This window comes from Equus przewalskii, chromosome 9 (assembly GCF_037783145.1).
Source record: "Equus przewalskii isolate Varuska chromosome 9, EquPr2, whole genome shotgun sequence".
NCBI classification, from domain to species: domain Eukaryota; kingdom Metazoa; phylum Chordata; class Mammalia; order Perissodactyla; family Equidae; genus Equus; species Equus przewalskii.
This window is the reverse complement of record NC_091839.1, coordinates 68,613,839-68,685,927: the sequence shown is the minus strand read 5'-3', so window position 1 is coordinate 68,685,927 and position 72,089 is coordinate 68,613,839. Positions and strand designations below refer to the sequence as shown.

The 72,089-nt window shown below is 38.2% G+C and overlaps 1 protein-coding gene and 2 long non-coding RNA genes across 4 annotated transcripts; 1 reads left to right on the top strand and 2 right to left on the bottom strand.

The window, feature by feature from the left end:
• Positions 1-20,976: 20,976 nt before the first annotated feature.
• Positions 20,977-31,765, bottom strand: LOC103556505 (uncharacterized). The gene is made up of 4 exons (XR_011522054.1): positions 30,749-31,765; positions 29,986-30,127; positions 24,037-24,399; positions 20,977-22,314 (listed from the first exon to the last, which is right to left on the bottom strand). It is a non-coding gene; the product is annotated as an uncharacterized lncRNA (long non-coding RNA).
• Positions 31,766-37,394: 5,629 nt separating this feature from the next.
• Positions 37,395-59,211, top strand: LOC139073390 (uncharacterized). Of its 2 annotated transcripts, none has more exons than XR_011522052.1 (5): positions 37,395-37,683; positions 50,596-50,688; positions 54,992-55,078; positions 55,785-55,889; positions 56,858-59,211. It is a non-coding gene; the product is annotated as an uncharacterized lncRNA (long non-coding RNA). The 2 variants fall into 2 exon arrangements; XR_011522053.1 differs by having other exon boundaries at positions 55,782-55,889; positions 56,858-58,532.
• Positions 58,553-71,575, bottom strand: GJA1 (gap junction protein alpha 1). The gene is made up of 2 exons (XM_008528674.2): positions 71,166-71,575; positions 58,553-61,441 (listed from the first exon to the last, which is right to left on the bottom strand). Exon 2 carries the CDS (start codon positions 61,423-61,425, stop codon positions 60,277-60,279), a length of 1,149 nt encoding a protein of 382 aa, XP_008526896.2. The 5' UTR covers positions 61,426-61,441; positions 71,166-71,575; the 3' UTR covers positions 58,553-60,276.
• Positions 71,576-72,089: the final 514 nt, after the last annotated feature.

The window sequence follows — 72,089 nt, the reverse complement described above, 5'->3', positions numbered from 1 at the left end:
AAGAGACACTGACACTGAGTATGTAACTTGGGAGGGAAAATCATGTGATGGGTCTGTTCCTTATATTCATAAGCCCGTAGCAGTACCATACTGGCTTGGGCCTGCTTGCTCCTGACATCCTTGTGGTTGTTAATTTGGGAAAATATTACAGATTACAGAAGAACACTCCGCTTGTCTTCTACGGTAACCTCAGCCATCTTTCTTCTGGAGACCACTAATTTTTTAAAAATCATTGTTAGATATTGTAGCAGGGGAAATGTTAACAGTGTCCGTGATTTACTCCATGGATAATTTTACTCCCTGCAGCCTGGCTAAATGACATTTATGTGAGATCTGGTCTATGTTGCTTTGAAAATACCTTATTCAGAAGGAAGCCAAGCAAAATGTTCAACTTTTTCAGACTCCAGGGAAAATTTTCACTTTGTTTCTGGTGGAAATATGATTCATTTCACATTCATATACGAGCTGGGGGGGCTGCGTAAGAACTGAAGCCCAGAGGTGTGTTTGGCTCAGACCACATGGCCCTGTGCCTTTTGTGTGTCTATGGCAGGAGAAATTTTCACAGCCACAGAAATATCTCTGTGGCCAAACACCTACAAACTGTCTAGTCTATTTAAGACAAACTTATGACTTTATAAGACAAAGTTTGTTTGTTTTTTTCTTAAACTAGAATGTGTATGAAGCTCCCAAGGCCATTTTATTTCCGTGTTGCAAATTAGCAACAAAATGTCTAAAGGAAAAACTGACTGCTCCAATACATTGTCAGAAAGTTGCCTTGGAAAGTAGCTTCCTAAAACTGGGTGTATTTTTCAGAATTGATAGCTTTCCTCAGGGAGGAGATTTCGGCACAGACAGCCTGTAATTCCTGAGCAGTGCTCCAAACAGATCAACTTTCCTTTTATTACTTTGTTTTGAATTTTTTGGGGATGGCACTGCAAATGCCCTGAGCATCTCTTTGTTCCCGTCAGGGTTTTATTTGTCTTCTGTGTTACCCTGAGACTGTGCTGCTGAATTTCCTCTGTCCTGTGCCTTACCGAAACTGAACTAGCAACCCCCAGACTCTGAGAGAATCCAAGGCTTGCCTGTTTCCATGCGGCAGCCAGATTGCCAGCTCTCTTCATGATTCATCTGTACCGACCGATTTGCAGGATCCACGGAGAGAAGTGCCCTGGTGAAGACTGGGCAGGGAGCTCTTTCTTTAATCCCAGCTTTGTCAAAGCTCAACTGCACCCTTAAAAAGGCCATTAGAATTTCTCATCAGTTTCTTCATCAGCAAAATAGAAATTATCCCTAGTATTATGGTATTTAATTTTGTTTTCTTTTATGAAGTGCTTTGAAGATGAGAAGAGTTGCATTTATTTTGCTTAGCAATTTAAATTAATGGGGTCAGCAAGATGACACATCCTGTGTTTGGTGGCACGTCCTTCATTTTCTTTCTCTGCCTACTCTTTTGCTTATACATTCAGATTCATCCCACCTTCTCATTGATGACTATCTCCAGTGGAATTTACTTTCGGTATTCTAACTCAAAATTGTATTGTTGAAATAAACAATGCAGACTTTAAGAAGTTGGTTCTAGTCATCTGCTACTAGGTAGATTGTTATTTCAATCATTCAGGAAAGCCAATTGCATGCTTAATAATTCCATCCAACTATAAGAAATCAAATAGGAAAGCTTAATAAACAAGCAATTTTGAAAATCAGAAAATCAAAATCGCAAAGCAAACTTTTTTGGTGTTATTTAGAAGAGTCATTGGAATCCAGTTAACTCCTAGGATGTCTCATCTTTTATCAGGGATTGAGATAATAACATGACACTGAAGTAAAGCATGGAGGAGATACTCTTATTCCCCATGGTTGTTTAAATTTTGTTTTAGACACAATGACATATCATACATATTGAAAGATAGATGTACTATATTTAATTCAAAATGTTTATTTTGAATGTGATGAACATATGAAATACATGAAAAGAAAGCTGATGTGTTTTATCTTGACATATTTTTATTAGATTCATAACAGTTGGAACAAAGAATTTTAGCCATAAAACGCACTAGAAGAAAATATGAAAACATTATCACAAGGGGCTTCAAAACCAGGTCTAAGAGATTATCCAAAAATAGAATTCAAAGGAGAGGGGCATGGGTAGAAGAGTTTGACTTATGTTAATTTTTTGGCGTGAGTCCTACAATCTTCCCAGAACACTGGCCAATATCACAATTATTTCGGATTGACTTAAAAACATTCAATTATATTTTCTTCATCTTTTTAAAAATATATGTTACTTATTAAATTTTAGAGCCTAAATGTTCTTTCAATTTATCGTGAGTGAATATCCCACTGTGACGGTATCTTTTATGTGTCACTTTGGCTGGGCTATGGTGCCCAGATGTCTGATCAAACACCATTCTAGAGGTTGCTGTGAAGATTCTTATTAGATATGACTAACATTTAAATCAGTAGATTTTGAGTAAAGCAGATAATCTTCCATAATATAGTGGGCCTCATCCAATTTGTAGAAGAGCTTAAGAGAAAAACACTGAGGTTCGCCAAGGAAGAAGGAAATGATGTCTCCAGACTGCCTTTGGACACATGACTTCCACATCCACTCTTCTCTGGGTCCCACCCTGCAGGCTTGCCATGCAGATTTTAGACCTGCCAGCCCACACAATGGCATGAGACAATTTCTTAAAATAAATCTCTCTCTCTGTACATATCATAGGTTATTGATTCTGTTTTTCTGGAGAACCCTAATACGTCTGCTTTTTATTATTATTATTATTTTAGCTTGATTTTTTCCTTTGCCTTGACTTCATGAATTCCTCTACACACCTCCTTGCGTGACGCTGGCTGAGTCCATCAGTGGTCAAAGAATGCAGACAGAGGAGAATGAGGGCATGGCAAAACAAAGAGTTGAGGAAATGAAGTAGAACTGTGCTCATGCCCTGGCTGTGTTTATACAAGGGCATTCCATGCATCGCCATCCAAAAAGGAAAGGAAAAAGTGAATTTGACATACTCAGGCGGTGAGGTCTGTGCAATTAAGAACAAAGTTGAGCTGAATGCTGAGAAAAAACCTGGACACTCCTAGGATCGTGGTGTTTTTTTTTTGATTTTGTTAGTCATGGACTTTATGAAAGTTACAGTGTGATCCTGAATCACAAATGTCGTTTATTTCCTGATTAGCGAACGCCAAATGGGCCTCCTTGCAAGAAGGCTTATATACCAGCCGTCTCCCTCAGCTGGCAGTGTAGCTCTGTCAGTTTGACATGGGCCAATTCCTGTTGCACTGACAATGCTTCTATTTGGATAACTGATGCGAAAAGTGTCACTGTAAGAAGTCCGTAAGTATCAGGAAGCCAGAGACTCACTGCTGACCTTGGGAAAAACTGTCCAGGGAAACTGTTTCTACTGCATAAACATTCTTTTGTGGTTACTCTGGACAGCCACGCTGAGAGACTTAATTTTACAGACAGCCACACAGGACCAGGGATGAACTGGAGCCTGGAGATCAAAGATCTAAAAATTTATAGCTTTTATAACCACCAGAGTAGCCTAGAGAATATTGAATGAGCGTTGTGTTTTGACAATGCAGCAATTGCCTCCATTACCCATTTGATTTGAACCTCATATAGCAGGTCAACTAAGGGTCAGCCAAAGCCATCCAAGTTGAGCAGCACAGTTTGCCTTTACAGCCATGTACATATTTGAGTAAACTTTAACAATAAACCCAACTCTGTTTCGCTGCATCAGAGTCTGGTATTTAGCTTAGACTTGGAGTAGAGTGTTAGAGAAAGGGTCAAGGATCTTCTCTCAACCATCCTCAGTGTTCATTTTGAAAATATCTTTTGAATGCATAGGAAAGAGTCTTTAATTCATGCCATCAAATTTTCATTCAGACTTGCCACATGGGAGTCTCCAGGAATGTCAAAATGAAGGACTCGGCCCTTTGGAGAATCCAAAATGAAAACAAAATAAAGCCTACACCCTTCTAAGAGGAAAGGAAGAGATAGCATCTAATGTATGTGAGTCCATGTTACATACCAGACACTTTTATATTATCTGTTTATTCTCACAACTCTCTGTTGAGCTGGTGTTATCTGCATTTTATGGGTCATCAATTTGAAGCCCCAAGAGTCTTAGTAATCTGCCTACTCCACACAGTATGCAACTTGATAGTCAACATGCTGCTCTTTTCTACAAATCCAAAAAGAAAAAGAAGATGAAATGACTTTTTTGTATCCTAGACTTATTGATAAATTACTTATATATCATTTCTATATCCCATTATGGCTCACAATAGGCAAAACATGTTGACTTCAATTGAATATTTTTTCTTCCAGCAAAAATAGAATATATTCTTACATATTGTGAATAAAATTGAAATGAGCATGACAGTTTTGGGTTTGGATAAAATATAACGTATTTTAAAAGAGTGCACATTTGTTCCAAATGTTTTCTGAGAACCGCTGTACTGTTAACTGATGCACATGATGACAGCAGCACATTTGGAGGAAATGATTTATTAGCACACTGTAGTCATATGTATGTATGAACATTTCCTCCATCAGATTCTGACCCACTGTCAGCAGCATGAGAGCTCTGAGCTGTTTCTCCAGAAATGGAGAAGTGTTGCTTTGAATCAACTAAATTTTCATTCAGTTCTTTTGTGATCAGTAGAAAATATTTCAAATATGCTTGAATGGGATTAATTTTCTCTAATCAACACTAATGAGCCACTATAGGGATTGCCTATTGTCGCATATCATAAACAATATTCATAACAACAATAATTATGATGATGATGATAGTCATAGCTACTTAGCAAAGATCATGCAGCTGGCTAAACGGTAGAAAGTAGATTCTAACTCAGTTGAGAACCTAGGTTCTTGGCTGCCAGTATATTACTCTCAAATTCAGACTTTTTAAATTGAATAGGCAAATTGCAGACTTAAGAACCACGCTTCTTTCACAACAGTTAAGTCTGAAAATGGCACACACATAAGTTACACAGGGCGACAGTGTAATTTACCACATTCTATCAACTAAAATAAAATGAACTTTTTTTCAGATGTTAATATCTCTGAAAGCAGGATGCATCTTAGCTTTTGTGTCCTAATTTAATTGACGATGTATTTTTCCTTCATAGTGGTACATAAAATAATGGCATGACTTACAATTTATGACATCTCAGATTTCATTAAATACAGTAAATTAAAATCTAATTATGTTTATTTCACAGACTATAAGACTAATATGTTCAACATTTTACCACTCAAAAGTTTTTATGATCTATATGATAATGTACCTTCTCAGTACAGTAAATATTATCAGGTATATTATCATATATAGAGAGAGATCCTCCTAAAAATATGCTATAATTTAAACAATGCTGGTATTATTATTACCCTTCTTTCACAAATGAGGAAACTGAGACCCACAGAAGCTAAGCGATCAGTCCAAAGTTTCTAATTTGACAATTAGAAATTGTGGTGCTAGGTGGGAATGAAAACCGATCTTTGACTCCAAGCTCATGGGTATCTTTCACAAGTGACCTATTGTGTGTTAATCTAGTAGATTATTTTTAGTTTACATATCAATAAAAAGTTTTTAAAGGAATTGATAGAGTCTACATATTAAGCTCAAAGCTCAACTATGCCATTTTTATATTCTTAAAGAGAAGTATGATGACCTTGGCCCAGTTAGGAGCTATCCTGATAGTTGTTACAAGGATACACGGAGATTCATAATTTTTGAAACACAAACCAAAGGAAAAGGACCTTGAGTAAAGAAAGCGTTTAAAAAGTCTACTTTTCATCCCTCAGGATCAGTGAAATTGTCACTAATTGATAGTGTTGATTCTTTTCATAACTTTGATGATTGGACCTGCCTGCTGGGATTAGAAATTAAGAAAAGTTGTGGAAGCTGACTGAAAGAGGCCTGAATTTTTACCTTGAGTTTGTGGCCAACTCAGTTTGGAACTTCAGGATCAAAATCAGCTTCTCCATTTGTATCTACAAACACGGAAGAAATTATATTTACCTGCGTTCTCCCCCCAGACTGTTTTCAAAGGGAAATGAGATGACACATATCAAGTGCTTTTATCTACTCAGGATGTCACAAGAATAAATCCCTAATTCTCTCCATCTTTTCTCGAAAGAAGCTGGTAATATTTTCCAAAGGCCAGTCATTGTAAATGTAACATTATTCCTTATTTGCTCTGGGAATACACACCCCAGATCGCCTGTGGTATTATTGCACCATTTTTTTTTCCTGTGAGTTATCATTTCCATCCACTAGAGCTTGCCTCTTTATTTTCTCAAAACCAGGCCCTGCCAAACAGTTTTGAAAGACCTGACATTGTGTTTGAGGCTTGCTGTAGCTTGAAAACTAAATCCCAATGAGATTCTTTTAATTTAACAGCAACAAGAGAGTCAAGCTTACATCAGAATAAAGGAGGAAACACAGGCCAGGTCCCATTCTGACACATCTACATAAACTTACACAGGAAGTTGCATCAATAATACAAACAGTTGTGTTTGATTTCATACTAAATAAAGTCATTCTCATGCGCAAGAAAAGAAACATTATTTTCAGATGGGAAAGCGTCGTGGAAATGGATGAAGTGACCTAAAAATGGATGAAGTGGCCTATATGTTTGTAACCTGTATGTAAACCTATAGCATGGCCCAAAATATGGCAAATAAAATTTCAGATGGGGTAAATCCAAGTATCAGAGAGAAATTTTAATCTCTTGAGTGAAGTATGAAAGATAAATATACTCAATATAAATAAAATTCTTGGATTTAGAAATTTGATAATGTAGGGACCCTTTTCTGAGTGCCCACTCTAGGCAACAGCAGAGCACTTTGCACACATGACCTCATTTTGTCATCCCGATGGCACATGGTACAGATAAGGAAGCTGTGGCTCAGGATGGCTATACAGCCAACAAGCAGACAACGGATGAGTGGGTACTCAAATTCAGCACACCATCAACACACTCTCCCATCCCCAATCATGCCATTCTCTCTCTGCTTGAACTCTCATCCTTTCCAAAGAAGAGATTACTCCATTTGTTTCTTTCTTTCCAATACAACTTAGTTACAAAAACACAACACGCTTTCTATCAATCCAATATTTCCGCTTCGTATGGCACTCCACCTGAAGGACCAAACGGGGTCCTGCTGCCTGGTTTGCCTCACTGAGGAAAGGTAAGCTCCATCGAGGAATGGCTCATCATCCTTTGGGTTCTCTGATGAATTCCCCCAAGTCTAGAACAGTTTGGGGCACTTAGAAGGTGCTCAAGTGGGTGGCTTTCTGTCTATTTTTTGCCTTTGCCCTCATATCAAAAGCGAGATCTTCTGAGGACACAGGCTTTTCAGAGACTCCTATAGGTTGGTTTGATATATTTCTCCAAACAGGGCTATATGAAGTCACCAGTGGATCATTCTGAACAGTTTCCTGTCTGCACAGGAATAAAGGAAGGTTACTAAGTTACTTTAAATTAAATATTATTTTTCCCTTAAAATACACTACATAGGGGCCAACCCAGTGGTGCAGCGGTTAAGTTTGTACGTTCTGCTTCAGCGGCCTGGGGTTTGCTGGTTCGGATGCCAGGTGCAGACCTACACACCGCTTGTCAACCCATGCTGTGGCAGTCGTCCCACATACAAAGTAGAGGAAGATGGGCACGGATGTTAGCTCAGGGCCAGTCTTCCTCAGCAAAAAGAGGAGGATTGGGGGCAGATGTTAGCTCAGGGCTAATCTTCCTCAAAAAAAGTAAAATAAAATAAAATTAAAATTAAAAAATTAAGAAGCCCTACTACATATAACTTACATTTGGTAGCTCAACTCTGAGAAAATGCTTCTGAAGGAGAAACTACGTGATCATGATTTTCTGTTTAAAAATTAGGAAATATTGAATTGAATGGAAGTTGTACATGAGTTAATCACCAAATTAAAATTGTACCCCGGATTGTACTTATATTTAATCCTCTTTCCAATAATCTTTCTGTAACTCTTTTTTATATATTTATAAATAGTCCATATCTCATATATGATGAAGCCACATACTTACAATTTTATTAGACCAAAACATCTAGAAGAACATTTGGGGGTGTAATTGTTGTGATTGATCCAAAGTAATTCCGCATGTGACCCCATCCCACTGAGGGAAAAGCCTTCCTGTGGCAGCCTCATCTATCTCCCTGCTCAATGTTACTCCTTCACCAAATATTTATTAGGCACTTGTTACTAAGGGTGCCAGTTTTGAATCATTCTGGCATTCACTGGTCTTGACCCAGTCTGAAGATTTTTTTTTCAATTATTAGATATATCCTGAATGTTCTTAAAACGGTGCAATTATTATTTTAGGACAAGACTTATAAACAAGCAAAGCAACTTAATGTAAAATGTATACTGTAACGTATATTGTCAATAATATTTCCATGCCCCATCTCTTTAGCTGTCACTGTTCCCAAGTGAGCATTTTGTTTGTTTGTTTTGGATTGGTAGGAATAAGCAATCACATTTATAAACAGAGCCTTGGTATTCAGACAAGATGTTCTTCAGTTTCAGGTTTTGCTGGTTCCTTTAATTCAGTCTGTCTTGATTCAGCCATTTTACCACCTGACCATGGAGGACCGAGTCTCATTAGTAGGCCCTTATTTTATTTTACTTATTTCTGTATAATTAATTGCCTTTCTTTTTTTAGCACCATTTTAGATTTACCAAAAAATTGAGGAGATAGTACAGTTACATATACCCACCCTCCACCCCTACCCCAGGCACAGAGCTTCCTATTATCAACATCTTGCATTAGTGTGGTACATTTGCTACAATTAATGAACCAATATTAATGTATTATCAACTAAAAGCTATAGTTATTCTAACAAATTTTATTAGTTACATTCAGTATGTTGGACCCTTTTTTTTTTGCAGGCCTGCTTATTGTGTATCAGTCATTACAGTACATGTGGAGAATAAAATGATGATAAAGATCGCCCTGTATTCCTTAGAGGCTAGCAGGGCAGATAAACCTTATATTAACCAAAGTATAACCGGCATTTATTAAGAGCCAGGCCCTTCATGTTAACTCATTTAATCCTCCCACTAGCCTTACTTTATAGCTGTTCTTGTTATCCTCGTTTTTTGATTAGGCAACTTGGGCACAGAAAGGTTAAGCAACTTGCCCAAGGTTGCACAGCTAGAAAGAGGCTGAGTCATAATTTGAACCAGGCCTCTAGAACACATGTTCTCAATCATTTCCCAATGCTGCCTGATGGAATAATAAGTCCTACGGATACGAAATAACAGCATGTATGAGAGTATAAACAACAGTCATCGCGTTTTCTATTTGACTCATATTTTGTAATGATTTCATTTGAGGCAACACAATAAGGAATCACTATCATAGCGAAGCACTTGGGCCCTCAAAGGCCATCGAATGCATAGCATTGCTGTGGAAAACTGGGTATTTGCATTCGTCAATTTTTATTTCCGTCTTTGTTTTTGTTTGAACCTCTCAGAGGTTTCAGTCGCTGTTTAACTCTGTCACTCCCCCTAAAGGGGTCGATATCAGAAAGCATCCTGACTCGGGAGGCAGCAAGAGCTTCAGAGATTCAAATGTGAGCGGATCTGACCATTGCCAACAGTCACCCTGTATTTAAGCACATGTGGTGGAGGATGGCTAAAACCACACCTGCTGCCTGCCATCACCGTCCCAAGAGATCCCGCTCTAGTTCCTCAGCTCTGTGTGCAGCTGAAGCAGGCATTTCATTTGGTGTTACCTAAGCCACACAGAATCTTTCTCTGTCAAAGTCACTCTGCAAAGATAAGTACGATGGATGATTTCCTCGATGATATCTCCAAAGCAGATAAAAATGCCCCCATTTTGAAAGCTTTCATGCTCTCTCATTGAATTTTTTCCCCTAAGGGAAGTGATGCAAGCCCCTTCATTTAAAATTAGACCTTTTAATTTTAACTTTTTATTTAAAATTTTTAATTTAAAATTAAATTTATTTTTCTTTTTTTAATTAAAATCTTGGCTAGCCGAAACAATTTAAATCACAGTGTAAGAAATAAACAAGAGGGGGCAGCCCCAGGGCCAAGTGGTTAAGTTTCTGTGCTCTGCTTCGGTGGCCCAGGGTTTCGCTGGTTGGGATCCTGGGCGCGGACATGGCACCGCTCATCAGGCCATGCTGAGGCAGCATCCCACATGCCACAACTAGACGGACCCACACTGAAAATATACAATTATGAACCGGGGGGGCTTTGTGGAGAAGGAAAAAAAAAAAGAAGAAGAAGAAGATTGGCAACAGTTGTTAGCTCAGGTGCCAATCTTGAAAAAAAGGGAAAAAAAAGAAGAAATGAGCAAGATATTTTAGCTATTCATGTCTCTACTTTCTCCAAAGTCAAAGCTAAGAAAGTCATTTGGGGGAAAACCACAGGACAGTCTTTGGCCTGACCAATTCTAAAATAAGGATGTGGTATCTTCTTAGATGCGTCAGCCCACAAAAGTACTTTCCTACGTTGGTTAAGTTCATCTATGTATTTATTTCCTCACCAGGATGATAATTCACAGGAAAACTTGTAAGCATTTGAAACTAGGTGCGCATCACAGAGCTGCAAGGCTGTGTTATCAATAATGCAGTCCCTTACTAGACCTTTTTAAAGCAAGCCTTTAAAACAACTTTATCACTTTTCTTCCTCATTCTTCACGGATGCTCCTTTGGAAAAAACCTCAATGCTTGTGTTTCTTCCCTGTGTGTCTCCTTTACTGTCCACACAGAACAGGCCACTTTCTGACGCTTCTGGCCATGAAGTGTCGGGGGCATTTTCCCACACCAAGAAATTCTCTGCAACAACAGCTGGATGTCCTACAATTTAATCACTTCTGACACTATCTACCTGTAGACAGTGTCAGATCCCACAGGTTAACGGCTCAGTCTCACAAGACTGTCCTCCACCACACACACAAACATATACTTCAGGGGCCGGCCCCGTGGCCTAGTGGTTAAGTTCACACACTCCACTTCAGCGGCCCAGGGTTTCCCCAGTTCAAATCCTGGGCACCGACATGGCACCGCTCATCAGGCCATGCTGAGGCGGTGTCCCACATGCCACAACTAGAAGGACCCACAACTGAAATATACGACTATGTACTGGGGGGCTTTGGGGAGGAAAAGGAAAAATAAAATCTTAAAAACGAAAACAAAAACACATACTTCAGATACTAGTCGCAAACCCAGGTTATCACCTGTGCTTCTGCTCAACCAGGTATAGATCAGAGGTTCCAATGCACCCTTCCTTGGGTTCCATTAATTTGCTAGAGCACCTCACAGAACTCAGGAAACACATATATTTACCGGTTAACTAAAGGATATGATAAAGGATACTGATGCACAGCCAGATGAAGAGATATAAAGGGTGAGATCGGGGGACGGTCGCAAGTACAGGAGCTTCTGTCCCCATAGAGTTGGGGTGTGCTATGCTCCCAGTGTGGATGTGTTCACCAACCTGGGAGCTCTCTGAACCCTGTACTGCTGGCATTTTATGGAGGCTTTAGGCTCATGTAGGCATGATCAACACCCGTTTTCAACACCCTCTGCTCTCTGGAGGATGAGGGGTGGGGCTGAAAATTCCCAGCTTCCAATCATGGTTTGGTCTTTCCGGTGACCAATCCCCATCCAGAAACCACCCAGGAGCCCCAGTAGAACAAAAGATGCTCCTAGTGCTCTTATCACCTAGGAAATTACCAGGGTTTCAGGAGCCCTGTGTCAGGGACTGGGGACAGAACCCAATATATATATTTTCTATTCTCTCACAGATGCCTATTGTTATTGAGCAGCTTTCAGAAATTGTTAAGTCTGAGTAAATGGACATTTGATTGATTGCTTAGTTGGTGCCAGGTACCAAACAGATCCCTTTTCTTTAATCTCACAGAGAAAAAAAAATCTTACGTTATAGAAAAGGAAGCCAACACTTAGAAAAGCAAAATATCTTATCTGATAAATGATATGAATAAGATTTGAACTCAGATCTGTTAACATTCCATCCCCTCCTAAACTTTCTGCTCTCCCTCACCTGCCTCAATTAATTTAGTATTAATTGATCTAGAACAGGAAGAAGACCAAAATCATAGAAGACAAACAAAAAAGGATTTCTGTGGAAATCAAGGAATTCCGCACAGAAGCACCCCAGTCCCAGGATCGCTCCTTAGTTCCAGGCCAGCAGCCTCCAGCCTTCGCATCTTCCTTTCCTTTGCTCTCCTTGTCACCTGCATTGCCCGTCAGGGTTCCTCTCTCTCTGACCATGGCTGTGGGGGGCACCATACTGCTGAGGGCCATCTCAGGTAGGTCAGTTGATGGCTGACTTCCAAGACAAGCACAAAGACCCTTTTCATTTGAAAGTATCCTTATTAACCATTGTGGGAAAAGTGAGACAAGATTTGAGTGTTGGCGAGTTGTAAAGTTTATAAACTTCTAACAAGAGCGGCTCGGCTCCTGGCTTTTATAGATTTACTTGAGGTGGAAATTGGTTTTATTTAAGGTGGAGCTCCCTTATCACTTCCCTGCCATCAAGAACCCCCTGTGGATGTTTTCTCTATGGAATGGATCAACAAACAAGGATTGAATATATCATCAAGGCAAATTGGGAGGAACCTTCTAGTTCCAGATAGACAATTTATATCTTTAAGAAATTTCAACCAAATTATATTTGTAAGGCCTCCGCCCTGCCCAGCAATGAATCTCTATGAGTGTTTCCTCACAATTCAATACAGAATAAACAATTCCACAAAAAACTGTAGAAAGTAAATACAGTTCTGTTCAACAAACAGCAAACGTTCCTTGCATGCAGAGAAATGAATTTTCTTTTCACCCATTTAAAAAGATCCCCAATTCTCTCCTTGGGAAGCTGACTCTCATTGAGCTAACAGATTCACTTCTGAACTCAAATAAGGAAAAAAATACAAGGAAAACTCCAAAATAAAATATGTAAACCTTTTTGCCTAAAACAATAAAGTCAAGTTTAGTTGGTTCATGTTTACAAATTATGACTAGTTTAACTAGCAAAAAATTCGAGACCACATTGTTTTATCTATCATTATCTTCATAAAAGGTCAACCACAGATTATATCCTGACTTTACTGGTAGTGATTTTTGGCCACTTCTTGGTAAGATACCCAGTAAATCTATGAGAACAAACTCTAGGGAGCAATAAATAGCTAGAGTTCCTTTCTATGGCTTAGCCCCCAGGGGTCACCCACAGAGCTCAGTCAAGGCCCACTGGTATATAATAAAAGGAAATGCTAAGGAAAGTATAGAAGAGTGTAGTAGGTTATGTGGCAATGCAAAACTGTGCAATATATCCCTTAAAAGTTGAAGTAAATCATACTTGACACAATAGATTTAGAAGTCATTTTCAAGGTATAAACTAGTTCTCAATTTTGTCAACCATAAAAATAGAAGTTTAGACCAGGTGATCAACAATATCCTACGTGCTACAATTCTTTGATTTAAGGCTGCGTGTGGAAACAAACTGCAGCTTTATTAGAACAGATTTAACACCCGTTTACGCACAATGTTGAAGTCGTCATAATATTTTGGCTTTGAAAGGAAAATTATTCAGTAATTTGGGTTATGTGAGTTGGTTCTCCTATTTCTTTGCACTATTTCCCTTTTGGTCATGTAGTCATAGGCTCTAGAGCAGAGCTTTGCTATGTCATTAAATTATCTATTAGAGTATCAGTAAGTTATCTATCAACTTTTTTCAATATAGGTATAGTTTTCACAGTTTAAATCCTGCTTCTGATTAAGGTTACTAATAGATCACTAAGAGCTTTTATTTTGTTGATGATGTTATTAATACAACATGATTTGGGCAATGATGATCAAAATAAAATTAATGTCACTGCAGTTTATCAGACACACACAAAAATAAATCTAAAGATTAGCATGTGTTGTGTATAAATTGTTTTCTGTTGCAGAGATTTTTTTAAAAAAATCAATGGTCACCATTAAAACACAGTCAATTTGAATACAAGGCAAAATGATATCAAATAGGGAATAATAACTATTTTAGCCTTATCTTCTTTTCAGTTTTTTCCAACATATTTGATTTTACCTCTAGGGAAAGCAAATAACCACACATAGTCCATCAACCTGTGCTAGGCATTGGGCTTACTGCTTTCAGTGTTTTTATCTTATATGCAATTAATATTTCCCCCTTTTTTTTTTTTGAGGAAGATTAGCCCTGAGCTAACATCTGCTGCCAATTCTCCTCTTTTTGCTGAGGAAGACTGGCCCTGAGCTAGCATCCATGCCCATCTTCCTCTACTTTATATGTGGGACGCCTGCCACAGCATGGCTAGATAAACAGTGCATAAGTCTGTGCCTGGGATCCCAACCAGTGAACCCTGGGCCACTGAAGTGGACCATGCAAACGTAACTGCTATGCCGCCTGGCCAGCCCCACATCTCCCGATTTTGATGAAAACTATTAATCATTGTCGTTAGAGAGATCAATATTAACATTGTTGTTCTCTTTAAACCACTGTATTGCCATAAATGTGGTTGATTTTGATAGAAGTGAAAATAGACGGAAGGAGGAATAAAAGATAAGCCAGGAAGGGGATTCCCAGGTGCCAGAGCTCACAGGCACAAGATGAGGAAGTTGGGATAAAGTGCCTCCAAGTTCTAGGCTCAGCAGCCTATGGCCAGGAAGAAGAAAGCCACAGAAAGAAGCTCTGGGGCAGAGCATCAAGACAGTGGATAGTAGGAATTCATTAAGTCACTCTCCATACAGACCTGCAGAGCAGGTCACCAATGTGTCAGTCAATGCTTGCATCCTTGCGTTAACGCTGAGGCTCTGATTAACTAATGTGACGCAGAGCTTTCCAGATCTTTTCAGGAAAGTTTTACCCGCTGTCTAGAGTTAGCGGAGGTATGTTACCCTTCCTGGAAGGCACACCTCTTCAAGGCCTCTGCAATTAAATTAAAACCCACCATTGAGATATATTCAAAAAGAATCACTTTATAAATGAGGGCAACTGCTATCAGACTTGTTCGTAAGGTCAGTTCTCTCTTTAAGGAATTGATGTTTCAATTTCTCCCTGTTTTTATCGCTCATCTGTAAAGAGTCCACTTCACAAAGGAGAAGAAAAGAATCTTTAATATTGTCTGTGAACCACTTTATCTTAATTTTATGATGTTTAAAAATACTATTATACGTCTTATAATTACTTCCTCTTATGACTTCCGTTATTTTGTCACCAATACAATTTATCTTAAAGGACAGTCAGCTGGGCAGGTATTCCCAGCAAACCAATTTCCCATTCTTGTGTTATTCACTGACACACATTATGCTATGAGGAGTAAATTTGTGGTATCAAACAACGTAGGTGATTGTATCACTTTTCAATATACTTAACTCTCAACTTGCAAATTATTGAAGGGTTATGAACTTTGTACTTCTGGCCCAGTCCATGTCTTATCTGTGTTTCTGTAACCAAGTACCTCCTGTCTGGACTTGAGTAAATGGGAAATTGCTCTCCACTACCATCCTAGAGCTGGATCCAAAGTTAGTCCAGCCACTTTCCTGTCTCTCTTTATCATTCGTTCTTCTGAATTCTAAAAGTCTTGTGCCTCCAGAGATCAAAAGGTTGAATGCTTGGGAGTATCTCTTTATAAATCTCCTTCACCTTTTTATTTCTGTCAGCACGATAATGACTATGTGCCATTTCAGAAACACTCATTTTCTGGCTTAAATGGATGTTTTTTTTCTTAGTGTGGAAGTGTGCACAGTGGATAGGGCCAACTGTATTGTTCACTGGTTCCAAGCGGCTGCTTCGAAATCAAGCCACTGGAGAATAGGTGCTTTGGAATGGGAGAGGCTGGACCTGAGAGAACAAGGTCAAAGCTGCCCCTTCTTGCAAACTACCACAACACTTACAAGACCATTATTTAGGTGTTTCTAAGCCTTTTGTCATTGAAATGAAGGTGGTTTGACAGTTCAATAAAAAGAAAATGTATACAATAAGCTACTCAGCAACAGTTGAAGTGGCATTTATGAAAAATTTTTAATGACATGGGAACATCTTTATGACATACTGTTAAGCAAAAACTAAAAGGCATAATAAGTATGATCTTGGGTTTTTTTAATTTTTTTTAGTTTATTTTTTATTGCAGCAACATTGGATTATAACATTGTATAGCTTTCAGATGTACATCGTAATATATTTCGAATTCTGTGTAGATTACATCATGTTCACCACCAAAAAACTAATTATAGTCCGTCGCCTCAGTTGTGAGCCTCATCACCTATTTTGCCCGCCCCGCTCCCGCTTCCCCTACGGTAACCACCGATCCAACCTCCGTTGCCATAGTGAGTGTGATCTTAACTGGTTAAAAGTATTTATACAAAAAAAGACGACAGGATGTGAATCTGTCAAATTGTTGTCATTTTAGGATTGTGGATAATTTGTTTTTTCTGCTTCTTTAGACTCCTATGTATATTACCAGCCTTCTGTGATGAGCACATATTCCCTTGATTATGAGAAAAAAACTTTATAAAAGGGAAGTTAGCTATAAACAATGAGAATTAATGCTCATCATCATGTCTACCATATTTTAAATACTTATCACGTGCCATTCAATTTATCTGTCTCACCATGAATCTTTATAACAGATATCACAAGGAAAGCATCATCTCCCTTTTACAGACGGTAAGACTGAGATTCAGAGAGATCAAATAACTTTTCCAAGGCAACACAGGAGGAAAACCAGCAAAACCAAGATTTAGGTTTGTCTCTTTCCAAAGACCATTCTCTTTCAGTTACACTATTGAGGGCAAGAATAATCCACGCAGTTTCCACCTCCATGATACATTTTGAAGAAATACAGAGGAATAAAAATAGGAATCCGTCACTTTAAGAATGAAAAGGGGTAGCATGGATACAGTTTAGAATGGATCCAGTCTCATGGGACTAATAAGAAACTTAATTATGGCCAAAAAAAAAATCCTATAGGATTTACCTTAGGCACACTGCCATGATTTATTATTAGATTACTTTTTTTTAACTGTAAGGGAAGAAAACATTGTTAAACTTATGAAACTTATTTTTAAAAACTCATTATTCTGCACGAACTGATTTAGCATATCACAACAGAGATGTATTTATTTCAAAAGAAGTTTCCTCTGACAGTTCCGGAATCAAGTCATTTCTGGAAAAAGGCAAGTCTGTTCCTTCAATTGAAGAAAAATACTTTGTCAGAGACTGAGTGGAGAGACTTATTTGTCATTGATTTGTGATGCACTGAGTAAATTTCAGCTTCAAGTTATTATTCTTTCTAAAGTAGTCTGGTCTTTATCAGTGGTTTGAGACCTCCCAGATATAAAGCATACTAGTTTTGCAAGTAACTGCACTTTCTTCTACCCTATTATTTTAGTATCACTAAGGTAGTGTATACATAATAATATTTTTTAAAATATCAATTTTTTTTTTTTTTTTTGCGTATTATTTAGGGTCTTTCGGGGTTTAAACTTGAGATATCCAAAGCAACTGGAAGATAGCGGTTGAAAAGAGAGTTGATAAAATTATTGAGCTTGTACATGGACAAGAATGAAATGAAAGATAACGCAAAAGTTAATCTATTTTCTTCAGGCTGAGCAGGTTTCAGTATTCTGGACCATTGGGAAAAAAAGCAGAACTAAAAAGAGGAAAATACGAGATTGATTATTGGAGAAGCAACTGATACTGTAGACCTAATCTTGCCTATAATTATTTCATTTCTAGTCTACGGAATAAAAGATTTATTCCTTCAGAATACTTGTTCACTAGGTTGTTGAACAAGGGATCCTATATTTTAATTTTGCCCTGGGCCCCACAAATTTTGTGCTAGTTACTGAGGATAAAACAGGGAAACAAGGACACAATTCTCTTCCTCATATCATTGATAGAAATAATAAAAACATTATACAATTAATTAACAAAATGTTATTAGTTGTATGATAAAGAAAGTACAGGGTGAATATTGTGAAATTGACAACGTTCAGAAGATCTCTTATGCTGTTTATGAAAAAAGTGAAACAAAATCTCTCAAAATGATAATGGATGTGTACTTCTATTTTTTCCCATGGTTTCAATCTTGCCATGATGAGAGTTGCAATCCAGTAATTTTGTGGTTCATCTCTTCAATTCTGCTGACCTTTATCTTGCAATAGTTAATATACTTAAGGGAAATCTAGGACATCGCAAGCCAGAACCGTATCTGTGGCTTTGTCTGTTCTTGCCTCTGCAATTCTTATTCACAGGGCTTGATCTTGTGGTAAAATAAGGTTGTAATCTGGGGTTGCAGCTTTAGTAATGTCCAAAAGATGAGTCAAGAAAGAGCACTATCATTAGCCCTTGTCATGTGAAGTTAAAAAATACCTTGTCCTGCCATAGCTCAAGGGGCAGTCTGAGCACATCAGCCTTCAGCGTTTTAAGCAGCTAGGTTTTTAGTAGTGTTGGGTCTTTGGGGTAGTTAAGGGGAAAAAGAGTCCCTCAGCTTGACATGGGCCATGACTGCTGCAGAAGTAAACTACAAGGGAAGTACAGGAAAGCTTTTCAAAACCCTTGGCCTCCTGGTGCCCTGGAACAGCTGTGAAGACAGTTCCCCTTCTAGAAAATGCTGGTCTCGTTACTCAACTCTCTGTATCCCTTTCTAAAGCTCCTTAGCTGCATTTATGTTTCCAGGTTATCGCTAGCTCCTGATGACGTTCTTTGCATTTGAACACCACTCTGCTCTCTGTGAGGATTTTTGTGAATTGTATATTCAGACACACCAGGAGGGAAAAATCTCCTTTGATCACTTCCTCACTATTCAGTGTGAACACAGTTTCTAGGAGAAATCCCACATCAGACCATCTCCTAGGCCACTGGCCATCACACAGAGAGCTGCCCTTGACTCAAACGCCAATCTCTAGTTTAAGCTAGGGTTTCAGGTCAATTGGCCAAAATGTGACAATCTCTACACTTTGCTCACAGGAAGCCTGGGTGTGACAACCCTCAGAATGTTATTGATGCCTGAAAAAAAAAGAATCCCTTGATCATCCTATGTGAGTTTTGGGGAGGGCAAAAACACTTGCATAGTTTTAAAGTTCCATAGTAGAGGAGATGGCCGTCTCTCACTGCTGCTCAAGGCCTAGATACACATGCACATGTGGGGGGAGAAATGGGGCGCAGGGAGCTGGAGGAGGAGGCTGGAGACATGAATGCCATTGGAAGGAAAAGTCATAATATGATATCAAATCTGCAAACTGCCATAACATTTTAAATTTTTCCTACATATATTTAAATCTTCTGACTGCTGACTTAAGAATCAAACTGTTTACATTACATTATGCATTTCCACATCTGAAAAAAAATGGTTAGTAGCAGAGGAGAAATTGTGTAGACAAATTCTAAAGATCAATGATGAGCTGTTGTAATTAGGAAGAGCAGGGTTTCAGGGCACCTAATGGCATGTGACAGTCTAACTGAGACAGTGCTATCTGTGCCTGGGTACATGATAAAGACGTGTTGAGTAAAGGAAAGTTCTTTTTTTCACTGAGGAAGCTTCACCCTGACCTAAAATCTGTTGCCAATCTTCCTCTTTTTACTTGAGGAAGGTTTGCCCTGAGCTAACATCTGTGCCAATCTTCCTCTAGTTTTTTTGTATGTGGGTTGCCACCACAGCATGGCCACCAACAGTGGTGTAGGTCCACACCCAAGAACCAAACCCAGGCTGCTGAAGTGGAGAATGCCAAACTTAACTAGTGGGCCATGGGGCCGGCCCCAAAGGAAACTTTTTAAGTGGTTCTCATTATTGAAAGTTTAAGGCCAGGATATAATTGAGATCTTCAGTCAGCTACAGATTCTTGAGGTCAAAGGGAGTCATACATGAGATCTTTAATTCCCGTGAAGGAATCTTCATGGATGTTCCACAGCCTCTGACTTCTGTGCCCACTGAAGATCCAGCTACTTTTCAGAATGCATTGCTCTCTATTGAACTTATTCTGCCTTAGATGCTTAGCTTTCACTCCTCCTGGTGATTCAGAAACCAGATGTAACCTGATGAAGCTGGGAGGAAGAAATATCTGTCTGACATGGTGACACATTTGGCTCCATTTCCAAACCAGCTTTTGAAGCCTGTGTCCACAGCCCAGGTGCATCTGCAATGTCAGCTTGGGGAGCATGATAGGGAAGCAGAATTAGGAGGGGACAAAATCATCTATGGGGATTATCAGAAATTTTCTTTCCGTCTTGAAAGGTAAGTCTAAATTACACCATTGTGTGTAGCAAAACAAATTGCAAGCCATTGAATGTGTAGGTACGAAACAAAGGATATGAGCTAAACCTTTGAACTTCCATAATGATAAAATTACCTAGCTTCTCTGAGCATTGTTTTCTTCGTTTATAGAATGTTTTGAACTAGATTTCAAAAGTGCCTTTCAGCTCAATGACGCTATATCTCTCTATATACAAAACACAGCAATGTCTTAATTCTAGTACAGGATTTACTTCCAAACAGGATTCCCTGACGAAGTTTCCAGGAACCGACTACAACTTCCTAATTATCTCTGTGAACTTTTGTAGTTTCCGGTTGGAAATCCCAATTTCACTTTCAGAAACAATCAGTAAATGCCTCGTATTCTTTAGAAATACTAAGAAAGATGAGCAAAGCAAACACTGGAAATTGGTCATCTGAACTCCACGAGGCTATCTGCTAAGACATGACCTAAACCATTCTATTTGCATATTGTCTCAAGTGGCACTAACTCCACTTCCTCCTTCATCCTACCACAATGTGTGAATCGTTTGCAAGGGAATAAGCCAGCTCTGCACTTATCAATCAAATGTTCTCAATTTCTGGGGCCAGAATTTTCACCAGAGAAAAGACAGAAAGATAAAGTGGTTTGTCCCCACAGCCTTCATAAAATGTAAATAAAGAATGTAAAGAAAAGAAGGACATTTTTAACTCAATGTAAGGAAAATGAAATATCACTTACACACTTCTAAGCAAAAGTCAGAGATATATTATATAAGTGGATCCACACAAGGTAGAAAGCTGACGCAATGTCGAGTCATTCAGGTTACCAAGTATCACTTTTTTTCTCAAAGGACATTGCTTGTGAAAAGCAAATTTTGTTATTTTTGAACTGTCCCTATCCTTAGTTCTCTCCCCACCCTACTTGGTATTTGTAATCTTCACTCTTAGTTCTCTCAGAGCCTATCTTATTTCTTCCAACAAGATCGTCATCAAAGTTTAAAAGACAAACTTCCAAGCAGCCTGAAGTTTTAACCACACAGACAGCATTTCCACCCCAACCATAACTTTATCAGTTAAATGAAAATACGGCGACAATTTCATTTAAATAAAAGCTCCGCAGTTTTGTCTCAAAAGTCAACAAATCCAGCATCGAGTTTGAGTGAGAGCCTGTCGTCAGATTTTGTCTGTTAGATAAACTATGACTCCTCAGCTCGTTCACGGGACAGCGGAACTAAATAGCCAGCTGACGCAGAAGAAACGCAGCATAAGAGGAAGAACGTATTTTTCATTCACCCTGATCTTCTAGGTTTTGGAAAAACTATGTACCATCCATCTGTTTTCTCTACTGCCTATTTGATCCCACACTACCAGACTCACTCCCATGATAGTAAGTCCTTTGCTTCTCTCTAAAGTATGAACACAACCTAGTACTGCCGTCCCTCAGCATCTGACCGGGATTGGTTCCAGGAACTCCACAGATACCAACATCCCCGACACTCAAGTCCCTTAAATAAACTGGCCTAGGATTTGCGTATAACCAACTCACATCCTCCCTTATACTTTAAATCACCTCTACATTACTTATAATACCTAATACAATGTAAATGCTATGTGAACAGTTGTCATGCTGTGCTGTTTAGGGAATAAGGGCATGAAGAAAAGTCTGCACATGCTCAGTACAGATGCGACCATCGTAGGCCTTTGCATCCACGGTTAGCTGGTTGAATCCACAGATGCAGAACCCGCAGCTACGGAGGGCCAACTGTATGGGCTAATAGCATTGTGCAGGCATAGACAGTTGATCTTCTGAGTGTAGGGTCGTGATGAGGAGCAGGCAAAATACCTGCCTCCTACTGCACCCACCCAGACACAGCCGAGACTTGGATGTCCTTAGTTGACAGTTTCCTGGGTAGAGCAGCATACACTCGAGAGCCATTGTCAGCTCATGGCAAAGGGAGGCTGCTGATTGTAAATCAGAAAATTTCCACTTGAGCTGGGTATAATCTTGGCGCAGGCCAAATTCTGAAAATGATTTGGAACATGAAAGAATGTTTTCTATGTTTATGGTTATACAAATTTCATTGTTTGCATTATCCTTCTCTCTCTAAAGGAGAATCAGGTGAACAGCGGTAAAGTCAGGAACACAGGCTGAGAGGCACTTTTTGAGAGTTTGAGGAAATGTCAAAGTCAAAATTAATATGTTAGTGGTTCTATCACCTACTATAAAATTAAGATTTAAGCTGTGTGCTTTAAATAACAGGTTATGTGCTAAACTTTAAGTATATACCAATGATTTACCTTATGGCTAGTAAAATTCACTTTATTTTTAATGATCTATGTATTTATTTTTTTAAAGCTAATACATTCCCACGATTCAAAATCCAATAGGCAGTGAAGAGAAAAGTAAGGTCTTCCTCGTTCACTTGTACCCCATCCACCCAACTCTCTATCCACTCCCTTCTCCCATCAACAACCAGTACTGTCCCCTTCTTGCTTGTCTTTTCCTGAGTCTTTAACGCAAATCTACTCATCTATTTTCTTCTTTCTCTTTGAAAAAGTAGTGGCACCTCTTTTTAAACTATTCCAACCGTTGCTTTTTTCTCTGAATACAACTGACAAACTTTTTTTTATACGAGCTCATGCAGCTCCTCCTCATTATTTTTTATGACTGCATAGCTTTCCTTTGCAGGAAGGTACAATGTATTTAAGCAATTCTCTATTTTAAACATTTAGATTATTTCCAATCTTTTGCTACTACGTTGAATCATAAGTAATGGTACAATTGATAACCCTGTAGATGTTATCATTTCACAGATGTACATGTGTAGGATGAACTCCTAGACGTTGTACTGTTAGGACAAGGAATATGTGTATTTGAAATTTTGATAGAGCTTGGCAATTTATACATTGACCAGCCTGGCCAATTATGTCCTCCAATTTGTTGATCTCTATAAATATGATAGGTAAAAAAATACATCTCAGCATAATTATATGCATTTATCTTGTTGTGGCTGTGTTTGAGCATCTTTTCTCAGGCATAAGAGGCATTTTTATTTCTTCTTCTGTTTATTCATAGTACGACTGTTTTTAGAGTGTCCACATTTTAGAATTGCTTTATATTCTCTAAACAAATGAGACTTCTTACAAAAGACTTCATCAAGATATATAGTGTTTAGTTTAGTTATGCACCCAACTACCTCAAGAGAACTTGACATTAAGATTTTCCTTTAAGTAGCTGAAGAAGTCTCAAGAAATGCTCAACTTCTCTGTCTTGTTATGACTTTTATCTTACTTGATAAAAATTGTTGATAAATTCTTAGAATTCTTAGAGATTAATTTCAGTAATCATAAATTTTGATATTGAAAATATTTTCTTAAATTTTTTTTTTAATTTTTCCTTCTTCTCCTCAAAGCCCCCAGTACATAGTTGTAAATTTTAGTTGTAGGTGCTTCTCATTATGCTATATGGGACACCGCCTCAGCATAGCCGGATGAGTGGTGCCTTGTCCGTGCCCGGGATCCAAATTGACGAAACCCTGGGCCACCAAAGTGGAGCATGGAAGCTCAATCACTCAGCCACGGGCCAGCCCTTGAAAATGTTTTAAAAATTTACTCTCCATAATTTTTTTCCTACACTAAATATTAATTCTTCATTTCCATTTCCAGAGTATGTTTTCTTTATTTGCTAGAAATATTGCCTACAGCTGTCTCATTTCCCTCAAAACCATCAAGAACTGTACTCACCTTTGTTTCTGAGTGTTCTTTAGCCACAAATTATAATCAGTCTAGGGGATCCCCATGAAATTTTCAGACCTGAAGCAAGGTCATTATTCCATGAGGTCGATGAACAAGGGGAATTTCAAGGTTCTAAGGGGATTGTTCTGCACTGTTGAGCAGCCAAGGGCAATTTTGACTCTTCTGACTGGCAGTGAAGCTGCAGCCCTCCTGAAGGACAGTGTCAGAGGGTGTGGAGCTGGGGAATCTGAGCAAAGCACAGCTCCAAGAATGAGGCCAAAGAGGAGAAATGAGGACAAGAATTGGAGTGGTTTTATTCACTAATCCATGACATGTTCACGGTGGTTAATTTCTCTGGTAGAATCAATGCTCCTGTAAATTTAAACATAATGATGAAAGTTACGGTGGGTTTAATGTTGCCATTCTTACTTTTATTTTAGTTCCAAAAGAAATTGTCGAGACCAGCCCTGTGGCCAAGTGGTTAAGTTCACACCCTCCACTTCAGCGGCCCACGGTTTCAGTTTCGCTGGTTCGGATCGTGGGCATGCACATAGCACCACTCATCAGGCCATGCTGAGGCAGCATCCCACATGAGACAGCTAGAAAGACCCACAACTAAAATATACAACTATGTACTGGGGGGATTTGGGGAGAAAAAGCAGGAAAAAAAAAAAGAAATTGTCAGTGTGCCTTGTTAATAAACTGACTAGCAAAGTTAGTCCAAGTATAAGCAAGTATTTGTTGAGGTCTTACTAGGGCAGACCTGGCTCTAGACTCTGGAAAGAAAGCATTGAATAAGAAAGAAAAATTCCTGCCCTCAAGAAGTTTACATTCTTGTGGGACCAGACAGATAACAAGCATGATAACAAAAAATAAAGACTATAAAAGGAAAAGAGACCAAGATGATGGGCCTTAAAGTTAGCATTTGACAAAACAAGGTATTCTATGTTTACTCTTGTGTTCCTGAAGCTTACTGAACTTATTTTCAAAACAAGCTTGTTCTATGTCTCCCAAATAAGTTCGTTAGTTATGACATTAAAATAAATCACTTGACTGGAAACAACCTACAAAGTACAATCTACCAAATTTCTGATCCTTTACAGTATATTAACAATTTGCTAGACTTCTAGCCTAACATGTATCTCTAGAAATGTAAAGAAAATTGTGCCTGAAAAACATTTGACAAGAATCCTTCCTTGGTCAAGAAATCAGCTAAAGGAGATGGTGAAACATGATTTTACTCACTTGAACAATGGTCCAGATTAGATGAATAGGGGAAAAGAAATATAAAATAGAAACTTTAAGAAGGACAAAAATAAAATTTAAATAATTATGAGATGGGAGTGGAAAAGGGGGAAAGGCTTAGAAAAACTTTCAAGAGCATGAATTTGGCAAAGCTTTAATTGTAAAATATGATTAATGGATGTGACAGAATTTGGAGAACTTAAAAGTACAAATTGTTTACAGTCCTGGTCCAGGCATAACTGCTGGCTAAATCTGTAACTGTTGAAGATTTTGCCACTGTTTTCTTACTTAATCTTCAGCCAAGTATCCATTTCCTTTTGCCCTTAAAGTCAGATTAACGACATTTTAATTTTTTACATTATCTCTTTCTTCTCCTACCTACAGTTTTAGGAACAGTTGTATCTAGCCAACAAATTAAAATTGAAAGCAGTCCAGGGAAAAAGAGCAAAAAACCAAGGAAGAAGATTCTCAGTGTTACTTCAGATGCTTAGCATGTTAAGTATCTGAAATATTCTTGCTCATTGATATGTCTACCTAGGGGCCAGCACTGTGACCTAGTGGTTAAGTTTGGCGTGCTCCACTTCAGCAGCCTGGGTTCAGTTCCGGGGCGTGGACCTGCACTGCTCATAGGTGGCCACTTTGTGGTGGTGACCCATATACAAAATAGAGGAACACTGGCACAGATGTTAGCTCAGGATGAATCTTCCTCAGCAAAAAAAAAAAAAAAAAGAAAAGTCTACTTGTTTCTTCTTTTTCTCCCTGACTAGAATGTAAGCTCCATGAGAGCAGTGTCCTTGTCTATTTTGGTCAACATCTCATCCCCCAGTACCTTTCAGAGTGCTGAGCATACAGTAAGTATTCATGAGACATTTGTTCAATGAACAAATTGAAAAATGAAATATCATTTAAAAAGTACACTTAGGGGCCAGCCCCGTGGCTGAGTGGTTAAGTTCGTGTGCTCTGCTGCACTGGCCCAATGTTTCGTCGGTTGGAGTCCTGGGCTCGGACACAGGGCTGCTCGTCAGGCCATGCTGAGGTAGCGTCCCATATGCACAACTGGAAGGACCCACAACTAAGAATATACAACTATGTACCGGGGGGCTTTGGGGAGAAAAAGGAAAAAAAGAAAATCTTTAAAAAAAAAAAAGTACACAAATACTAACTTCAATTCCTTCTCTGCCACAGCTTTAAAATTCTTTTCTCTTGTTTAGCCTCCATTTGAGGAAGAAACATTAGTTTATTGTAATAAAAGAAATGATATCTTAATATTTTGATAAGGGACTTAAAACCCATTTTGAAGAAATGGGTCAGTGTGTGTTCGGGTGTAGTTTAATGTTATTAACTCAACCTAGAGATCCTTGATGATGGCATCTTTTGGGGGGCTATTATAGGTCACAGTGGAAAGGAGTCCTTATTTGTTTTACTGTATTTTTTATTTGTTTTCACTCCCCGTGTTTTGAAAAGATTTCAGGCCGCTTTATGGATCCACAGGCCTGTTCGTCCTTATTATTGTTATTAAATTCTCATATTACCTCACCCGTTGCTAGGCACATAAAAGATCCTCAATACATCGATGAAATTAGACTGTTTACTCAGAAATATTTCTAAACTGATTAACGACACCCATAAAACATAATGAAAACAACTTCTAGGGCTGAGCTTTTTTCTATGGTGTTTATGTTGCCTTTATTCTTTCCAAACTCTCTCTCATACACATGTCACTCATCAATCCTCTACTGTCTATGGAGTCCTGTCCTGCCTCGTTCTTAATCCCGGCTACGATGAGGCACTGAAGGAGGTAAATTCATCCTTTGAAAATGCTGCCTTGTTTCTAAAGTTCTAAAAGAGTTTACATTTTGTGAAGCACAAAATGTCCAAGTAAGGAGTGACTTGGTCACTTTGAGCTCACCAAGTCCCTCATATCTATGATTTGAGGTTACACTGTTTGCAAAAACAAACCTTTACTTGGAGTTTTCATGACTCTCCGATTGTCCATATTGCAATTTTTTGCCTGACCTCTGTTATGCTCAGCAATTTACAAACAAATATTATATTTATAATGATGATACGTGGAACTCAACATGACTTTCAACTACACAGCCCAGTCTTTAGGTGAAAATTTGCAAAAATGATAGTGATTTAGAACCTTATAGAGAGTAATAGTCCTACAACTGAACACTCATGTGGCAGTTGTAAAAAGGAGCTAGGGGCTTTTTCAGCCCAGAGCGTGTATTTTAAAGATGTCCACAGCCAAGGTATCAAAACAAACCATTTGTGTTATGTCTCCTGTGTCTATTCAAAATGAGAAGTTCAAGGAAACTTCTGCCAGGTATTTTAAATAAACACTGCTGGTTAATGTTCCTATACCAGAACAGGCAAAAGCTCAAGAGACTCTATTTCTGGTAGGTAGAAAACGCTTTTTATATCCAAAAAGCTAAACTCTCATATAAATTATAAATTTTCTCATTAAAATACTTGAGTTAAAAAAAAAACCCTCAAAAAGTACAATATATGAGTGGCCATTTAAAAGACAAAAAAAATTGTTTTTCTGTGCTGACACCATAAGTTATATAATGCTCCAAAAGTAAAACAACCTCTTAAAAGCATCAACCCACAGTGCACCCTGCCCTGCTTTAGAATGTGAACAGGAGGGCGTCTCTGATAAAGGCATCGTGTTCCGAATGAACAAACGCCAAGCACTGATATGCTAAGTATCATAGGAACACTATTTTATTTAAACATTATAACAGCTGCCTGAGGATCATTCCCGCTTTATAGATGAAGGAACTGAGGCATGAAGAGGTCAACTATACAGCCAGTAAGAGGTGATAATTAGGGTTTGAGTCCACTGCTATCTGACTCCAGAGGATGCTCTTACCCTCTCTACGTCCTGCCACTTCCCAAGGCAATGTGTGGTTAATTACTGGGCTGCCTGGACCCCTTGAACACATTTTTCTTATTGCACTTTTAGGCATTACATTGTCCATCATTATTTACCTCTTAATCCCTCTTTCTAGAACCTGAATTTCCTAAGGGCGAGTTCTGCAACTTATTTATCTCCATAGCCCCAGCATAACTCACAGCCTTGTGCCTTTTGAAGCAGGTACTCAGTGACAGCTGAAATGAACTGAAATAATCTATTGCTCTCAGGTCCTATAAAAGTTTGCAAAATCCAAAAGCAGACCCAGGTAGTACTTGGCTAAATAACTTTATGTAAATTCCACATTCTAGTCTTTAAAACTAGGCAAAAGAATTAGCTGTTCAAGAACAGCAAAATAGTGAAAAAAGGACAAGTGAAGAATGCATACACACACACACCCTGAGAGGAATCTTTTCCTTTTGATAACAATGGAATGTTTCTAGTTGGTTGCTAATCTCATAGCATTATTTTCCCCAGAAGGTACAATTTAAGGCTGCTTGGGGAGTAATACCGTATTTTGATAGCTATGTAGCTATGTAATCAAGTGTGCAAAGTTGTACTTCATTTGCACTAAGCTGTTGCTCTCAATGACAAACCATGAGAGAAACTGGCTATTAATCAGATATTAGCTTTGCCACTCCTACCGGGTAAGCCAGAAGGCTCTTCTGAAGCAGCAATGCTCCTTGAAGAGGAGAATATCTTCTAAAATTTAAATCAGTGCCTCCTAAGTGTGGCCCTTGTCATTACATGGCTTGCTTGTTAAATAGGACCATTCTTGGGCTCCTCCTCAGGCCTGGTGAATCAGAATTTTCTGGGGTCATGCTCAGAAATCTATCTATTTGACAAGCTCCCTCAGTGGTTTTGATGCACAGGAAAATTTGAGAACCACTCTGGTCTAACCTGACCAAATTCTCTCCTCCAACCAGTTCCTCTGTTCTCTGGGGTCTGCCCTCTCCACTCTCTGTGGAGGGCTCAGTTCTAATGACCTGAGTGTAGTCTCAAATTACAACTGACAGCAGGCTTTCAAATTACTGCAGGCTGCTGTTGTCTCCCCTGGAATGTTAGAATCCGTGGAGCAAGTTAATTCCATCTCCAGATCTTGAGTGAAATTCTTACAGAATAACTTTCCACTAATGTTGTCTCTGGAACCTGGAACAAACCATACCAGCTTTAACCTTATCAGGTCCCTAACACAACCGAAATTTTCAGCCTGTATTAGCCCCGAAGTGAAGCTGCTAGACCCCATCATTCTGCTTTTCCCTGTTATTGAGTCATCAAATTATCCCGACATCTTGGTACCATTTTTTGCCCACTAACCTCACTGCTAATGTCCATTCTACTGATGTTTTAGTAACGGATCCCTCTGACCACCTTCCTGCCTTCACTGAAACGTTTCTCCCCTGATGATCTCTCTTCTACCACCTGGAGCAGAGGCAGCTCATTCTGCACCACACTTCCGAATCTCAGGTCATGTGAATCTCCCCTTCACTTCTCTAGCCTTTAAGGTTCATGTTATCAGGCTCAGGAATATTTTCCTCTTCAAACGCCTCTTGACAAATAAGTACTTCATTCATATGAATCATTAATTTATTCATTCATTCAATAAAGTTTATTGAGTGTTTAATATGTGCCAGGTGCATGGGATAAAAGATAAATGATAAACTAGTAAGGGAGACAGAATGTAAGCAAATGATCACATTGTATTGTAATGTTATTATAATAGATTAGATAATATACTGGAGAAATGATTGCATCCGTGCATTCAACTAACACCTTAGAATTCCACATCTCACCTGCAGTTCAGATGGCTCTTCCGACTTCATGACAATGATTGTCAACTCTTATGAAACATCTAAAACCAATGTTGTCAATATTTTCCCTTAAGATCCTTCTCCTCAGCTCCGTATCCCTCATCATCACCAGCCATGCAGATCCCTGAATAAGATACCAGAGGACAGAGATAGAAAACTCAGATGGTTACAGAGGAGAAATAGAATCCATAAGTGAGTGAAGTGCAGCAGTGTAAGCAACTGGGAAAGGTGGGGACTGTGGTAGACTGAAAATCTTATTATTTACTAATTAATTATTAATAATTATTAATTATTACTTATTAATTACAAAAGGAAAAAGACATCTTTACAATAGAGAAGTCTAGTATAGACCACCTGGAGCAAGTGATCAATTATTATATATAGCATATTACATATATATACTAGCATCACCAATAAAATAATAGGACAAACTGACTTCTGTGCCCCGGCTACAACTCAGCGGGAAGTATACTGCAGTCTCCAAATGGTTTCACTTGAATCTAATCATGAGGAAACAATCAGACAAATCAAAATTAAGGGACATTCTACAAAATGACTGACCGGAACTCATCATGAAAGCCATGAAATGTCACAAAAGGTTTTACATCAAAGGAGACTAAAGGGACCTGACCACTAAGTGCAATGTGTGATTATTAAATGGATCTTGGATTTAAAACACACACAACATTGTTGGGGCAATTGGGAAATTCGAATATGGATAGTAGAGAAGCTAATATTATTGTACCATACTAAACTTCTTGAGTTTGATGATTTGGAGACTTTTCTAGAAGAATATCCTTTTTTGTAAGACATAAATGCTGGAGTATTTAGGAGTGAAGTGACCTCATCTTTGAAACTTGCTTTCAATTGACTCAGCAAAAAAAAAAAAAAGAGAGAAGGGAGAGAAAGTAAAAAATAAATGTAGCAAAATTTACAGTTGATGAATATAGTGTGCATACGGGTGTCCTTGAACACTTGTGTTCTTGTACAATTTTTTCAAAATAAAAAGTATCTAGAAGCAGAAGAAAAATAAAACATTTGTTGAACCATTCTCCTCCCTCTAAAAACAATCTCCAAATTTGTAAACCTGTGGCTGACGCAGATTTGGCCTACAGACCAGCACTAGTCTGCACTTGGCTTAGAGGCGTCCCTTCCACTTTCTTGCTTAATTTCCAGGCCATTCTCATCTGAAACTTCTCTGTCACCTGCTCCCTGCTCCCAACCTTCTAACCCCTGCTTTCCAGTCCCAGTCCACTACTTGATGATTTCTAACTTGCTCTGTAAGCACAGCCCCCTGCTTCCTCTCTCTCCTGCCAATCCATGCTCTGTGCATTCGTCTTTTTCTGAAACACAACCACCTAATGATCTCTTGCTCTCCAGCGCTCAGAAGAATGTCTAAACTAACTAGCATGCAAATAAAATATATAATCTTCACGGGCTGTCTCCAGACTGCGTGCCTCCTTCTCACTCTTCCCCGTAATATTCTCTACACAGGACTCCAGACTGCTTACTAGTCCTCAAACACATAATTGTAATTCTTTTGCTCAAGTTGTTTCCTCTGCTGCAATGACTTTCCTTCCCTTATTAGTCTAACGAATTCCTATTCAGCATTCAAAACCCCAGTTAAAAATCAACTTCCGTAAATATTACCCCTCTCCTCCGAAAGAATGAAGAGGTGCTTCCTGTGTCCCCATCCACAAGGTCTGTTTTCCTCTGGTCTCCATTGTGCCTCTGTCTTCCCTTCAAATTCCTTGAGAGCAGGAACCCAGACCTAGAATGATCCCTCGGATGTGAGAAACTTAAATAAACATTTGATGAGTCGACTTTTTAAAATTGCTTTATTCAGTCCCTTTCTATTTCAGTACTTTCTCTGAAAAAACTTAGCTAGTCATAAAAGGTCAAAGATGGTACCCTGTGAGAGACAGCTAAGCATTAGGAAGAAGGTAATGGAAAACAAATTGATAAAGTGTTGTGGAGAATCACCCACTTCAAAAGCAAAATTAAGTTCTGGGCCTGTTTTAGAATAGGAGAGAAATAAATCCTAGCGCCAAGGCCTTCAGGGCATCGCAGGAGAGTTTTGCTGGTGTGGAGTGTTAAAGGCTTAACCTATCGGCTTCCAAATGTCTACGCTCTCAAGATCGCCTTCTGTCTCTTGGAAGATTCTAAGCAAGTTACCGCGCGACCTTTTCAATGCAAGGGTCTGTTTCCTGTAACTCTGTGCCTCCTTTCAATTAAGATCAAATGGAATTTAACATTAAGTGGAGCCACGACTCTTTCTCAAGTTAATGTTAATTATAACTTTCGTGGATTCGTTGCAGCTTGTTCTCAGTCTATCTGATTTTATGAACAGACAGGGGCAAAGCTTCAAGGAGACTTAGCCTTCTGCCTCTATTATTATCATGTTTGCCTGTAATAATACACAGGCATTTTTTCTTCCCAGAAAACCTACATGTAAGTATCCTTATATTAAAAACATTAATCTTTCCCAGAAGCTAACAATAAAATTGGCTCTTTATTCACTTTTGCTATATTCTTTAGGCAATTAAAAGAAACTCAGATATTTTGTTCTCATATATGTATTGTGAAATTTGCTACCCTAAAAATACAATATTCAGAGCCAGCCTTGATGGCTTAGTGGTTAAAGTTTGGTGCACTCAGCTTTGAGCGCCCGGGTTCAGCTCCTGGGCATGGAACCATGCCGCTCATCTGTCAGTAGCCATACTGTGGTGGTAGCTCACACAGAAGAACTAGAAGGACCTACAACTAGAAATATACAATAATGTCCTAGGGTTCTGGGGAGGAAAAAAAAAAAAGGAGATCTGCAACAGATGTTAGCTCAGGGCAAATCTTTCCCAGCAAAAAATGTATACATACAACATTCAAATAATTTACTATTGTGTAAAAGGAGAACAACTGTTTCTGAACCAAAGCCTTCAAAATAATATGCGAAACCCTAAGTAAAGGTCATTGACAAGCCTCAGTAGTGGGTACACGCCACAGGGTCAACATACTTTTTGTTTCCTCAAACTAGAATTTGCAAAGAAGTGGATGACTTATAGTTAGGTTTGACAGATAAATATATATAAACAGATAAACAAATTCAAATTTAACTGGGAATCTTGTATTTTTATTTGCTATACCTGCAATTCTAAGTGTCGGCTGGTTTTATTCAGTAAATATACTATTTTTTAAAATCCAGGTGTCAATTTTTTTTTTTTTTTTTTTTGAAAAACAGAAAGATCTAGCAACATTGAGCTTACATTCCTGCCTTACATCAGCCGGAGCTGAGTATGCAGTGCCCATTTTACAGATGATCACTTGCTGTCTAGTTCAACGCAGTCTCCACTTGGCCCCTTTCTGATTCTTGGATCCTGCATCCATAAGTTTTCGACCCTGGTCTAACCCACTCTTTATGTTTACAAACTACGTAGTAGCCTATACCCACTAGCTGTGGCATCTGCACCTTGAGCATGCCCCAATTCCAGTTGAGAACCAGGTAATTTTATTAGAATAGTGCACATTTGTACTGACTATACATTGTTGTATCCCCTCATATATGCCTGAAAAATACAAGTAATTTTTCACATACTCTATTGTTCTTGCTTTCTTCTCCAGCCCACCAGTCAGTTCAGCCTCAGCCCTAAGCATTTTAGGTGAGATAGCTAACCACAGTGGAAAAAGCAATGAATTTTAAATGAGAATGGTGAGTATTTTAGTCCTTGCTCAACACCTAAAATAATCATGTGACTTCGGAAGGTCAATTAATCTCTCAACACTTCAATTTTCCCATCTGAAAAATATAGAGGTTGGACAAAACGACCATGATTTTAAGTCTATATTGCTGTTAATAACTGATGATTCTGTGAACTTAGTTTATAGTCAAGCCTTTCTGAAACTCTAGACAGGACATCAACTCCTGAGGCAAACACTTAAGTAACTTTCCTGTATTACTCTAAAGTTTTATGACACTGGAAAACATTTATCTGTTGTCAGACTCACATAGCATCACTACAGATTGCTAGGAGACGGTAAATGTTTTTACAAGCAAAAAGCCTTCGCTTTTTCCTACTGCTATCTACTGCAAAAAAAGCTTGCACAGCTATTGGTCCAAACATAGTCTCTTTATTGATTCAGAGCATCTAAGTAAATATATACCTTTTAAAGGTCTGATTTGAAGAAAAGGAAAAAGTTGCTTATGATCATTTAATCCCCTTGGAGTAGCTCAATGAAAGGAGAGAAGGGGGCCCTGTAGATAAATCTCAAAATAAAATGACATTGAAGGGCTATCCCAAGGAGAACTTTGGTTGATTTGGATCTACCAAACACAGTGGGCTTTAAAAAGCAGAGAGGTGAAACTGTCTTCCAGATGGCAGAGACAAGACCACACCTGAATACACCCACTCTCTCGGAAAGGACTAAGCACTTATCTTTCTTTATGCAAACTAACCAGATTGCTTAACCTTAAATGAACACAATTAAGGCTTTCTCAATGGATGCACTTAGCTCCTCGCACTGCTTTTTTCTAGGTTCCTGTAATCATAGATCATTGCTTCTCAAAAAGGCCAACACCAATTCTACCCTCATTCCCACAACTAACTTCCAAATTTAAATTATTCTGTCATAAAAACTAAAGAATGAGCCAGACAAATGGTATCCCGGAGAGAGAGAATTGGTTAGTCATGGGACCAGGAAAATGCTTCTAAAGTTTATTAAATTGCTGTCTTAAAAAAAATTATAATAATCCATTGTTATACTTAGTAATTATGTAGAATTAAAATGAACCAAAGCTATTAAAATGAAATGGGAAAGCACAATAGAAGATGCAATCAAAATTTACCAAAAAATTCAAGATTTTGTTATGACTCGATTTATTCTGCCTATTATTTAGTATAAAAAATGTAGCAGAAAAGATAAAATATCCCAATCATTAGGTTCTTAAAATAGATTATATGTGCAACATTAAATATTACCCATATCTCTAGAAAGTTACATTGATGAAAATTTAGGTGTCATGTTATTTTGAAACTAATAAAAGCATTAATGCAGATACACTATTGCAAATTGTATAAAATTATTCAAAAAGAAAGGAGCATTCTAAACTTAACCTTAATCTACCTCATCTCTATTTAATAAGTGTTTGATCGCTCAACAACAAAATATAAGCAAATAAAAAATTTCTCATCTCAACAGAATAAAGATGCCATGTCACAGGACTATGCCACATACACCCATACTATTTTTTGTTAAATGTAAGAGTAGAAAAATTTAAAAATATAGATGTATTTAGTTGTGCAGCTCATTCTTATGTGATTGATTTTCTACTTTTTAACACCTTGCAAGCCACATAATTACGTATTTCGAATATGTCTAGGAAGTAAAATATATAGCTTCATCAATTTTTCTTTATTACATTCATGTGAAATAACGTATTTCGAATATGTCTAGGAAGTAAAATATATAGCTTCATCAATTTTTCTTTATTACATTCATGTGAAATAACGAAGGAGTTTATTATTCATGAGTGAAATATTTACCTTTGGGTCTCATTTTGTTTTAAATAGTGTGGGAGGCACTGAAAATTCAAAGATACAAGCAGAGTACTTATCCTCAATTTAATTCCTTAATTTATAGAGAGCAAAACTGTCTTTATGTGTCAAAGAGTAGTACAGAAATTGCATCTTCAGCAACCGGGATGACGTTCTTCATGTTGAACATTGGGGATGATTCAGAAGAAAATGCAAAAGGAAAAATATTTAGGAAAAAAAAAGAAATTAAATTAAAACTGTATACTTTACTAGGAGGAAAAAAAGGAATCCAAGCTGACAGGTATGTTGAGAGTTAGAAATATATAAAAAAGAAGAAAATTACGGTTTTGCTAAGGATGCCTATTAAAGGTTAATACGTTTAAAAAGAAAAATTAAAATCTCATTGGAAAATCAGTGATGGGAAATACAAGATGAAACGTCCAGAAAAGCCAAGAGATTAGAATCAGACCAAAGGATGTGTTCTGAAATGGCATGTCTAGGCTTCTTTCTCATCCTGTAATTCATATTGAATTGTGGAATGAATGAGGTCATCTTGGTAATTCACAATGGTGGGGGTAAGAAGAACTGGCAGTTCTCATATGAGTAACAAATGCTCAATGAGTAAACAGAGTTACCAGCCTTAATACAGTAAGAAAATTTTAAAGTTTAAAACTAATAGAAGTTACACATTAAAGGCACCGTTCTTATAGAAATGGCAAAGGAAAAGTCAATTAAGTAGCATTTCATTGTACATGTTTGTAGAATTTCAGCAGCAAAACACTGGTTAAAGGTTAATCAGTTACACAAACACATAAGGATTTCCCAAGTATAAGTGGTCTCCTTACACAGGGGTAGCGTCACTCTAATTACACCTTCATTTTCTAGAGTCTGACCCTAGAAATCCCAGATGAATTTAAAATTAAGAAATCATAGATGCCTGGGCTAGCTAACTCAAGAAACACTGAGGTATAGCTGCAAAGCCAAGCCATTTGTGTATTTCTTTGTATTCTGAAACCAGTAGGAATGTGTGGCTTAGCTATATTCTTTTCATGTAGGCTGGTCTCCAGGGAAAGTCAATTCATGATTGGATAGTCCAGGGTGAAAGAAGAATCAGTTATGTAATTGAAACATTTAATGGCACTAGGTTCCAAGAGTCTGAGACCCATATCTTTACGAAAAAGAGGAGATACCTGCCCCAAGACTGTCACTATGTACATGTCAATATCTGACTCTGTAATTTTACTTTCTATTTTCTAGCTAAATATCTCTTTTCAGGTTGAGCTTTCCAAATACTTTACAATTGGTTAGGTTCCAGTTTACTAAACATTCCAGTGGAATTACACCTAGAATGCTTTGTTAAGAGTTTTGGGTGTTTCCAATATCTTCAGTTTGAAATTTAAGCGATCTTTTGGTCACTCCCACAGATAACTAATCTTTTTGAATAACTGGATTTTACTGGCTTAACTCTCAGAAGCCATCTTCTTTCTCTAATTTCCAAGTGTGTGGAGTAGCATGCATTCTTTCCAGGTTCTATTTTCAAACTTTACTTTTGGTCCCACAGCAACCTCTCAAATGGAATTTGATTGGGAAAAAAGTACACATTTTCTCTCATGTAGTTAATAAAAATACGCTATTTTTTGCATTCTACTCCACAAAATATCCTTATAGTCCCCAAAAGCAATATATCTACACATTGTGAAGTAGTGAGAATGTAAATATTATTGACTAAAATTATATCGATCTATGAAGTAGACAGTGGGCATGCCGTTCATGACCTACAGAACTCCAGCTAAGGAGCACATTTGGGGAAAACATGATTAATCTTATCTTGAACATTTATGTTTTGCATTCCTTTGAGATATCCAAGAATTTGGGGGACAGAGTTCTGAACCCAAAGGAGGGAGGTGTTGTTGATAGTAACATCTGCTTCCCAAGGATCAAGCCAGGATAGAAAACTGTCCTTTGGTTATGACAGTATATGTCGTCGATGATCACATGAGAATGTTTTCTCTTGAACATGCAGCAGAAACAAGATTCCGGTGTGGGGAAAAGTAAATGGGACTTGTTTAAACAGAGTATGAGGAGTTGCTTTCACGAAGTTTGGCTGTGAAGAGGAGGAAAAGGAGAGCCAGGGTGCTGCTGGAAGGAGGCTGAGGTGAGAGAGGTTACTTTTTGTTGTTCTGTTAGTTTTGTGTTTTTACGGGCGGGGCCTGGGCATGTTTAAATGCTGAATGAGAGCCCAAAGAAAAGATGTTGAAGATACCGCAGACAGTATCTTACAATATTAACATTACAAATATTTGCGCAGAGATTAAACAAAGCGATGTCATTTTATGCATACCCAAATCTAAAGCAAAATCATGTAATATAGTCTAAGAGGGATAGTTTAAAAACAAAAACAAAAAACAGAGCAGGGAGAGTGAGAAACTCCCGAGGATCGCCCGTGGGCTCCAAGTGTCAGGGTTGGGGTTGTTTTACTGTGTCGGGGCCCTCTCTCCACGTTGGTCCGCGGGTGAGATGATGCTTTCTCGGGGTGTGGGGCTGGCTGAGCGAACAGGGAGAGTCAGGACGCAGCTCTGACGGCTGTGCAAGTGGACTGCGCTTCCGTTTGATGTATGTACTGAGACGATTTCGTCCACCTTCCATAGTCATCCAGAGAAGCCTTTGACTTGACTTCATACCTTCGATTTCCTAAAGAACCACCACCCATATTCGAAGCTCTGAACCCAGATATATAAAAATGCCTAAAGGGAACAGAAGTCAAGAACAGCTAACTCCAAGTCAGATTATAACTTTGGAAAAATAAATGCAAAAACTTTAAGAAGAAAGCATTAATGAAAGAGACAGTTAATAATGAATGGAAAACCAAAAAGACCTTGCTCAGCTTAGAATTTTTTTATATTTGAAAGCTTCCCAAAAGCTAAGGATGGCTCATCATAGGCAAAGCTGATGACTGTAAATGAAAACTAAAAGAAATCTGCCTGGTCTCAAAAACAAATATATATTTAACTTACTAAAGATAATAAAATTCATTATGATAATAAAACGAAATCTTGGGAAGAACAATGAAAGTTGGACGAAATGATCACATAGATTGCAAAATGAAACACCAAACAAAAGATGGCACTAAGAGGTGTGAAAATATAAAATTGAGTAATGTTCATAATGAACAGGCTTGAGAAACCAATCAGGTCTTAATGCTTGAATCTGTTGTAAAATTAGAAAAGATAAAGTTGGTAAACATCTTATATTCAATTGTTGCATTTCTTTTTCTTTGGCCATGAACTTCAGCCAACTTAATACATTTTGTATCAGTATGTTGCTTTGGGAAACCCAAAGAGCTGTGAGTACATGCTAATTTATTTTGTGTTTAGGAACTTCTGAGGATCAAAATAACCCGTGCAAATATAGCAGTGAATCATTTTACCTTTTGATAAAAGGAAGTCAGACTGTGAACTTTGTTTATTCTGTATGACACGTGGAAAAATCACTCCTATTTTCTTGTATTATGGAGGCAAGAGTTTGCTTTTCTAAATTGACTCAAATTATGGAAGCCACAGTGTTCTATAATATGATTGTATATTTTTTTAAAAAAAAAACAGCCAGAACTCATCTAGGTAAATTCCACTCCCTAGGTGTAATTCATGTTGTACTCAGAGTTGATGGTTGTACACGTAAAAGACGGCTGCTTTCAGTTGCAATATTTTATAAAAGGGCCTGAGAGATTCGTAAACTTTTTCTCATTATCTTTTCTTTTTCCTATAGTAAAGCTAAAATGTTATGTAAAAATTGTAACCTTTGCTTAAAACGAAAACAAATAAACCTGAGAACTTTCTTGGTATGTCATTGATTTATCCCTCTTTTAGCTTAATGGAACAATTTGATAGAAAGTGGATATTCCTAATATATCTTAGATAAACAGCTTCTATATAACATCTTAAGTCCTAGAGGATACTTTTTGCTTATTAACAATGATTGATTTGACAAGTCACAGATGATGTATGTTTCTTTTTTTATTTATTTTATTTTTATTTATTTTTTGAGGAAGATTAGCCCTGAGCTAACTACTGCCAGTCCTCCTCTTTTTGCTGAGGAAGACTGGCCCTGAGCTAACATCCGTGCCCATCTTCCTCTACTTTATATGTGGGACGCCTACCACAGCATGGCGTGCCAAGCGGCGCCATGTCTGCACCCGGGATCCAAACCGGCGAACCCCGGGCCGCCGAGAAGCGGAAAGTGCGAACTTAACCGCTGCGCCACCGGGCCGGCCCTGATGTATGTTTCTTACATAAGATTAGAAATGTTTCTTAGATAAGATTACCTATCAAGGAAAAGAAATGTTTAAAGAACAATTGCAAATTTCCAAATGGTCTGAGGGATCTTCCCCCTCGTCAAATCAGAATCATTATAGTCACAGTAAAAATATTAAAAATAATTTTAAAACAAAAATTATCTCATAAAATTGTCTATGTATATCCAGTTGCAGTGTTGTTCTATTATTGTCTATAATCATCACAAACCAATATTAATATCCATTCCAAATTTTCACCTTATTCAAAATGTCTGGGAAGTTGAAGAGTCACCAGATAGTTGTGCAGTTTTCATATTATGTTTAGTGTCCAACTTAAATTTTTATGATAGAAAAGAAAATAATGTAAGTTTCTCAATGATTATTTTAATTTTATATTACAAAGCCAGGTTGAAATTTAATTATGTTTCTACTAGAATCTAATCATGTAAGTCATTAAACAGAGGCAAGTTTTAAATATTTACTCCATAGTGAAATGACAGAGTTCTGATATTAGAATGTGTCTTCACAACATGGGTGGACCTTGAAGGTATTATGCTAAGTGAAATAAGTCAGAGGGAGAAAGTCAAATACCATATGATCTCACTCATAAGTAGAAGATAAAAATAATGACAATCACATAGAAACAGAGAACAAACACATAGAAACAAAGATTAGATTGGCCGTTACCAGAGGGGAAGGGGGGCGGGGGGGAGGAGGGCAAAAGGAATGATTAGGCACATGTGCATGGGGATGGATTGGAATTAGTCTTTGGGTGGCGAACATGATGTAATCTACACAGAAATCAAAATATAATGATGTACACCTGAAATTTATATAATGTTATAAACCAATGTTACTGCTATAAAAAAAGTCTTCTGTTTTCAAATTGACAATGAAAAATTTACCCCAAATAGCAGTTTCAGAATTTTATTGGGTTTTCAAGATCAGCATCACCAACTGCCTAGTTCAAATGGCTATGAGATAAAAAGTGAGAGTGAGACTATTTCCCCCCTCTCCCAAATCTTCTATTTGTCATTTACAAATAGTGTCTCTGCTTTGGAAGAAAGTCGTTGATGAGGCCATTTGAAATTGACGTGGAATACCAAAATTGTCTGGAAACCTCAGTTGTAAAATTGGAGTATCTATTTGGGGTAATATTCCTTCAGGTATCACATTTTGTGATTTTAGTGTATAAAATTCTCTAAATTATACATGTTCCAAAATTTTGTTTTTACGTTTATTAATTGAATGCATTTTTCCATGCAATGCTGTAAGAACTTATTTTTAAGGACAAAATGTAAATAACAATACTATTTCAGAACTATCAGTAAAAAAGGATTGGAAAGAAAAAATTAATAATTTATTCTGAATAGTAGTTCTGGAGGGAAAACATGTTTCCCTAGAAAACAATAAGGAAGGAGACGTTTGTGAAGGAGACGGTGTCACATTCCCAAGCATGAGCGGCTAATTCCTGTGGTTCCCTCTTTATGATTTTAAATTCAAAATAACTGTTAGATACACACACACACACACATACACATGGTCCATGTGCTTTTATAGACACATATGTCTTTCCTAAATCTATCCACTAAAAAGAGCCTAAAGCAGTGATATCCCCAGGACTCCTTAAAGAACTGACTGAGTCTGGGGCTGGGCTAGGCAGAGCTAAATATGAGCCCTGACCATCTTGTGATGCCAGAAAGTAAGGAACTGCTCAGAAAGTGATAGGGATGTATAAGAAAGACAAAGAAGCCAGCTTGATGGAGTAACCACAGGCCAAAATTGGGACAATTTGATTATCAAATTCAGACTGTGACAATGAATCTAACTGTATTACAAATGTAGGACATAACTTCTCTGAAGGAGGTGCAGAAAAAAGAGCTGACCCAAATAACTTTGGAAAACAGTATTTGGACGGGAAACTGTAAGGCTAAAGACAAAAGAACTGTGCATTAAGATTGTGCTTTAGTTTGTAAATTTGTTTCCCACTGGAGTATGGTTTAACACTTCTGAAAGTATTTTATGTCTACACTAGGGATGAACAAATAGGCAAATTAATATTAGATTATGGCAACCAGATTTCTTACTGTCAGGGGAAGAAATTACAGTCAAGTGGAGAACTCTAGACTGAACCATGTGATACTGAGTGAGTTGAGACATCAGTATGAACTCTTGCTTAGTTTTATAAATAAATAGATGATAGACAGATAGATGATTCTAGATGTATGTGTACACAGTGGTTAATATACCTACATGTATTCTCCAGCACGCTTACTAGAAGCAAAGATACCCCAATTGCAACCAGAATACCTGCACCAGCTTCTTGGTTTCTAATACCATTCTCAATAAAAAGAGAAATAGCTTTTCTAGGACTGGGGCAGAGAAAATACAAGATGAGCCTGGAGCATCTTTTAGTATAAGAAAGTAAATGAATGCTCAATAAACGAAAGGATAGAGGCATGTAAGACACAACGGAGCCAATCTGAAAGATCTCCCATTGGCCAACCCTGGAACAATTTGGGCAACACAATAAGCACTATGGTACTGGATTATAATCCAATGTACAAAACAAATCCATGAGTTCATACTGATACAAATAAATAATTGAATGAATAAATAAAGGAGGGAGTAGACAAATCCTCCTTATAGAAGAATTACAAACAGTATATGTAGATATTCTCCTCTAGGAGAAGGAAATTAATCCCCTCTCTCCTTGAGTGTGAGCTGGACTTAATGACTCACCTCCAAAGAACAGAGCTTGGAAAGGGAAAAATAGTAACTTTACAGAGGAAAGACCCAGCAGACGCTACATTAACCAGGTGATCAAGGTTAACAGCACTGATGATAAATTATGCTGATAACATATGCTCCTTGATATAATGTGATACTGTTACTATGTAAGAAATATTTGGGGCCAGCCCAGTGGCACAATGGTTAAGTTCACACATTCCGATTCTTGGCGGCCCGGGGTTCGCCGGTTCGGATCCCAGGTGCGGACATGGCACCGCTTGGCACGCCATGCTGTGGTAGATGTCCCACCTATGAGGTAGAGGAAGATGGGCACGGATGTTAGCTCAGGGCAGGCTTCCTCAGCAAAAAGAGGAGGATTGGCAGCAGTTAGCTCAGGGCTAATCTACCACCAAAAAAAAAAAAAAAAAAGGGGGGCCAGCCCAGTGGCGCAGCAGTTAAGTTCGCTCGTTCTGCTTCAGTGGCCTGGGGTTTGCTGGTTCGGATCCCAGGTGCAGACATGGCACTGCTTGGCATGCCATGCTGCAGTAGGCTCCCACATATAAAGTAGAGGAAGATAGGCATGGATGTTAGCTCAGGGCCAGTCTTCCTCAGCCAAAAGAGGAGGATTGGCAGCAGTTAGCTCAGGGCTAATGCTCCTCAAAAAAAAAATAAAATAAAATAATAAAAAAAATTTAAAAAAAAGAAATATTTTTGTTCTTAGGAAACACACACTGACAATTCATTGGTAAAGGGGCATGTTGTCAACTTACTGTTACATGGTTCAGAAAAAATACACCCACAAACACGCCATATAAATGTGTTTGTGTGCATATGTATACACACAGAGAAAGTGATAGAGGAAACATGACAAGTGTTAACAACTGGTGAATTAGGATGAGAGTTATCAAAATTCATTGTACTATCCTTGCAACTCTTCTGAGTTTTTAATTATTTCAAAATAAAAAGTTACAATTTAAAAGTAACAATTTTTCTTATTACAGGATCAATATATAGTCATTATAAAATAATTTTTGAGAAAAAAGCCCAAAACTTTAAAAAATGATAATACCAGAAATAGATTATGAATATTTCATACTTTTTTTTTTTTAAGGAAGATTAGCCTTGAGCTAACATCTGCCGCCAATCCTCCTCTTTTTGCTGAGGAAGACTGGCCCTGAGCTAACATCCGTGCCCATTTTCCTCTACTTTACACATGGGACGCCTACCACAGCATGGCTTGCCAAGCAGTGCCATGTCCACAACCGGGATCTGAGCTGGTGAACCCTGGGCCACTGAGGCGGAATGTGCACACTTAACCACTGTGCCACCAGGCTGGCCCCTATTTCACACTTTTTAAATGCATTTATATTTTTTAAAGGAAGTATACTAGACAGATTGATTTTTAACCTGCTTTTTCCCATGGTATATTGTGAACATTTTGTCATATCATTACAGTTGTACTATTTTGATGGCTGAGTGGGATTTGATTGCAAGATTATTTCACCAGTTTTTTAATGCTGCTTATTGCTGTTGTTGACATTTCAGCAAAATAACCAACACTGACATGAAATATATTTGTAGCTAAATCTTTTCCCAAATGCATAAATATTTTCTGAATATAATTTTCTAACAGCTATCAATTTTTGCTAAATAATAATAATAAATATTATTACGGTCATATATGTACATAGAAAAAACTCCAACAAAACCTAGGGTATCCACAGACCCCAACACCCTAATTCCATTCTGTGGATGCCATGACCATAAATACATTCTGTTTTGAATTCTGCTGGTGGTTCCATTATAACTTTAAATCATAGAGGCCTGTTTCTTTATGTTTTAACTTCCAGTTATGAAAGGTGAGGGAATTAATGCACTTAAACCACCACCCAACTTTCTTCTTCCTCACTACCTTCAAAACTATATTATAACCTTGTGTTATTATCATTTAGCATATCCCCATGCCAAGTACTACAGAAAGAGAGAAGAAGGTTAGAGAAAGAATAAATGAAAGTAAAATAAATTTTTTTAATTTTTCTTATTCTTAATCTAATAGGTAACTACTTGTTTGAAGTAATAATAGCAACAATGTATTGGGAGATTATAGTTTATTGATAAATGAGATGAATGGCGTCAATGTTAGAAGAATTGAGAACACTCTGTTATAAGGTAACTGTACTACCCATGAAACCTTATAGTGTTATTTGAAGATGTTCTTAGATTTGCTGAAAACGTATATTGCAAACTCTAGGGTAGTCACTAAAAAAAATTTTAAGAAATATAATTGATATGCTAAGAGAAGAGAGAAAATGGAGTCATATAAAGGGCTCGATTAATACCAGAGAAGGCAGGAAAAGGGTAGAAGCCAAGAGACAAAGAACAAGGGCAATGACTAGAAAACAGTTACAATTTTGTCTCCCATGTGCTCAGACACAGAACTATCTGGTACTAGGGCGCTGGCAACGTTTGCTATCTCTTCCGCTTGGATCACTTTGGTCACTGGCTGCCAAGGATTCTGATCCTTAGAAACTGTCCTTGCTACTGCTAGTGATCAGAAGAGTGGAAAGAATGTTTATATTCAGTTATGAGTCTCTTAAACCAGTGCTGCCGTGAGCTCCTAGCATCTTCCAGGAGTTTTAGTGAAATGTTCCTCTCAGTTTTTATTCCTCAACCCTTCTCTCTAGGACAAAGGCATGAATCCATGGAAACTGGGTCTAAAGATTGTCTGAATGGCAGACACATTGCTTCACTCAGAATCACTGTCCTTTCCTTCTCTTCCTGAGATATTGTCCTTAAACCAAACTCCATTCATTATCCTGAGAAGTTACTATGTGCGCTACACCTGATGGGAAGCACTGGGGACCAGCGGTGACTATAACCCAGTTCCTGCCGTCAATGAGTTCACAGTCTAATAGAGAAGGTAGAGACCAAAAATAGATGATTACAATACAGTGTGATAAAGGCTATGAGAGAGAGAAGTATATGGCTATAGAAGCATGGGGTAGAAGTACTTAACCTAGACTGGAAGAGCTATCTAGAAAAAATATGATGATCCAAGATAAGTTTTGAAAGACAGGAAAGGGTTAGTTAGATGAAGAAATGTGTTGCAGACAATGCAAATAACATATGCAGAACCATGGAGTGGGGAGAGAGCCTGACATTTTCAGGGCTGTGCTAGCACTCTTAATTTCTTTTCCAGAAGGCTCCTTGGTTCCTTCTACAATGTGACCACTGTCTGGGCATGTACTTCAATCCACCAGGCATCCAGGGACATTTCTTAAACCACGGGTTAATAGTTAAAGTGCAAAATGAGTCACGTCTGAGTGAAGATCAATGACATTGTTAAAAAGAAAATATGAAAGTTAAAATGAGGAAGAAAAGAGACTATGCCTTACTCCCCTCACCCACAAGATGTCAGGAGGTACCATATTCCAGGTGTTTGGTTGGTTCTGGGCCAGAAAGTGCCCTGTGGAGATGGTATATAATCAGTCATGCCATGCAGAATATGTTTGCACGAGCATATTTGTGACCTGAGAGGTGCCAATATCTGGCAAATTAAAATATGAGAATATACAAGTCTTTGTCAGCAACTGACTAAAATGACAGGTGCCAGCTTTCCTAATATGGCACTATCCAGAGAGTTCTCATCCTTTGCTGTAAAAACAACTCTAGAAATTATCTGATGCTCTGATGCCCTGCGTTAGTCTCGGTCATTCAGTTGACCAACATGCAGGTTGTTTGCCAATAAAAGGAGGGTCACTTGTGTTATTGATGTCCATACTTTGGGGGCCCATATTTCAATATCCTCAGAAAATCCAGCTAATTTGTTTTTAATTTCCTTTTCACCTTAATACACAGTGTCCTACCCTGAGTTGAGAAATCAGCCAGTTATCCCTAAGCAGTCTTAGATGTCAAAATCCATCATACTTCATCTTACAAACAAGTTAAACAAGTTACAGAGCTTGAAATTTCATCCTCACAATACGTACACAGAGCAATAAATTGTGAACTCAGCATGTCAAGGTAGAGCAGAAAACTAAAATAATTGGTCATATAAATTCCTTCTGCAATGGGGCTGGATCTCAAAGGAAAGAAGTTTTTAGAGCATGAATGAAAATGTATAAGCTTAACTCCTTGGCTTTCCTGCCTATTCTGCTCCTTGTAGATCAAGATTACTAAATCAATCAAATGTTTTCAACTCTTGCCTTCTTTTCATAGCATCATTATCTCTAGTTTCCCATCTTCTCACGCTTCCCCTGGATTCAATTCACCTGTTGCTCAAACCGCACATATCCCATTCTCCATCAGGGCATTTCTTGTCCTTTGCATTATGTCCGGGTGTTTTTCTACAAATCATTTCTTTCCTCAAAGTAACGTTTGAGCAAAATGAAGGTATTGAGTAGATTTGGTTTCTAGAATCATTTTCAGAAAATTTTACTGTAGAGAAAAGTGGAAAATAATACAGAAATTATTGGCTTATGTAAGTTGTTTATGCCTGGTGGGAGCCTGTAACCCAAACCTTTGCATTTAGAGACACCTTTTTTTGTTTTTAGAAAGTTAAAGGATCTAAGATAACATCTGGAAGAAGAAATAGGTAAGAACATTTAATAAAAATAGATTTTGAAATAGTAGACTGAACTCTAAAATGCCCTTCTAGATAATAAAACCTATTCTAAAATTAAAATAACTTTAATGAAGCCATTATAACATAACACTAGACACAGTTCAGTAAAACAGATTTGGTGGACCACTACTGACTCTGTCCTATATAAACTATAATATATATAGGAAACATTACAAATCAATGAGAAACAGATGGACAATTTAAAAAATTATGTTGGCCAAAAAATTCAATGTCGTAGAAAGTTGGGAAGAGACAGTTAAAAGACTTAAGAGACACAACACAACGCAACGTAGGGACTTTGTTTGGTCTCAAATGCAAAGGAATCTATTGTAAAAAGACCCCCTGAGCTATCAGGAAAATCTGAATATGGACTGAGTATTAGTTGATATGAAGGCATTATTGTGCATTTTGCTATATGGGATAAAGGCATGATAATTTTATTTTGAAAAAGAAAGTGTCTTTCTCAGTGAAACATGCTAAATTATTTACAGGTGAAATGACCAAATGGTGGGATCTGTTTTAAAATATTTGAGATTAAAAAGCAAAGCGTGGAGGAGAGAAAGATGAAACAAAAAAGACAAAATCATCATGGATAAAGTATGGGAATTCTTTATATTAGTCTTGCGACTTTCATGTATTTCTGAAAATTTTTATAATAAAAAGTTATTTTAACAAAGCGCTGGAATCATTTCTTCAAATAAAATCTCACATGGAAACAAGGAAAAAAGGCAGAGTGTTTTTCTGGAGAAAGAGAGAGGAGAGTGCTACAAACTCCTCTTAGTTCTTCGCCCCTTCCTGGGAGAGCCCCTGAACTGGCTCCATGGAACGTGGTTTGCAAACTGCGGCATCCGTTCAACTCCCTCAGTTGGCAGCAGAGGCTGGCTCCCAGCGCCGCTGTTTCAGAGCTGACTATTGCCATCCCACAGCTGACCTATTTATGGAACACACCCTGTCCTCACCTCGCTGCACAGCTCCCTCCCCAGGTGGGGATCTCCCTGTATACACACTGGCTGCACCCCTTCCCAGGTTCTTGGTGCCTGAGGACTTAGTAACTATGTTACTCATCTTTTGATTTGTTGTCCTGGTATGCAGAATATTTTACCATGAGACTAACCATAGTTTTCATCTTAACAAAAAACTGTTACTAAAAAGAAAATCCTGTTGAGGCCATCGATCGGTCAACTATTCAGAAAAAACTCAATATATGCCTTAAAATACATTCTCTTCCAGAAATACAAGAGTAATAAAATAGAAGCATAAAATGAACAGCCAGAAGACAGTTGTGGGTGACTATCAAATCTCTAGGTGAAAAATTTCTAATCTTGAAAGTAAAGATCAAAAGTTTTTTACTGCACAAAGTCTAAGAAATTTCATACCAAAAATCTATGAATATTTGAAAGTTCAGAATCACATAATAAGCTAGAAAAAGAGCCATAGCAAAAAAGACAAGCTGACTTTTTATTATAACTTTTTATTATAAAAAGAGTTCTTAAAAACACCAAGACCACAAAAAAGAAAAAGGCAAAAGTAAAAAAATACCATAAGCATATCTATAGAAATATATGTAGATATATACACTATTAACGTCACTATTAATTAAAGAAATGTAAATTAAAATAAAAATGAGAGTTTTCACCTATTGAAACAGCAATAAAATTGTACCAAATGTAATTCTCACTAGTTCAAAAAGTCATTAAAATGTTCAAACCTTTGATTCTAGTTCTTAGAATTTATCCTAAAGAAACAAATCTTAAATTTTTAAAAAAATGAACAAAGTTGTTCATGAAATGGTAGTTACAATAGCAAAAAATTGAAAACAAACTAAATGTTCAACAATAGAGGAATGATTAGATAAATAATGGCTCAAATGCTCAGTGACATTTAAAAGATTCTGTTAACACAAAAATGTGTAGGTTTTAAGGTTATATCTGAGAAAAATTGAAGGATGTAGATTTTCATATAAATACTATCACTAATATTTTCAAAATAAAGGCAAATCTATTCATAGATTCAAAAATATTGAAATAAAACCTCTATATTTAGTCATTCTTTCTTTGGATGCTGAAATTAAAGGAGTTTTTTTGTTCCTTTTTTGTTAATTTTAAAATTTCTTTCAAATTTTCTCTAGTAAATATTCATTAGTTTTATAATTTTGTTAAATATTATTTGGAAAAGATATATCCTCTCTTTACAGTGTGAACAACTAATGTTTATTAGGAAAGAATCACATAGAAGTTAGCCAATCTATGCTACTCCTTGATCTTGGTGATACAGTGTGCCATATTGAAATTTATCTTGCCTTTTAATTACAGGTCTTTGTATCAAGCAGCCAGCTAGGCAGAAAGTGAAAAGGAATTGCTGAGTGCAGAGGAAATAGAGGTCTCTAGCAGAGCTCTTGATCTTCCCTTGGCAAAATTCTTAAAGGTTGTGTAAGATAATACCTCATATTATACTGAACCAAGAATTGTCATTATGATTAGGACTTTTTATATCATGAGCCAAACATAATGTCAATCATATTAGGAACCCAAAGCTGATTATACAGCAGAGTGAAGTATTTGAGATATGTCACATAGGGAAAAAAGGGTATTCTGCTAACTAAAGTCTCTTCTTTTAGGTTTTTTTTTCCTCCCCAAAACCCCTAGTACATAGCTGTGTATCCTAGTTGCAGGTTCTTCTAGTTCTTCTGTGTGGGATGCCACCTCAGCATGGCTTGATGAGCGGTTCTAGGTCCGTGCCCAGGATCCAAATCAGCGAACCCCAGGCCACCAAAGTGGAACACACGAACTTAACCACTTGGCCATGGGGCTGGCCCCTCTTCTTTTAGTTTTAAATACACTGCTAGGATATGTGTACAAGTATTGCAGTATTATTTGTAATAATGACATATTGGGGAAAACAAAAATGTTCAACAATAGAGGGATAATTTAAATGTAGTACAGAATATTCATTCTGTAGAATATTATACAGCCTTTAAAAATGAGGTAGGTCCATATATTTTGACATGGAAGTTTATTATAAAGAATAAATAGGGGCCGGCCTGGTGGCGCAGCAGTTAAGTGCCCATGTTCCACTTCAGCGGCCCGGGGTTTGCTGGTTCGGATCCTGGGTGTGGACACGGCACCGCTTGGCAAGCCATGCTGTGGTAGGCGTCCCACATCTAAAGTAGAGGAAGATGGGCATGGATGTTAGCTCAGGACCAGTCTTCCTCAGCAAAAAGAGGAGGATTGGCAGCAGATGTTAGCTCACGGCTAATCTTCCTCAAAAAAAAAAAAAAAGAATAAATGAAACAATTCACAAGCAGTAGGTATATCTGTGTATAATTGTTACCTTTAAAGAGTGGGTAGGAAGGGGGCTTCATTTTTTTACATACCTCTGCCTTTGTATTTTTGTGATGAGACGGTGTTGTTTTATAATTAAAGGAGAAGGAAAAGAAATGGAAGAAGTGGAATCAGAAGGAGGAGGAAGAGAAGAGAAGGAAGAGGAAGAAGGATCAGCAGCAGCAGCAGAAGAAGGTAAGGAAGAGAGGAAGAAAGAAAGGAAGAAAGGAAGGAGAAGAGGAAGAAGAATCTGCAGCAGCTGCTGCTAGAGGGATGTAAGGCCTTTCCCTGGAGTTGGCCTTGACTATCCAGAGAGAGTGTCTCACCACAGGATTTTCTTAGTGGGAAATCGCTGTAGGCTGGGAAATGGTTCTAAATTTTTGGAGTTCAAATGTCAGTTTCCAGAGCTGATCTATTTCTGGAAGGTAGGTCTAATGTTTTCTCCAAATATAAAGCAGATATAAAAACTAGGGAACCACTGTATACATTTATAATTAGAAATAGATCTAAATATTGGACCAGAGCCTCACATTCTCTGATCAGCCTAGTCCCTTCCACAACAAGGCCATTTGGGAGAGCAGATGAGTTAAGAGAATGTGAACATGGTTGCACATCTTGACTGGGCCACTTACTGCTACTGACTTTGGTTAAATTACTCAACCTGGGTTTACCCATCTGTAAAGTGAAGATACTAGTAATTATCTCTCAGGTTTGTTGTGCAGAAAAGGGTAAATAAATATACTAAAGAGGTCCTTTGATGAGCATAGAAAAGGGAGAAAAATTTGATAATGCGAATGGCTAGTTTCAACTTCAGTATCTATTTCCCTGATGGGGATATATCTGAAATAGAACCGGAGAATTGAATCTGCTACAGCTGCATTCATTAATTAGCAGTGAGTAATTGATGGGTATTGCTATTATTACTATGCCAGACAAAATTAAGCACTGAGGATACAGCAGAGCAAAGGCTCCTGTGTTCATAGTGAGTACAGTATGTTAGGGAAGTCAAACACTGAACCATTTAGTCCATGTTGTGATAAGAAGAGAGTGAGGTGCCATGGAGTATAAAACCAGCAGCCCAGGAAATCAGAGAAAGCTTCAAGGAGGAAGCAAGATTTCATAGAGAATTGAAGGACAAGTAGGAGCTAGCTAGATGAAAGAGAAAGGGGAATGTGACTCAGGCAGAGGGAACCATTTGTGCAAGGACTACAGGTGGGAAGAAACTGAGAGCTTTGGAGGTACTGGAAAAAGTCTAGAAGAGCTATGGCTCAGAGAGTTACGAAGGGCAATGAGTCTGCAAAAGAGCCCAGTCCGGCTGATGTAATGACTTAGAGGCGTGCTGAAAGATTGCTGTCATTATTTCCATAAAGACAAAGGGAGCCGTGAAAGACTTCCAAACTGGAAATTCATTCTGTCTCCTTTCTCTGTTCTTTTCCTTTCTATGTCAATGATACTCCTTCTAGCTGCTTTATGGTGGGGATATATTCTGACCCTTATCCTTACAGGTTGATATTTATTCATCAAATTCTTGGGGTTCTGAAGATGGCTTACTATCTGTACCTATCCACTGTAGAAACTGAGTTTATTTACAGTGCTTCTTACCTTGTTTTCTTTTCATATTTATGCTATTATTTTCTAGTCCTTGTGTACAACATTGCATATGGTGTAAGACACTTGGCTTTGTTTTCCAATAGCCTTGTGTATTAAACAAATTGACATATCATTGTGTTACTTATTACAATTTTTATAGAAGTAGAAAACACAGACGTAATGTTTTGACACTCAAGTTTCGACTGTACTGGATTTTTTTTCCTAGCAACGCTACCTTTCATTTTGTCCATTTCCCTTGAGAGAAATTGTAACCATTGGTTAATGCCTCCCATTGATCAAGGACTTACTGCATGGCTTCTGCACTTTTCTCATATCTCATTTAATTATCACAGAACTTTGCAGGAGTATATTTCTATTTTTGCTTACATTTGTGGGACTGAGGCTCAGAGGTTGTGTATCTTGTTCAAGGTCACACAGTGAATAAACAACGAACACTTTTCCAAGTAGTCAGTTTCACCTTACCTGCTTCTTCCAACTTCAAAAATATCTAGAACCATAAATCAAAAAAAAAAAAAGTATTCCTAGATAGACTAAAAAAATTGATGTTTGAAATTATGGGCATTGAAAAGCGTGAGAGGAAAAGTATTCTACTCCTCAAACCTCTAGCCCACAAACTACTAAAAATATGCAAAATCTGATCATTGATGGAAAATGCATGTTACTTGCTATAAATGGAAATGAATGGTAAAAAATAAAAGTAAGTATACCGTGTCCAAACCATCAATACAGCGTTGCCCTGACATATGGTTGTATTTATGGTTGGGGAGATACTAAAAATAACAAGAAAAGGCACAAGACTTGTTTAAAGCACCATCTTTTAAAAATGTGTAGTATATAAGGATGAACACAAGATCAAATCTGATTTACTGTGGCAAGAATTTCTCAGACATCCTTTTCTCGCAAATTTCTCATCTAATTTCACTTAGATCATTTTTGCTTGACATATCATTTCACCCCAGAGCACATTTTTATTGATTATCCAAGTTTTGTGAACACTTTTCCAGAGGCAACAGTTTATGTCTTATAAATACTGTATTGGAAATTCCCCAGAAGTCCTAGGATTTTTGGAAAATCTTAAGACATTCATGTTTCTAATTCTTGAAAGCATTTGCAGCCTTAAAGTCAAGCAGCTTTTAAAACCAGTGCCTGCTTTTTAAAGGTCTTCTTGCATTTAGTCACGAATCGAGAGGAGGGTTAAAAATATTTTTTACGTGAAAAACAAAATCTTGTCTGAACACCTGAACCAGTCATCAGGTCATCTTGTCACCACAAGCTATGGGCTTAGCACTGTTTTAGACTGATTCATGACAAATTGCGAGTGAATTTTTTGTTTTAACGATTTATTTCCAAAATCAAGGTGCTGCTGTAAACCAAAAAAAGCTGTACATTTCTTGAACTAGCTAACTACAATTTTTTCTATCAGAAGCATTCTTTTTTTCTTACAAGGTTAAAGTACTTTTATATGAATAGATTCCCACACTGAAATTTTTTGCTAACTTGGTGTGACTCATAATAGGTTATAGCTTCTTTGGCTCTTTTCTCTCATACATAATAGCTAATTATCATGTAGAATCGTCAGTTTAGAGGCAGAGCTTGGCTATGATGCTGACTGAAAATGGTTGGTCAAATGCCAAGTGGCACGTTGGTTCCCACGTTTGCCATGTTTGGTGTTGTAGATAACCATCACCTATAGTTCTCACACTCTTTAATTATAAAGTGCTGCAGGTCCTCCAGACGAGGGAGGGCCAGAGGGAAGATGAAAATTAAACAAATTTTTTGATAGTTTCCAACGATACTCCGTAATTACAAATGTTAAACATGTGCTGGATTATTCCAGAGTTACTATTGAAATGTTTAACTCAGCACTTGTTTGTTAAAAGGTAAATATTTCAGGGAACAAGGTATAAGGTATATATGAAAAAGGAAGTGTTTGATACCTCAAATTAACAAACAAAATCTAACCACAAAACTGTTTTAAATGTCTCAGAAAAAGAAGGGAAGGAATTTGATGGAAGCTTTATATCATTTAATCCATTTAACTTCAATTATAGATTCAGAATGGGAAATAGATTACAGAATTGAAATTTCTGTTGTGAACAAAACCTGAGAGGAAAGTATATATATTTTTAGAACTATCACAAATCACAAAATTCTGGTGAGAAATTAGACTGAAGAAACTAAGAATGTGAAAATAGGGAAGAAATATGGTTGAACTTTTTTTTTTAAAGATTTTATTTTTCCCCTTTTTCTCCCCAAAGCCATCCCCCCCCCCCGGTACATAATGGTATATTCTTTGTTGTGGGTCCTTTTAGTTGTGGCTCAGCGTGGCTTGATGAGCGGTGCCATGTCCACGCCCAGGATTCGAACCAACAAAACACTGGACTGCCTGCAGCAGAGCACGCAAACTTAACCTTTCAGTCATGGGGCCTGTCCCTGGTTGAACGTTTTAAACTGAAAGAAAGAACTTCAATCACATTATAATCTATTGTATCTGCTGTCATTTTTATTTTTAAAATTATGAATTATAAGATATTTCAAATATATGGAATATAATGTAACAGGTAAATCTCTGTTATAGTTTTAACCCACGTTGAATTATAGATGACAGTGTGCTGGATGCAGTTATATTTAACTTTCAAATTACTTCGGTCTTGCTGAAATTTAAAACTCATGAATATAAGTGGTTGCCCCCAAATATTTTTAAATTAACTGCCCCCAAAAGACAGTCATTGATAAACTTGGCCAAAACATGGAAAATTGTCTTAGAATAACATTGTTTTTAGGTCTCCAGCTGTGTCTATTTTTGAATATGTCTTTATGTAGTGAGTAGTTTAGACGATTTAGAAATTAATATGCTCGAGAATTGTAAAGGTCAATTTCATTCCAGCTGCTCTGAGTTAAGGGAAACTTGAACCACGATCACGTCAGTCTTCCAAGGCAATGGCCAGTTCATACTCTGGGACTCTGGCCGGAGGTGAGTCTTCAAGTCCTGTTTTAACGAATCTCAACATGTTTTCTTTTATCCTCTAAGAGTTCTTTGAGTTAACCTCAAGTGTAGTCATTTTCTCACAGTTTAGGCTTAAGGTTAGTTTAAATTTTTGTAGGGAAGGGTTTCTAAATTAGTTAACTGTGTTCAGAATTAATAAATATACCTGAATGTGTGAAATATGTAACTCTGGCCCAAGTTTTCAAAGCAGAAGGCACACTTCTCTTCATTTACTTTTAAAATAAAATAACTCTCATGACTTCTGCTACCATAGCAACTAAAACCTACCTTACTGTCTATGCTAATTCTGAGGAACAGTTTTGTAAAGAGTAACTGACTGACAAGAGATTCCAACACAAATGCCAGACCGCGCTCCCCTTTGTTCCATATTGCATAGAAGCAGATGGTTCATTGCATTAAATAAGACTTGGGCACAGGATTTGCTTTCTAAAGTGGGTGCTTCTTGAGACAGTTTTTATATGCAACAGGAAAGTGTGTGGGCACTGAAATTACTCTACACGTCATAGCCCAAATAAGCATCTGGTCATTTGAAAGAAACATCCAGAGACCAGAAGAAATCATCTAGTGAAAATTTCAACACTTTTGAAGACCAGGAAACAAATGTAAAATTTTTCCTCCAAATTAGCTTTCTTCTTTACACGATACTCTTCTTATTCTATTCTTTTTGAAGCAGTGTTTCTACAGTGTTTGTTTCACGTCTGCTCCTGAGTTCTGAAAATTGCCAGCTGCAAATTCTGACATGCCAAGGGCTCAGCTATATTTGCCCAACCAAGAAAAGGTAAAAACAGAATCTTGGAGCCAGTGAAGACTATAAACATGCTTCTACACTCTTGGTGTGCTGTTTATAAAAAGTCCTCACTTTAAGACTTTAATAAGCCCCTAAACTTCATTACTTTGCTCTCCCTCCAAGTACAAAGCACAGATGTTTCTGCTTGTTGGAATTTGAAGTTTGGAATTTTTAGGAGAGGCAGTGTGTGGGCAGGGAACCAACACCCTGGGCAGGTTGAGGTTCAGCAATTTCCCCAAAAGAAGGTGAAAGAGCAGCCATGGCCTGGAAGCTTAATAAAGACCCCCAGAGGCTAGGGTGCTAGTGCATTGAACCAAATAAGGGCACTGGCCTTCTTGCCAATATTTAAAGATATAAGACAATCCTATTGCTTTTAAAAATAGGCAGCATTGTTTGCTATAAAATTCTGAAGTAAAACAATGATAATATAAAATATATGATTATCTAACAAAAGACTAGGGAACTTCACATAAAAGCGGAGGCTTTGCTTAAAATAAGTTTCCTATTGTTTACAGAAGAAGAAATATTGTTCTAAGACCATAAAAACAACCTTGAAGTTTCTCTTCCCTGTTCCTCTCTGTTTTGAACATCCTCTCCTTCATTTCTACCCAATATTAACCTTTTTTTTTCCCCCAGCAGACTCCAGAACTGTACTGCCCATACAATAGCCTTTAGCTACATTTGACTATTTAATTAAAATTAATTTAAAATTAATTCATTTCTTCAGGCTCACTAGCTCAGGTGCTCAATAGCTGCATGTGACTAGTGGCTACCATAGTGAACAGAATAAAACATTGCTACCATCACAGAAAGTTCTGCCACTTCTAGAAGATTCCAAATTTTCCAATTTTTTAAAACTTGAAATTTTATGGGAAAAACTGAGCATCTCATAAGTATTTGTAGAATGAGACTGAATAGTTTTCTCATAATTTTTAAACACAGCTTAACTTCATTCTTAGGTGTGGAAAAGCAGGCAGCCAATCAGGATAAGCAAGATGAAGAGTGGAACAACATTTTAAAAACTTCTCGAAGGATTCACATTGTAAGCTTCATGGGGCAGGGACTGTGGGGTCATTCTAAGAATCCCCAGTACTTAACACAGTGCCTGATATATGGTTGGTGTCTGAAACTCTTACCAGGGACGTCCTCTGGGAATTAGAACTTCTCCGACACATATCTTGGAGAATGGGGAGAAACGAGAGGTTTGATTTTCTATTTCGTATACTTCTGGAGGTGAAAACTATGTACATTTACAATATTCTTAAATATCTTTTTTTTAAATAGGGAAAAGCTTTAAACTTGGGAAATGTTTAGGATGGACTACTTCTGTAAGATGTAACTTGCCCTGCCACCTCCACACACATACGTCAGAAACCTGTTTTATACCTCCACCCTGCTACCCGAAAATTCAGTACTCTAATCATTTAATCGTTTATCCATCCACACCGTATGAACCCCGCTTGTGTAGGATACACAAACACATACACCCAAATAAATCATCAATTTCTCTATTCCCCATAGTAAATGCAAACACACACGTGCAGTGAAAACTTGCCTCATTGGATCCTGAGCCAGCCAAATGCTACTTGAAATGTTGACACTATCGATCCTATTAATTGACTGGGAAACTGGTTATTAGATAACCCTTTGACTTAGGCAAATCTTACAACCTTTGTTCAGCAAAAAGATAACCAACTGAACTGGATTAGATTATTTCTAAATTAGTAATATTTTTATGCTCCAGTAATCTACTAGTTTACTTTGTGGTAACAAATGTTTATATAAAAAATTTTAGTAAGTTAAAAAACTTTCCTGAAATGTGACTTAAAGCTGTTAATACAGGGGCTGGCCTGGTGGCACAGAGGTTAAGTGACCATGTTCCGCTTCAGCGGCCTGGATCCCAGGTGTGGACATGGCACCCACCGCTCATGAAGCCACGCTGTGGTAGGCGTCCCACATATAAAGTAGAGGAAGATGGGCACAGATGTTAGTTCAGGGCCAGTCTTCCTCAGCAAAGAGGAGGATTGGCAGCAGATGATAGCTCAGGGTTGATTTCCCTCAAAAAAAAAAAGTGTTAATACACTTTATTTTTAAAATTATAGCAATATTATCAATAGCCCACAAATGTTCTACTCCTTCTGAATGCTTCAATTTTCCTTGGGTATTAAGAATTTTAAAACATTGATTTTCTGTATTTTCTCAGTCTTGGAATAATGGAATCATAGACCTATTTCATTCTTTTGTCACAGTACAACCTTACTCAACCTGGCCCTGTTACTATTCTCCTATCTCCAGGAAGTTATGCAACTTTAAAATTTCAGCATGCTGTCTTTTTATGCTTATTTCTGTCATGTATAGATCTACTAAATTACTCAATATTACCTTATTTTCACTCTATCACATATCTCATTATCTTATATTCCAAATTCAACACTTGCACACTTTAGCTTCTTCTCAGTTGAGTAAATATCCAAAAATGTTAATAGTCAATGTTGCACTGAGCCTAGCTAATGATAAATATCATCCTTTTAGAGATTCCTAAACCTTGTGAATCTTATTTGCCCAAATCCTCATAACCAATGGAAAAGTCTCTGATAATCAAGGATAGATGCAATAAAAGAGTTTTAAAAATCACACGGGATCTAGAGGCCATCTTTATACTAAATTAAAACTTTATTGAATGAAGAACACTCTCCAGAACACATGGTCTGATGGACTAGGTGTACATTACATGCAATGAAGCTGACACGACAGTAGTTTAACATGGAATGTCAAACAAATTAGTATTTCTCATTGTACAAAACCATTTATGTAGCTGACATGCAAGAAGAAAACTACGATATTCTGCATTTTCACTGATGAGCTGTGATGAGTTTTTAAAAGGCCTTTGAAGAACTGGTAGATTTCTTTAGAATATATTTCAAATAAATTAGTTACACGTGTGTACTCCTGAAACCTCTTTCAATCTTTCTTGCATTCCCAATAAAATCTTAGTGCAAACATCAATATTGCTGGTCACTCCAAAAGACTGTCAAACTCATAATAGAATACAAGTTCTGAATTAATGTATATTAAGTAGGACAGAACCAAGAATACCAGTTACTGCAAAATCCATTTAGGCACACTTAACAGTCCACCCTAAGCATTTCCTCTAAGTCTCTCACATTAGTTACTAAAGCCTGTTTACAGTACTAAAATTCTATTATTCAAGCATCAACGATTACATTTCTGAAAAAGAAAATCATTCATTTCAGCAATAGCATTACTGCTATACTCTAAAAAAGAGAAAAAAGGAAACAAACAAAAAAAAGAATCATAATTAACAAAACCAGTATCCATAATAGGATACATGGGGAAAAACATTTTAGGGGAAAAAAAGTGTGCCTTACTTGCACAGCAGGAATTATATACTGTAAACACCATATTGGCCCACACCACAAAATCCAGGAGGAAGGTTCAAATCTGAACACCATGTGTGCATTATTTTCAAATCTGTGTTTGTGAGTTTATACTGCATCTGCTTGTACCAACATATGACAAATAAAACACACTCTTCCACACACACATACAAGTGATTGTTAAATATTGAGCATGGCTTGCTTCCCTGACTCTGACTCAAAAAATGTTAAGTGGCATCCAATCGTTTCAAAAATGTTGACAGAAACCATTAAATGAATGTGAGTAGTAGTTGAGGAATGACGAAAAAGTGATGGTAATAATAGGATGCAAGTGGATGTAAAAAAAGAATGTACATATCATTGGCAGATTCGCAAATACATGGAAAGTCTTTTTCTGTGGGCCTTGTCTGAACTTTTAAACTGATACCAAGAATAAAAAATATAGTAGCACAAGTCTATTGACACCTGGAGGCTCAGGCCTAGAAAGCTTACCTTCAAAGTGCAAATTTTAACAATGGAATGTTTTAACAGGGACATAAAGACAATCTTGATAAAAAGATTTCAGGAAGTATTTTTTCCTGGTTAAAGTTATTTCAGTTTCTTGGTACAACAAAAAAGTATTTAGCCAAAAATATCACCCACTCTTTCACATACACAGAACTATTCTTAGGGGTGTGTGGGGGAGAAAAAGCCCTTACCTATGTATCACCTAATGCAACTTTTATTTGAAACCTAAGTTCTCTGAATCAACTACATTAAATACCAATATGTACCTCCCTTATCCCCTCCCTCTCCACCCACTTATCCCAAACACCCCCAATGAACCCAGGTATTCTAATGTCTTTGTGTTTTCTAAGCCTCATGACGAAGGCTGTTGAGTACCACCTCCACGGAACAGAATGAACACCTAAGGTGCACTTTCCACAGCACCTTTTTCTTCTCCACAATTGAGTGGAATCTCGATGCTCTCAAGCCTGGATCTAGATTTCCAGGTCATCAGGCCGGGGTCGGCTGCTGGCGCGACTGCTGGCTCTGCTCGAAGGCCCCTGGTCCACAATGGCTAGCGGTTGCAGTTCGTGCCTAGTATCCAGTTTTTTAGGATTCTGGTTGTCATCAGGGAAATCAAAAGGCTGTGCGTGGGAGTTAGAGATGGTGCTTCCTGCCTGCCCCATTCGATTTTGTTCTGCACTGTAATTAGCCCAGTTTTGCTCACTTGCTTGTTTGTTGTAATTGCGGCAGGAAGAATTGTTTCTGTCTCCGGTAACCAGCTTGTACCCGGGAGGAGACATGGGCGAGAGAGGAGCGGTTGGTGAAGAGCAGCCATTGAAATAAGCGTATTTTGGAGATCCAACGTCTTTGGAGGGGCTCAGCGGGCCGATGGTGGTGTGGTAAGGATGACCTTTTCCCTTCACACGATCCTTAACACCCTTGAAGAAGACATAGAAGAGTTCGATGACGTTCAAGGCAAGAGACACCAAGGACACCACCAGCATGAAAATGATGAAGATGGTTTTCTCTGTGGGACGCGAGAGGAAGCAGTCCACCTGATGCGGGCAGGGATCTCTTTTGCAAGTGTAGACGGCACTCAAGCTGAATCCATAGATGTACCATTGGATCAGCAAGAAGGCCACCTCAAAGAGCGACTTGAAGAGGATACTGATGATGTAGGTTCGCAGCAAGCCCCCTCGCATTTTCACCTTGCCATGCTCTTCAATGCCGTACTTGAACTTCTTGATTTCAATCTGCTTCAAGTGCATCTCCACATTGACACCATCAGTTTGGGCAACTTTGAGTTCCTCCTCTTTCTTGTTCAGTTTCTCTTCCTTTCGCGTCACATAGAACACATGAGCCAGGTACAAGAGCGTGGGGACAGACACAAATATGATCTGCAGGACCCAGAAGCGCACGTGAGAGATTGGAAAGGACTTGTCATAGCAGACGTTCTCACAACCAGGTTGCTGAGTGTTACAACGAAAGGCAGACTGCTCGTCACCCCAGGCTGACTCAACCGCTGTCCCCAGTAGCAGGATTCGGAAAATGAAAAGGACTGACAGCCACACCTTCCCTCCGGCTGTGGAATAGGCTTGAACTTTGTCAAGGAGTTTGCCTAAGGCACTCCAGTCACCCATGTTGCCTGGGTGCTCCCTGAAAAGAAACAAAAAAACAACTAAATGATCATAGACTGTGACTTATTTATTTTATAGTTCCTTTCAGCTGACAGTCAAAAGTTGTGAAAGGTCTCTAGCACTCTTCCAAAAAAAGCCACGAGCAAACAAATTTTCTTGAGATACGTAAGTCTCAGAAGCAACAGAGCCTCTGTGCCGAGTAAACTGCAGTCTTAACCTGCAAAGATCTATCACTTGCCCCACCACTGTCCGGCCATGTGACTTGAGAAGTTGTCTGTGTGAAGTGCCTCTGCTTATTTTATCCGTCTGATAAACGAGGACAGTTCTTGCCTGCAAGGCCTGTGTCTGGATGCAGGCCTAAGAAAAATGCTGATGTGTGTTATTCAAAAAGCATGGGCATCTAAGCATTGAGGGAAGGACACTCATGAACATATTTATACGTGCACATGCATGCAACCTGGTTCCAAACCTCAGTCCTATTATATAGCACTTTATTCCTAATTGTACTCCAAAATGTTTCTCCTTGGTATTTCAAGTAGAATTTGTGCATACTCTAATTAGGTCATTTATACTTCTCTCTTTTTTCGTAAACAGTAACTTAGGTGGTTCAGAAATCTGTCTTCTGCCCAGGGTATTATAATATTTAGTACTAAAATACACCATTGACCCAATGTGTCCTTTATATGTAGGAACCTATTTTCAAAAACAAAGACTCGGTGTCTATCACATTTCAAGTAAAAGTTCGATTTGTCTCAATATCAATTATAGCCTGAAAAATAAAAAAGACCACCTTAAAGTTTATCTCTAGCACAAATGATTGGTTTTCAACTTTTGATTGCTACACTGTCAAGTTCCCTTACTGGGCTTTGGGCCCTCAGCCTATATATTCAATTTAACTTCCCACCAATATCTAGATATCTTAAGCCTAGGACTTCCTCATTATTGGGGATAAGACAAAGACCCAAGTCCATAGAGATGGTAGGAATCCCAAACATTATTTATCTAGTTCAATTTATACTTCTAATTGCTAATACTCCATTTAACCGAGGAAAATTGAGGTCTTAAGGACAGAGGAAATATTCAGCTATGAGTAGAGCCAGAAGAAGACTTATGATCCGAAGGCCAAGGCTTTCTGGTGAACCATGCTGGTTTTAAAATTATTATAAAGTTAGGTTAAAGCTAGAAATGTTTCCATGCTTTGATATGTACAATCTCAGCAAGGGCTGAAAGCTGGAAATAAATAAATAACATTACATGTGGCAAGCATAGAGAATATAGCCTAATTTCCAGCAGAGAGTAGCAATTGGAGGGTTTAGAAAAGCATGAAGTAGTCAAAGATTTATTTAATAATTAAAAACAAGCAAAGCAAAGACTTTCCAGGAGCTTAGCAATGAATTTTAAATAGTGTTACTAAAAGTTGGATTATATAGGCTTCTTAGAAATATGTTCATTATCTGAATTCAAAGAAGTTTCTCCTCTGGTGTTAAAACTAAGAGCTGTCTTCTCCTTGTAGGAAGTAAATGAAATCCAGAGACATCATCTTCTCCATCATGAAACATTTCGTTTCTATCTAATGCTGCACCGCCTGTCAATAGAGGCCAGAAAAAGTGAAATGGAACCTGGCCTGGGATTTCCTGGATGGAACAAAGAGATGGCTGATTCAAAAAGCTAAGCTACCAGCTATCGAAATTAGTAGTTGATGGGTGTCTTCAATGACCGCCTAGAGACTGGCGCCAAAGAATGCTGGGGAAAAGTGGGAGGCAGGTGGGCAGGTCGCGGAAATAACGCTCTTTCAGTCGTCATAAAAAAGGGAGCTTCCCTTCTATTTTTGGGAAGGGCCACTCTAGATTCTGAAGTGACACACTGGATAGTAAAACTGATGTATGAAGAGAACAATCAAACAAGAACAAAGGCTTGTAGGGTTGACAAAGAGAGTTAAATAGACAAGGGAAGGGCTGAAGTGAGGGAGTAATTTAGCTTTGATGGACAGTTTGATGGTGAGAGAATGTAAAAGGAAAAACCTACAATCTAGCAGAAAACACTACATTGGAAATGAAGGAGTACAGTCCTTGCAGCTCAAACAAACATTACAGAATTTTTGGAGCTATGTGAGTAGACTGTTTCTATGTGATGATGTGTAAATTGGCCCAAATTCTGTTTGTAGACAATTACAACATTTTGCCAGTGTCATCTGCTTTTGCTCAGATACTCCAATTATGGGATGGAAAACAACAACAAAAACAATCAAGTATAAAATGATAAACTCTTTGCATACATCTCATCAATTCATGCAATTGAGCTCATGACAAACTTAACATGCTTAGAAATGTGACCGGGCACACGGAGAAGCTGTCATTTTGTTTGGTGTTTCATCATTATTCAAAAGTAAAATATGATTGCGTAGATGTTTGTGGCAACTAATTACTAAGTTTCTTTACCTTCTATGGAAAATACCCCATAGCGTCATAGTGTGTGAAGTGGGTCACCGGGCAGTTCTCTAGGTAGTAGTTCTTTATTAACACCCAGCAACTTAATTGCAAAGTTGTCTTTTCTTCAAGCACCCACACAGCTGTCATTTGCATTAATGAGTTATACTCTTTCATGTGAATAAGAATTATCCAACTGGGCACCTAGTACCCCATACACATAGACACCCGTCATTACCACTATCGTAGAGACTGTCAGATAATGCTTACTGTGATGGTTTATTTATGATTCTCAAGAAGTAAAAAAACAGTTAACATTTTGGTAGGTGTCCACTTTGCAGTGAATCAAAAGTTCTATCAACTAGTTGTCCCCCCACCCCTGTTAATATTTTCATTTTTCCAAATCTTAGTTGAAAAATTGTCTTAATTTTCCATGTAGTCTAAGTTCTAGGTTAAGGAGTTGTGGAAGTTCTTGTTAGGAGCAAAGGCTTGACAGCAGCTGGACCATCCTTCTTGTGCCTTCTGTGTATCATGTTAGATCACATTTTCCATTGTTCTTCATGGCTTTCTAGACTAGAGGCCAAAAGCCACAGGCACCCAAGTGTAACCTACCCCGAGAATTCTCTGGATCTTTTGCAGTGGTTCCTGAACTGCATCACAATCTCTTGGCAGAATTTATTAAAAACACATTCCTGGCACTCATCGGTCTGAATGAATCTGATTTTCTGGGGGTAGGACCTGGGAAATCAATTTTTTGTTTGTTTTATTCTTTTTTTAAACAAATGCCCTAGGTGATTCTGAAGTTAAGGTTTCAGGCTAGGAGGCAAACAATGGTTTCTTCACATTTTTGATGATCTCTTGTTCAAAATTTTTAGGAGTTGGGAAATCTCAGGAGAGCAGGAAGGGACAGAGAGTGTCTAAACAGCCAAGGGCGAGGGCTAGCACAGGTTGCCCTCCGGGCATCTGGGAACTGAGCTCCCCTCCACTGCACCGTCCCTTGTCACTCTGCACCTTCATCTCCTGCTCTCCAGGAGCACAAGGACTCCAACTCTTTATTCAAAAGGAAAATAAAGTTTCAATTTTAAATTACTTTTGATTGTCCCTTTTGGCAGAGCCTTAAAAACAAATCACCATGCCAAAGCTGCTGTCAAGTCGCTCCACGTCATTAATGTCCTAATAATTATTAGGAGAATTGGAAAATCTTTTACTTTCAATTTTAAAGATTTTCCCAAGAAGAGACAGCTATGAGTTGAGAGTGAAGATTTAAAATAAAATAAGCAGGACTGTTGAAAACTAAAGCGAGACTTGATATCTATCACTTTTTCATGGTTGAAGGTAAATACTCAGGGAAGATGAAGGCCATTAATATTTGACAGAATAAAATCATAAAGTCTAAAAATATATAAGGAAATGTCTATGGAAGTTCTGGATAAAAGTCATTTAACGGATTTCTTTGGGGGAAAAGGAAATGCCGTGTGTGTGTGTTTCTAATATACTAAAACCAAAAAATTTTAAGCTTCAAAACTAAAATGTAAACCCTCCTAAAGTTTTTAGGTTTTTTATAAGAACCCCTGTCCCTTGCAGTGAACGTCTTTTGAGGGGGCTCAGTTGTGACATTCCTCTACAGTTACAGCAGTCGGACGTTCTCTCCGTAATATTCCTACCCACACATAATTAATGTAACCCACATGCAATCTGTCAGCAAATACTATAAGCATTAGCTTCCCCCAAAAAACAGACTATGACTGAGTCTCACCACTATGTCTGCTCTTAGCCTGATCTCAGCCATCATCAGCTCTCTTCAGGTTACACATCGCTACCCTAGTCACTCTGCTTACCAATCCATTCTCCTCAAATAGTCAATCTTGAACAGACAAATTAACCAACAAGCTGATCAGCCTGGATCAGCTCTGCCCCAGCCACGTGGCTCACCACTTCTCTTCTTTATTAGGGCTCTGCGCTGGTCCCACCTCATCCCACGGCACTGCAGCCCTGTCCCCTTCCTATTCCCTCTGTCCTGTTTTCGTTTTTTAATGGCCCTTAGCTCTACTTGACATGATTTTACCTGTTTATTGTCTGTCTCCCTGGGTGACAAGGATTTTTATTCCTATCTGCTTTCCTCAACTAGAATGTGAGCTCCGTGAGGCAGTTTGCTTGCTGCTGTATCCCCAGTGCTTAAAACAGTAAGAGATGCTGCATAAATATCTACTGAATGAATTACATGGGGCCGGCCCAAAAAATAAATAAATAAATGCATAGCACCAGGTTTCACCAGTTTGTTTGTTTTTATCTACCATCTCCCTGGAATGCTCTTATAGTTATTATATATCCCAGACTTCGAAAGTTTCAAAATTAGTAATTGAAAAGGGGGACTTTCACAGGACAAAAAAGTAGTATCATCAGCATCTCATATTATACGGACTATTAAATTTTCAAGTGACAATTGCTGAAACAGAAAACCATCTGTTGAAACAACATGTGTCAAATGATTCCTGAGCGGCCAATAGGACCGAATTAGTAAAAAAGGCTCTTTAACAAAGAGCTGGTTGAGTTTACTGGACCAGATTGTAGTGAGTTGGGATTCTTGCAGAAGTGCACCAGGTATCAGATGATTATTCAGTTTCACTATCATGTTTACAGGTTAAGATTTAAACAACGAAATCGTGTGGTTGTTTCCCAGTTCTGTATTATTCTAACTTTGTACCACACAATTTTATTATTGCTGAGAACACAAGAAGAAAGAGACCTTTAAATTTATGTTTATTTCAACAATGACAAATCTCGGGAAAGCTCTGGAGCTCTGAAGGGTATGAGCTGCAGCTCACATCAAGCCCGGTTAATACATCTCCATATAGTCTGAGTCTATGCAGGCAGTTAAGCGATTTGAATCAGGTACCATGGAACGTATTTCCCAGTTCATCAGATGATACACAACCTTTGCTTCCTTATACCATGACAGTTAGCCTAACTCTGTGGTGTATCAAACCTATTCCATGTAAACATCTATTCTATTTAAAAATCTACCTCATGGTTCCCTCATTATCCTTAGATTCTTTTGTACAGAATGATACCAATGCATTCAAAGCAAGTATTTGATGTGTAGCTGCATAAAGTTTTTTTAGGTGGCGGGGGGGTGGGGGGGGGGAGCGGAGGGGATGGCACAAACAAGCCTTTCTCTCCTTGGCTCTCATCCCTCTTCATCACATAGTCAACCTAACTCTGCCTCCGGAGAACAATGAGATGAGATGGCGGTTGAGGGATGAAATGGCAGTTGAGGGGTAAGAGATTCCATCCAGAGAGGATGTTGCTTACCAAAAAGAGACAATCTGCTCCCCAGTTCAATAGCTATTACTCAACTCCCCCACTAACAGAAGTTTCTCAGGGTCACATTTGGGGTGCTAGAGGAAAATCTCTAAGTCAGGAGTTATACGTTAAAAGCTATGTTCTTAAATTGTCACCTGATGGGCGTAAAAAATGTTATTTCTATCAGTCCTTGGTGTTGCCCCCCCACCCTCACCTCCAAATTGACTATTTTTACTGAACGGCCTGGTTATTTTGTCATTATATAAAAACACCGTTATGGCTTTTGTAAGTGTATTGATTCAGAACATTCTATTTTCTTCAGTGAGCACGGAATGAGATTCAAGTCGTGCACATGAAGCTCTTAGTAAGAGCTCAATAAAGTTTAACTATTACTCTTTAAAAGATCTTTAGATACAGATACAGCTCATTTATTTTGTAATTTTGGCATCTTTTCTTTCGCAAAATACCAACTAAGAAATGATTAACATTTTTGTAGTGGTAATCAAAATGAGTTTTCAAGATGCTCTTTTAAGTACAATATTGCTATTTTAGAATCCCATGCAGATTTATCAATTGATAGGGAGAAAGGACTCTGAAGAGTGTCTTGCTTTTGTCTTTCTATTTGGAGGCATCTCCCTCAAATCAAGAAAAAAGCCATACCCTCTAGAACTTATCTGGCTTACAGAATTGCTAAACAAAACAAAAACACAACACTCTATTTTCTATATTACTGTGAATTTTAAGCATTCCATAAAACATATTTTCTAGAAATTATTTAGAAAGCTAGGGAAATTTGGATGTGAAGATTATGGAAATTTTTAAGGCTAAAGAGATTTATATATATACATACATACATATATATATATATATATATAAAGCTTAACATGGTTTGTGTTTTAATTTTGGCAAAAGACAGTATGTACCTACATCACTAAGTGGTGAAATTAGAAGTCTAATTTCAGTGGAGAATTTAGGTAGCTATCCCAAGGATTCAAAAAAATAAATAAATTAACCTCCCATGGAGGACAAACTCTGGAGAGTTTTTTTTAATTTATCTTATCCATATTGAATATCAACATTAAAGGTAAACACTAGATAATTACTTTTCTCTCCAGAGCTTCACTGGTTTGTGTGGATAAGCTTCAGCATGCTAGTCAAGCAACCGACTCTTGAAGGGAAGTCAGAACAGGAAAGGTGGAGTAGACCGGATTAATCACTGGTGACTTTCTATCCTTCCTTTCCCTGGGGTAAGAGATATGAAGGCTCTGAGACTCATACCAAGCTACACCTCTGGATATTATAAAAGAAGCGAAAGAATGCACTGTATCATGAGTTCTCCATCGCAGGAATTGGAAACATCTAGGAAACAAAACAACTTTGGATATCTGAAAACACACCCTTTTAGATGCTTGCTGTGGACAATCTCTGGAACCCTGTTTCCCAGGGAAAGTCAGCAATGTAGGAATCCCATTGCAAAGGGTGAGAACTGACGGGATGGAGCAGCTGTGTCATAAAGTATAAAAGGTATTAGGAAAATGTAGAACACAACACGTTTAAACAGCCAAGAAAGCAGGAGCAGAGCACCACCACTGCATTTTCCAGGCAAAGGGCAGGTGACAACTGTACCCTGATTTGGGGAAGTACAAAGCATCACACGTTGAGGGGAACGTGGTCCAGAAGGACAGAATCAACACCTCGCCAGGACAGAATGTACTTCCTGCCCTTTGTATAACTTTGTCAATTCGGCCTACATAGAAGAACGAATTACTATTCCCCGAGGTGTTTTCTAACTGGCTTATTTCATTCCTGGGGAGGGAGTTAGTCTAAGGAGATCTTCTCTGCATTACTACAGGATTTATTTTCAGCCATCCTTGTACCAAAGTAAAAATTAGGCTTCTTAAAAAAATCTCATATGCCACGGGGCACTTTTGACTGAGTTCAAGTGGGCCCAGTTTTCCGAGGGTGAGATTGAGCATCTTCTCATTACTAACTTGGTTAGGGAAGCAAAGGAATTCAACTATCACCTCCAAATAAAGCTGTGTCTATTTTTCCAACTGTTTCGTTTATAGCTCTCGTCTTTCCACTCCCACTTGCTCTTGTAGAGAGAAACAAGGGCACGCCTTAGGGTGAGGATGAAGATGAGGATGGACCAGGAGAGCTTCCGATAAGCTTTATTAGAGACGTCCAGTAAACACCTGGACGGCTAAGAGGGCATTGTGGGCGACCAGAAGCTCGGAACTCCCAGATTGAGTTTCCGAATCCTGTACTGATTCGTCCTAGGCCACCTTATTAGCTCCTTCCTTAATCCATTATGGGGCTTCCCCTGCACTTCCCGCGCCGGCCCCCCCCCCCCCCCCCCCCCAGCCCAGGGCCCGTTCCAAATTTCGAGAACTTCCAGGAGAGTTACAAGTGCAGTTTAGGTAATCTCCGAGGTACGCAGGTTTCCTTTTCCAACGCTTAGACAGTAGAATTCAACACGTTTACGAGAAAAAAGGACACTGTGATGGGGGTGAGAGGGAAGGGAAGGGAAATTAGATTGACAAGTTTAATTAAATTAATTATTTGCTCTTCTTTCACCATTGGGCACGCATCCATCTCCCCCGCCCCTCTCCCTCTCCCGCTCTCCCCCCTCCCCTTCCTCCTCAGCGGCGGAACTCGGACCTGCGCTTGCTGGGACTTGCAAGGATCGGAGGGAAACCTCTCGGCAAACCTCTCCAAAGCCCGGGGGGCTCGGGCGCCGCAGGAGCCAGGGCGAGCTGGGCGGAGGCTAAGATGGCAGGAGGCGCCCCGCGCCGGCCCTGGTCGGGTCCCCGGCCTCCACAAAGCTTTCATTTTTGTTTGCTTTTCAGCATTCTCTGGTGCAAATCCTTCAAACTGCTGGGTCATACCAAGAATTTAAACTAACTTACTCTAGTCTGTTTAGTTAGAACAGACAGAATCCTTAGCGGGCACGAAAATTCCTGGTTGCCTTTCTGGCTAACAGAATGTGTGTTACCAGTAAGAGCATTTAAAGAAATTGGATCCGTGTTAATAACAGATCAGCGTCATCATTAGCTTACTGGCAGCTCCGACTCAAAAAAGTTGCCTCGGAGCTCTGAGGTCTGTTGCAGGTTCGGACAGGAGGAGGGGATTGGGGGAGGTTAGCTTCCTCTAAGGCGCCGTTTAAGAAATTTCGTCTCCTATTCTTTCTAGGAGCTCCTGTCTTAGGAGACGGTTTTGGAAATGCACCCTGGCACACACTCTTTTCTAAACGTCTGCTCTCTCCCTCCTACGCTTTGTAAGTAACCACCACCCATTCAAGGCATTTCATGTCCTGAGTTGCTAACGTGGTCGAGTAAAAGGTGGTTTTCCTGAGGGTCCCAAATTTTTCCATGGTGGTTGCTAACACGAAGTAACTATTTACTGTTGCTTTAAAAAACTTCAATATTACAAGTCTGATTTTTATACCTTTTTGTTTACCGGGGAAAATTCTAGGAAGGGACCACGTGGAAGTCAAGTAACCGTAAGGTCTTAACAAAGCGCTTTAAGAAGTTAGCTTTGCGAGGCAATAGAACATCAATCAAGATTTGCATGTGAAAAAGGACAAAGCGTAGAATTCTATAGCAAGCACGCTAAGCAAATTTGCAGTTTGATTTTTGTGATGTCAGTCAAGTCCCCTCCCAGGCCCCTCAGCCCCTTCCCCCAACAAGTTACAAAGCACCTAGAGGGTTACTGATTACAAAAAAAAATAATACTCTAAAATGAAGAACCAAATATCCAGTAATCTCATGCTTCATTCTAGTCGGAAGGTCTGAATCTTATTTTACCTGTTGCTTTCTTCATAGAAACTTTCTAATAGTCAAAAAAGTAAATAGCAAACATTCACTTTTAACCTTAAAACTATAGGAACACTTTCAAGTTCATCATTCCATTTACAGTATCATATCAAAGCTACATTGAACCCGTTTAAGAACTTTAGAAAAGTTTTACTTAGAGAAAAAGAAAAGAATAAGTAAAGTATTTTTTTTAACTTACTCTTTTTCTCAAAAGAAATGAAGTACGCTCGCCAAGTGACTGAACTCCTTAGAGGATGAAGTAAAATGAAAACGCGAGTCCAGGCACTCGGACCTGGCTATTTAAAGTTTAAAAGTCTGCCGCTCTTTGGTACTTTCTTCACTCCTTCTCCCTAATGAAAGAAAAGTGCTGATACCTTGTAAAAGCTTTTTTCTAACTTGGAGCACAGAGCCTTTAAAAGTTTCAAGCCACTGACTCGACGGGGAGGAGGAGCTAGAGGAAAGGGGAGGAGAGTGGTGAGGAGGCCGGTGGACGCGAAGGGTGGAGGAGCGAGGCGGGGGAGCAGCCAGGTCGAGATAAAGTTTTAGTTCAAATTTGCTGACGAGAGAAATGAAAGAGCATTGGAGACGTGAATGCCACTACTTGTAGTTACTCTTTACAGATAACAATTACTGGTTTTATTGGTGCTTGTTTCATCAGAAGTCCAGGGATAATAAAAAGTCGTATGTTTTACAATATTACAACCTTTTCTAAAATAAAAATATATATTTTACAGTAAATGGAAATGGTGGAAAAGAGTACAGCCAGTGCAGACTTGTTTCATATTGGCCAAGGTGTGTGAAGTTAAAGGTGGGTGTGAGTGAGTTATTTGATGATCTAATTCCTTGCCTTTTGATTTCTGTAGGGACAATTAACAAAGGAAACCGTGGGGATGGGAGAGAGACATTTAAAAAAGGAACATAGAGGCTGGGATGCCCATCTCAAATCCACCTTCCAGTGCTTTGACTGCTTTGAATTTTTACTCTTTCCTTCAGTTTAGCCAAAACTGCATTTGTATTTATAACTGTATAATATATAATATGTTTTGACTGTGAAATCTGGATAATTTGAACTCCACCACATCTCCAGGGAACTGAAAATTTATAATATTTCACCCCCTTTCAT

Coding starts and splice junctions, on each gene's coding strand:
- GJA1 (XM_008528674.2), bottom strand. CDS start 61,425: ATGGGTGACTGGAGTGCCTTAGGCAAACTCCTTGACAAAGTTCAAGCC.